Raw genomic sequence first — 72089 nt, 5'->3', positions numbered from 1 at the left:
CAGACAGCTATACTGTAAAGAGTTCTCTGTGTCGAAGTTCTCTTGTCATGCTAGCCAGTGCGCTTCCAATCTCTGTATGAGTGTTCTTTCCATTTTCGGTATTCTGTATATTGTCGCGGTTTATTTCCTGGGTTCTCCAACGTTCTCCAACGTTCTCGTCCTCTATCCCTGTCCGGAGCACCTCTTCTTCTTTACTTTTCTTCTTCGCTGTTACACTCGCCCCCTCCCCCCTATGAATCGATAATGATCGAGTTCATGGACCGAGTTCAGGTGCATCGTGTGTGTGTCTCGATGAACGTGGGACGTAGTGCTCAAGGTGGCTACGGTGTGCCGTGAATGTTGCATTGGTATGATGGGGACTGCCAGTACAATCACGAACTTGAAATGTCACAGGTCCCAGCTGACGAAGAACCTCACAGGGGCCTCTGTAGCGTGGGAGTAACTTTTCAGCCCGGCCTTTCTTTCGAAGGGGTCGGCGTACCAAAACCCAGTCCCCACAACGTACAGGAGGTGGGGGGAATGATGGAGCAGTGCGTTCTTGAGTGCGTACCTGAGCACGCAACATGGAATCGCGAGCTTTCTTTCTCACGGCTTGGAAGCGGCGTCGAGAGCTACTTGTAGAGCGCTCTGTTCTTAGCTTCCAAACGGCATTGTCACCGGATTCGCAGGGCAGAACTGGTGTCCGTTCGTACACTATTTGGAAAGGGGTAAACTCGGTTGTTGATTGTTCAGCAGTGTTCATTGCAAAGGCTGCGTATGACAGCAGTTCGTCCCAGTTGTTGTGTTGTTCGTTCACGTAGCTCGCGAGTATGCCACTGATGGTGCGGTTGGCCCGTTCAACAAGACCATTTCTTTGTGGATGGTATGGCGCTGCTTGAGCGTGATGGATGTTATGAGTTTCCATTTCTCTCGCAAACCGACGGGAAACGAAAGATGAGGCGCGATCACTCACGATGACGCGAGGTACACCATGCCGAAGGATAACTTGTTGTCGTAAGAATAGCACGATGTGGTCGACCGCGGTGCTTGGAACTGCACGTAACTCTACCCATTTACTTAGGTAATCGATGGCGACAAGAACATACTTGTTGCCAATTGGAGTAGGGGGGAACGGGCCGAGATGGTCGATGCCGAGAATTTCAAAGGGTGCTTTAGGCAGTGGTACAGGCTGGACGCCACAGTCGATGGTGGGGTTCGCCATTTTCCGTGACTGACATTTAATGCACGACGCTATGTATTCGGCAACGTCTGTGCGAACTCGTGGCCACCAGTAGCGCTCCGAGATCTTCTTTGCAGTTTTGTCTCTTCCTAAATGTCCAGCGGTTAGGTTGTCGTGACACAGGTGGAGCACGGCGGTACGTAACTGCGTGGGCACGAAGGGCAACCAACCTTGCGTCCCGCGGTGGCAGACACGATAGGCGCGGCGTAGACGTCTTTCCGCTGTATTAGAAGGAGATCTCAGTCGTGACATAATATCTTGAACTTCTGGGTCTGAAGTTTGAGATTCAGCAAGGTTAAACACAGGGGTGCAAAACTGAACCTCTTTTTTGTTTAGTTCTTCGGCTGGGGCTATAGGATTGCTTGAGAGAAAATCGGCGTCCGTGTGATATTTTCCACCTCGATGGCAGATATTCAGCTGATACTCTTGGAGTAGTAAAGCCCGGCGAGCAAGCTTGGGGGTAAAGTCTCGTTTCGACTGTAGCCAAAGTAACGCCGAGTTGTCTGTAACGGCTGTGAAACGATGACCATACAAGTAGGGCCGAAAGTGTTGAATAGCCCAGATGAGAGCTAGGCATTCGAGCTCCGATGAATGGTAGCGTTGTTCGGCATCGGTAAGGCGGCGACTGGCGTAAGCGATTACTCGTTGAGATTTGTCGGGGTGTTCTTGGAGTAATACAGCTCCAAGGCCAGTTCCGCTGGCGTCGGTGTGAAGAAAAGATGGGAATTCCATGTTAAAATGGGCTAAGATTGGTGCCTGAAGAAGGCTTTCCTTAATGTCGTTGAAGGCACGTTCCTCATTTATTGCCCACCGCCAAGGGTTGTTTTTACGAAGCAGGAGTGTCAGGGGTGTTGCACGACTGGCGAATTGTGGTATAAACCGGCGAAAATAGGATGCAAAGCCGAGAAAGCTCTTGACCTCTGAAAGGCGGCTTGGTCTTGGTTACTTTGACACCGCTTCCAGCTTTGCAGGGTCGGGTTTGATGCCATTCTTGGTGATAACACGACCGAGATAGAGAACGTCTTCAAAACCAAAAAAGCATTTTTGAGGTTTGATTCGTAAGTTCGCTCGTTGTAGCGCGTCAAGAACAAGCTCGAGTCTTCGGTTGTGTTCTTCAAATATCGTCCCATATACAATAATGTCGTCAAGATATACCAGAGCCATGGTCCACTTGAGGTGGCCTAGAACTCTATCCATAAGGCGTTGGAAGGTAGCTGGCGCGTTGCAAAGGCCGAATGGTAATCGCGTAAATTGGTAAAGCCCGCCAGGAGTTATGAACGCCGATTTTTCGGCATCGTCGGGGTTCAGAGGTACTTGCCAATATCCTGACAAGAGATCAAGTGTTGTGAAGTAACTTGCGCCTTGTAGTCTGTCTAGTGAATCATCAAGGCGAGGTAGGGGATATACGTCCTGTTTCGTGATGCTGTTGACCTTCCTGTAATCAACACAAAAACGTACAGTCCCATCTTTCTTGCGTACCAAGACGACCGGTGACGACCATGGGCTGTTGGATGGTGTGACGATTCCTCTATTAAGCATGTCGTCGACCTGTGTTCGGATGACGGCATGCTCTACTGGAGCAAGGCGACGTAAGGACTGGTGAATGGGAGCATGATCGCCCGTATTAATGTTGTGTTCCGCTAGATGTGTGCATCCGAGTTCGTTCGGAGTTAGTGCCACACATGCCCGGTAGGTTGTGATTAGGTCTTTGAGGGATTCAATCTGATAATTGTCGAGGGTTGGACCAAACTGGAACAGATCCCATGGTATTTGTGCGCTTTCTTTTGAGGGTAGTTCTGACGATCCTGGTTAATCGATAGCCGCTGTTAGAAGTTCAGTTGGAGTGAGAGGAAACGACTTGCCGACATAGTGTCCTTGCTGAAGAGTGACGGAGTTATGCCCGAGATTCATCATCAGGATGCTGAAATGGCCTCCTATACTTGTAGTCAGCGTTCGAGGTACTGCCACTTCGTAGCCAGGTTTTGAAATCCGGGAAGCCTCACAGACAATGTCACCGTTAAGATGGGGTGGGTTTGACCGCACTTTGATCCACATGGCTGTCTCTGGTTGTAGCACTGTTGTAGCCGCAATATGAATATCCCACGTTTCTCCTTTTTGAACTGAGGATGATTGAAAAAACTTATGTAGCAGAGTTTCCAATACACTTGCTCCATAAGATGCAGACGATGCCCAGAGAAGTACGAAGTTACTCCAAAAGAGTCGAAGCAGCAAGAAAAACGCATAAGATGCCCAGGAAGTCATAATATACGACCAAAAGCGTCGAAGTAGCGCATACTCATGACACGCGCTTTGATCTGATGGCAGGGTTTTTTGACAGGCCGTAGAAGGTTTCCAAGAAAATAAGCCGGTTTTGGCACACCAGTTGTACCCAAGAATTAAAGGACACACACAGTTTGGAATTACAACAAAGTCTTCAACTGATGTGCGACCAAATACTGTAATTTTTAGTTTCACTTTTCCTCCGGTTGGTATGCTTTCCCCATGAGCAGTTAGTAGAACTGAGTAGTCAGGGAACACTTTAATGTCCGAGGAAAGAAAGGACATATCAATAGGATTCACAGCTGCTCCAGTGTCAAAAAGTGCGTCCACAACCCCCACTTTTTCAACCAGTACAGGATGGCGGGGAACCGACTTTAAGTGGTCTGTAACTGATATGAGGGGCCTTTGAGGAGTTATACCCGGTTCCGCCCCCAAGGACCGGGAGTAGCGTTTCCCGATGTAGCAGGAGCAGCAGAGCATTCGGCCGCAAAATGACCACGACGGCCACATCGGTAGCACGAGCCAGCGGTTTTGTTCCGTGAACGAGCAGACGCAGGCTGAGAGCGCGTGTCCTGTGGAATTGTCAATGCTGGCACTGTAACTCCAGGAGGTGCTGCTGGTTGCATGCGGCTGGTAGCCCATTGAGCAGCGCTCATCTCCATGGCATGTCCGAGTGCGGCTCGTATTGTTTCTGGTCTAGCTAATCTTACAAACTTCTGGACCTCAGGGTTGCCTATGGCATCCACAAACGCGGCTGTGCCGACACGATTCAATGTATCAGACGTTGCGCCCGGAAAGGATTTGTAGGTCAAACGCTCTATACTTGCAGCGAGTTCTGGAAAACTCTCGCTTGCTTCTTGGCGCCGCGAACGTAATTCTGCGTAGAATGCTTGCTGCAGATGTTCATCACCGAAACGATCGCGCAAGCTCGTGATCAATGCTGCGTAAGTGAGCCGGGTTCCTTGGAGCGCATGAAGAACGCTGAGGGCAGGGCCATCTAGTTGCGCGATGACAGCGCGTGCCTTCTCGTCTTCAGTCCAGTGGTTTGCATCGGAAATAATGTCAACCTGCTGTAGGTATAGATCCAAGGGTGTTTCGCCATTAAATGGCTTTAACTTGAGACGGGGTTGACCAGAAGATGTAGTCGGGCGGCTCGTGAAAGGAGTCTGCTCAACTGCGAAGACAGTTGGTTGCGTTGTTTGCTGAAGCGTCTCCAGAGCAGCTACTCGACGGCAGATGTCGGCATTACTTGCGGTTAGAAGGTCCGAAGATTGCTGCGTAGCGGCCATGATTGTTTGAGTCTGCAGTTCCAACAGCCATTGCAGCGTCTCCAATGTCACCGCTGTCGTCGGAATGTCCGTTGGTGCGGCCACCGATTGAGAAGTGGTTTCCTCTGGCTGCTGGGCCTGGGAGGGTGGCTCACCGGAAGGCGTCCCTTGTACCGGCAAAGGACCTCGTCGGGTTTCGGTCGGCATCCCACCGCTGCCACCAAATTGTCGCGGTTTATTTCCTGGGTTCTCCAACGTTCTCCAACGTTCTCGTCCTCTATCCCTGTCCGGAGCACCTCTTCTTCCTTACTTTTCTTCTTCGCTGTTACAATATATATATTTTTTTCTGATGTGGTTGGGGCGGATCGATTGATTGAATTGATCTTTATTTAACGAGCATAAGGTGCAGATGTTGGGGCACCCTCCCGGTGAGATTGGGAGTGAGGTTCGGGGTTTGTTGGCATTCCCATACCTGATGGTAAAGGCTGCCGGGGGAAGGACAGAAATTGCAAGTGGCGGGGTATTGAGCGGGATAGGTTGCGTGAAGAAGGGTGCTGTGGGGATATATGTTGATCTGCAGTCTTCGGAACGGGATAGGTGGCGTGAAGAAGGGTGCTGTGGGGATACATGTTGATCTGCGCTCTTCGGAGGGTGGTGGCTTCATCTCTTGATAGTCTTGGGTGCGGTGCCGGGTATTTTCTTCAGTCATGACGGTAGTGTGCTGGTATGTCGGCATACGTAATGACCAGGTCCGTCGTGGGAGCAACAAGCGAGGTTGTTACCTCTTGGGTAATGGCCCGGTGAGTATGCGCGCGGGCAGCGGCATGTGCCGCTTCATGACCTTCGAGGGATTCGTGTCCGGGTACCTAGACGAGGTGTACTTCGGGGAGCCGGGGAGTTTGCGAAGCGCCGTTTTGGAGATACGTCCCCGGAGGTAATTGCGGCAGGTTGCCTGGGGGTCTGTGAGCAGTGTGATGCTATCGTCGCCTGTCGCGGAGGCAGGGCAATGGCGATTTCGTCGGCAGCTTCTGCAGATGTTGTGCGGGCTGTGAGGGCGGTCATTTCTTGCCCTGCTACATTAATTACACATATAGCATGGGATGGCTGATGCGGATATGCGGACGCGTCGGGGTACCTTGCAGTTGGGCTATCGCCGTATTTGGTGCTCATGGTTCGTGCTCTAGCGATGCGTCGGGTCTGATTATGAGCCCGATGCATGTTCTTCGAGATCTGGGCTACACGAATGGATTTTCTTAGGTGCAGAGGTGCTCAATATTTGTGTTCTTGCAGGGGGGGCGTCGCGTAGCCTAACTTTCTAAGGGTAGCTCTTCCGGGGTGTGTTAGTTTAAGGCGTCTTAATTGGTGATGTGATGTGCCTCTTGTATCTCTTCGCAGGTGTTGTGGATTCCTAGTCGCAACAAATTCTTTGTTAAAGTCTTAGGAGGAAGTCCTAAGGCGGTCTTGTATGCTTGGCGCAGGACAAAATTAAGCTTTGATTATTCGGTCGTTTTGAGGGCCAAATATGGTGTGCCATAGGCGATCCGGCTAATGAGTATGGCTTGTACAATGCGTAAGGTATTAGATCCTTGCATGCAAATCTTCGATGTGACACGCGGTGTATTAGGTGCATGAGTTGTTAGAATCCATTGAAGCGGTTCAATGGTGTGGAGACCCGATCCGTTTTTGGGGATCGTGATGCCCGGGATGCGGAGGTAGGAACGCTGGGGACTGGTTTTCCTGCTATGGTGATATTCGAATCCGGAATGCTTCGTTTACAGTGTTGCGCCGTTTTAATGCAAAAAAAAAAAAAAGAAACCAAGAAAAACTTAAGGTTTTTAGCGCTGAGACACCGATGTGTTTTTTTCGATGTCGCTTTTCATGGCGTCCTGTTGCTCGCCCATAGATCCCCTAGGGCTCCATAGGGTGAGGTCATCCGCGTAGAGTGCGTACCTTAGATGCGGGATATTTCGCAAGAACTTCTCTTTAACATCACATTGAAGGATTTCCACATCGCTATAAAGGAGAAAAAAATCAGACAACTGCAATCTATTTTTTGTTTTGTTCTGTTTTTTACAGCGATGTTGTTTATTGTTAGGTTTTGGCAGATCGTCTCCGGGGTCAAACCGAGCGTAGACCAACACTTTTGTACAGTTACTGCTGCAGACGTTGGTGCCGCACGCGTGCGCCTTCCCCACGTGCGGCGTCTCTCTCCCCCCTGACATTGCGCAATGCCGCGCGCTCTTCGGCGGCCACCTGCCGAAGATCGCGCCACTGTCCTTATCAGTTGGACCTCAGATTCCATTAGGGTCGCACCCCTGCTGTACGTTCCCAAGAGGAGCAGCGGGAAGTACGAGGAGCATCGGCGCACCCAGAAGTGAGAATGGGCTCATTGCCAACGTGAAACCGCCGTTGCGGCTGCTACCCACCGTCATAGCAAACCCCACCAGAGCACCAGCTTTGCTGGACTTCCATCTTAACGGGGTGGAAGAGCTGTTCATTTTTCTTCGTTCCCCTCTCCACTGGAGGAAAACATTAAGGTTGAAATTTGAAAGTTGATACTTCGATTGCCGCCAAATGCTGAACCGCTTGCAATGTGCCCATTTTGACGTTGCTGTATTCAGTTTTTGATAAAAGACGCAGCCGTCGACACTGGAGCCTCAATTAACTTTTTTACGCGCATAAACGTCGATGCATAGCAAGCCGAAGCTGTCCACGATCACTTCCGCGAGGTTCTTATTTTGCGCGTGGTCGTTTCCTTGTTGTGGTGGACACTGAACAACAAACAAACTTTCACGGTGTGCTGCACCTACAACCCCAAACAACCCTCAACGGAACCGCAAATTTATTCTCTGCCAGCTGATGCAGCAGTCTTAGTACTGACCTCCAATTTCGATCCCTGGCGCGTTGGTTGCCGCCGCGTTCGCTGCCGCTGTTGCACGCATCGCCGCACCGGCGGAAGCCATATCACGGAGCATGAAACAGGCACAGAGTGTTTCAAAACGTGAACCCATCCAGCAGCACACAAATATTATTATCGTAGTACCGCACCCAATACATTAGCGGCGCCCAAAGGGTTGCTTGTTTCTTTGTTTATTTCTAGGGTGACGGGTAAGGTGGGCATCATGAGATTTATGGATGGGGCAAGTCACTACCTGGTGGATTAGCGAATGGGATGAGAAGGAAAATAGGAGAGAATAAAAGAAATGAAAAGGGGGGGGGGGGGGTGACCTTTGAATATTGTGAGTACTATGCAGAGTGCCTCAATGGGGGACATGAAGTATTCAGCACAGCGCCACCGCGATAACGTCACCGTCCCCGCCACTCCGGGAGCAGACCCCGAACCGACCGCGAAGAAACACTGCAGCCAGCCGCCGTGCCTCACTGCCAGGGAGTTTTAGGTCGAAAGCCTTATATGTTCCATTACGCGAAAAGGCGTCGGCGTTGTGCCCGAAAGATGGCCATAAAAATACGTCATCAAGCACGCGCCTCAGAAATAAAATACGAAAAAATACACAGCAACGCAGATGCTTTGTCACGGAAGCCATCGTGAAGCAGTCCGTGTTCGCCACGCCGGCGCAGTGGGGAAGCGTGATGCCACCGCCGGAGCGCCACGTGAAAAAGAAAGACGTGACGCGCTGCTTATAGGAATGCGCTATGTGTAGAAATACTTTCGCATTCCTACACGTAAGCCGTCTTAGAAAAGCTGTGCAACGATTTTAACGTTGAAAGAATTGGCATCTTCTGCTTTCGATATTGTTCACCTTGTCACAAATGACAGAAAACACACCTCCTTCCTTAGAAATGTTGCGATTCCGCCGCGAAATAGCGAGGCAAAACTTAGAATATTCCCTGACCTGCAGCCGCGAGCGGCGGCCATGAAAAACACGCGGCGTGACGTCACTGGGAAATCTCGTAGAAAGATAGCAAGTTGCGCGAATACCTGCTCGATAAAAGGTAAATTTTCTGTAAATCTTGTCGTTCGAACATATATATGAATGCGTCAAAAACCTGGTATCATCGACAAAACTTTTATTATACGTAGTTTTAGTGGCGCCATCTATCTTGGGTCTACAAAGCCGTCAGCTCTCTCTGCTACCGCGAACAGCCGCCAGAAGCCGGAAAGGGGAGGGGGACAGGGCCAGACGGGTATCAAATACTTTACTAGGGGGAATACATATGCTTCCAGTGCACGACGCAGGCAGACGCATGGCCAGAGTTAAGGCTCTGGAGAACACTCTACAGCAAGGCTGCGACGACTCCGAGGTGACCTATGTCGACGCGGCCTCAGCTGACAGGGGTCGAATGACCCTTGCAGTTACGAATCGCTCCGGCCAAATCCTCACGGCAGGCAGCCTGTATACCAGCAACAGTGCAGGGGCAGAGCAGGCAGCCATCGCCTTGGCTCTCACTCTCAGTACCACGAAAGTCATCGTCAGTGACTCCCAGATGGCCATCCGCCAGTACATGCGTGGTCACATCTCTGACAAAGCCCTCAAGATCACCACTGGTCATCGTCTGATCGACCACCCAGTCCGCATACTGTGGTCTCCAGCCCATGCGTCACTCCCAGGCAACGAGAGTGCTCAGAGTGCAGCCCGCGCTCTTACCAACCGGGCTAGCACACCAAGTGATCACTCGACCTTCGCCACATGGAACCACGACAACCTCTACACCTTTAAGGGGGTGCTAGACCACTACCGAGTAGAACGCCGAGCCTACCCAGAGGCTCACAGCACTCTCAGCAAGGCAGAATCTACCATCCTCCGTCAAGTCCAGACGGAGACCTTCCTGAACCCGGCGCAGTTGCATTCGTGGTGCCCAGACACCTACGACCCGTCTTGCAGGAACTGAGGCGAGATCGCCACACTCCACCATATACTCTGGGGTTGTCCGGAGCTGCTTCTTCATTCGAAAAATAAGGAGTTCATCAAGCAAGCCGGGCAACCAGGCGCCTGGGAATCCTTCCTGCGGGATCCTGACCCCACGACTCAGAAAATTCTTGTCCAGCTGGCCTTGGACGCCGCCGGGAACATCGGGTCTCGTTTGTCGACCGAGGGTATCGCTTCGTCAAGAGTCTCTCCTTAAGAGAGACTCGGTTGACGCGGGGATCTAACAGTCTTGGACCCAATAAAGTCTACCTCACCTCACCTCACCTCACCTCACCACTCCTCTCAAATGCAATAGCCTTGGCTCGGACAGGTTTTCTGGGCTTGGCGAGAGCCATCTATTGTCGCGGAGTTCTCGGCTATCGGGCGGTAAATGATGATATTGATGATGGTTGTTCTACATAACAAATTCGTTGTTGTGGAAATGCGCGAGACACGTGCCGCGCGCCACTTCTAAGAATAACATGGCGTCTAAACTCTAGCTCAGTGGTGCGCTAAATACTTTGCTGCGCTGTGCCGCCATGATCTTCCCAAGGGTCGCACGTTTCACGAGCCTCGTGCATCGACGCGCCTTGCGCTACTTTTGAAACATGGAGGGCCTTTAGGTGGAATCGGAGACGACACCGCCGCGGCCGGCGCCAACATCCAAGTGTACTTGCGCTTGGAATGACGGGGACCTCCACTCCGTCAGGGCTGGATTCGGCACTGTAGGCGTTCTGTCTAATGCAAATGAGCAGAGTGGAATGTATTCTTCCGAGTAAAGTATTTGCGGGTATGGCCGGACCCGGATGAGACTTTCCTCCTTGCATCATATTGTTCGCGCGGCGCCCGCCAGCACGTGGTCACGTGGTAGCGAGCGGATGAGTTCTCGCTGCCAGTCATGGGCACGTTACCAGTAAAAAGTAACAGTGTTACAGTTAAGTTACCTAGGGGAAAAAAGTAACTGTGTTACAGTTACAGGTACCGGTTTCAAAAAGTAACGTACGTGTTACAGTTACAGTTACTGTAAAAACAGTAACACCGTTACTTTCTCGTCACAGTACAGAAATTGGTCACAAGGAATCACAAACCAAAACAATATTATTCCATTAGGGTCATAGCAGAGAGGGTAAAAAGAGAAAAAAAAATGCCCTCCCCCTCTCACTGCATGTCGTCTGCTCCGCCGAGTGGGCTGTACCTAGCATTCGGTTGGCGTACAAACTGTTTAAAATCGCGTCATTTTAAAAATTTCAAGCCCAGATACGCAGATTTTGGTATGCCAGTTATCGTGTAATACTGTGCTAGATAAAAGGACTAAGAGGGTTCAATTGCGCTGTTACCTGCGTGCCAACAATAAAAATAAATTAATTAATAAATAAACACTCGAGCTCCCCCAGATCGAAAGGCCGGTCCATGCCTTCGTCGGGTGCTAGGACCTCTATGTAGTATGGATTTCCTAGCCCCTAATCATTCTTACATGGCGGTTGAGGAGAGAAAAGATCTCCCGCCATGTCAGCGAGCTGCTCCTCTGACTTATTCATCTTTAGTGCCAGTATGCTGGTGCCCTTCTCGCTGTTTGTCTTCCCGAGCATGGCTCGACTTACCGCCCAAAACCGCTTCACCGAAGTCTTCTCGGTTAGCGAGGAGCTAAAGTCTATTCAACTATTGGTGCCGAATTCCTTAGCGTACTGCTTGGCCTCAACCGTGGCTCGCGTGATTGTTCGCCGGGCTTTGCCGGGTCTTTCGTCCATTGCAGTACCGCTGTACCGCTTGGAGTCGCTTGGCCCATATTCACAGGAGGTGCAGGTCGGGAGTTGGCGCATTTTCTTCAACTTCTGTCTCGATGGTTGCCTCTTTCAAGGCGTTGTTGAGCAGACTCTCAAAGCTGGACCGGGCAAAGTTGTCTCCGCTTTTAGCGCTTGTCGAAACTTGTCCCAGTGAAACCTTTTTCAGGACCTTTTTCTTGCTGCTGCCTTTAATCTTCCGAGTTGGTGAAAACTCAAAGTAGATTGGCCTGTGGTCGCTGCCCCAGAGGTCCCTGGCTCGCTTCCACTTTTGATGTTGAGTGTAAGGGTTCGAAGTCCACGTGAGATCAGGGGTGCTGTCTCTCTGCCTGACGTCCCCCATTCGCGTTTTGATTCCTGATTTGTTCACTAGTTGGATCCGGTGCGCCTGCATCTCACCGAGCTGCTGCTCCGCTCCCTTTGTGTTTGCGTCGTAACGCCATAGATGGTGCTGTAGATTAAAGTAACCTCCGTGAAGCTTTTGCTCCTTGCTCCTGTGTAAATGCCCTCCCTATCCATCCGTGATCGTAGTTCTGTTTCTTGCCTCTTATAGGTCGGTAGTGGACTGATATGAAGATGACGTTCACTTGCCGCTAGACCGTGGTGCGAACCGCCTCTATTTCCTAGTTGCCATCGGAGTACTTTGTCAGGTCAACCTGGTGCTGATTCCAGTCATTTTTGATGTAGACTAAGGCTTTCCCCGGAGTGTCGGCGCTCTGTCCCGGACGATTGTTTGAGATCGATGGGCTTGAGTAGAGAATTAAACCTCCTAGGTTAATGTCGTGTGCGTTGACTTCCTGCACAAGCAGGACGTCGGGCTTCTCTTCGGGTTTGACTTCGAATCTTGCTCTGAGCTTCGCCACTCGACTGCTGTTGTCTGTTTTCTTCTTGCAGCGTTTGAACCGTAGCTTTCAGCCTACCCAATTCTGCTTTCAGGGAGGCGTAGGTGTTCTGCTCTGCGGGGGGTGCTGCCGGGTCGATTTCCTTTCGGAGCCTGTCAGCCCCCAGTTGTGATGCACTCGGTGGGACCGGGATTCTGATCTCCCTGGAAGCAACCTCCTGCCTTTGCTGCAGCTTGTGTTGTTCCTTATAGCTCTTGACTTGTTCTCTCATTCGTTTGTTGGTTTCTTGCCATGTGGGGCAGGCACAGTTTGTGCCTATGGGCTGAGCCTTCTTACAACCTCGGCAGAACAGGGCATTTGGAGTTGGGCATCCCACCTGGTTTTCGCTATGCGTGTTGCCGCACGTTACGCAGACCGTAGCAGTCGGACAAATGTCCGACTCATCATCACTGAACCAATCATAAACATAAAAGACCCAGTGACTTGCGTTTTCGACGCTACTTGTTTGGTCCCATTAGCTCATAGCGTCGACTGCGTCTGAGCTGGAAGGAAGTATAGGCGATAACTGATGAATTATTGCACTCAATCCACATACCTTTAAAATTGCGCCTGTCTATTCCACGCGCAAAAAGGCCCACTTTAGAAAATCTCCAACGCCCATGCCGTTTGTCGCAAAATAAAAACAAAAACGCTGTCGCCAAAAAAATAAAAAAAATCAATAAAATAAACACGTCACTTTTTTAAATAAAAAGTGACGCAAAAGTAACGTTAGTTACTCTTTATCGGTAACGTAACGGTAGCGCGTTCCTTTTATTTTGAGGTAACATAGGTCGGTAACGCGTTCATTTATTTTGCAAGTGGCGAGTAACGTATATCCTTATTTTTTTCGGGAACGCGTACAACACTTGTCGGCAGGAATGGCTAAGAACGTTCGCATAGATTTTCTCTAATTTGATGGATTGGACACTGTTTTCCACAGAAGTACTCGAGGGGCTTTAAATTGAAGGTGGGGGTCAATGTTATTGAGGAGTCTGTAAAAATTGTCGGATTGTTCCGCAGCGACGACGAGATCTCGGGCAGCCATGTCTACGATAAAAGTTTTTTTTTATTTTAAAATGACCTGGAATTCCCTGCAGGACAATGGCGTGACCTTTTTGCGTACATATTTGTATTGTATGTATGTGTTATAATAGTAGCAATATTATAAGTAATTATAAGAATTACATTTCTTAATTTTTCTGCGCCCACAAACAACTTTTCAGTCTTGAAAGTCGTGCACGTAATATAGTTAGAACAGCCATAGATTGCTGAAACACAACACAACACAAATCTTGCTATATTTAGGTGAGGGACATCTATTCACGAACAAGTAAGGTAAAATCCCTAAGACTATTGAAAATATCAAGATGTTGTTCCTTATTGAATCAATGGTGGATCTTGGCAGCATTTACTTAGCGACGATAAAGCTTGTAACGTAACTTTGGAAACAAGACAAAATGCTTGGACGCTCGTCAAGTACAAACTCAACCGCTTTCCGAATTTCTGTGAGTTTCCCTGCTGTGGAGGACGTTGCATGACTCCACTTTGAAAGAACTGTAACATGGGTTAATGCAATGTAGACTTCCTAGGATGATAATGACGGCATTAAGAATTCATCTGTGTAAATGTGGACGGGGGACCCATAAGTATTGTGAATATGTTGCAAGGTCGTTTGTGCAAGCACAGGCGTGGGAATCGTAAATTTTTTACATATTCCTGGAATAGCAGTCATAAGCGACTTTGTGGGACCGAGCCATGGCGGAGTGGGTAAAGCCATTGCAGCGCCAAATGTCGACGGTAGGTAATCCTGTGTGAACTTTACTGACTGAAAAAATCCCATATATTTGCACGTTTGAACGAAGCTCTTCAAGCTAGAATTTTGAGGTCATGGCGTGTGTTGCATGTCGATGTACATCGATCGTCCCTTGTGCCCTGAGGATGTCAAGCGTTAAAACTCGGGCTTTAGGTACTGTTACAATGTTGAAGGTGCATCTTGTTAATCCTGCAGGCATGCTGGTAAAGCTTGTGTTTGTCGACTCCGTAAATCTTTCGTGTTCGAGACTGATATATGGTTCATTACTGGAAGGCTATATCGAAGAGGTCCTATGAAGAGAGACGTTCATAATTTTAGAATGGCCCAGACAGGGGATCCCCACCTGGTTCAATTTGTCATCCTTGTGACATTAACGAAGCTAGGCCTTTTCTTCAGTCGACAAATATTTGGTGCCCAAGTACGCGAATGTTCCAGAGTAGCGCCCAGAAAGGTATGTTTTTTACATACGGATTGGGGTTTTCTGCAATCAATATTAGGTATTTACCTGTATCTTTTTTTTTTTTTTGAAACCAAGAGCCGCAGACCTGTCAGGTGACAGAGGCCGCGGTTTTGAATGAAGTTCGTGATTACATTGACGGCTTTTTGCGGTTTGACTCTTATTCGGCATAAATATTTTCCACTTCCCAGATACAAAAATCATCTGCATAGAGGAAAATGGGCAAAGTGTCAGGGTGCTTCTCCAAAATTCCAAAGAAACGAAATATTGAACAGTGTCATAGTAAGGGCTACTCCTTTGGGAACACCGCGGTTGGTAGAGTGAAGTGGAGAGTCGTCCTCCTAAGTGGAGACATGGACTAGACTTCTATGTAGATAATTTGGTACCTATGCGCTCAAGTGTCCTGGAAGGCAAATTTTTTATAATCCGCACACTATTGCAGAATGCTGTAGGTCATCGATGGCACCTTTTACGTCCATGAGTACAGCGACTGAAAGGTATTTTTTTCTTTACTTGTTCAATGGTTGTAATCAAATCGATTGCATTGTCAATGCTGCTTTTGCCTCGTGTAAACCCTACCATTGTCTGATGATTAATCCTTTTTCTATCAAGGTACCACTCTAGGCGGGAAATAACCATTTTTTTCATTACCTTCTACACGCAAATAAAAAGAGCGATTGGGCAGTTTTAAAATTGATACCACCTGAGAAGTCTTCCAGTCATTTGGAATGGCACTTGGTTTCATGACGTAGGATATATAATAAGCAAGCAAGCAAGTGATCCTTCTCCAAGATGAGCTAGTTCTGTGTATCGCATGCTATCTATCGGGTGCTGAAGACATATCGTATGACGATAGTGCTTGCTTCATGCCTCTTAGGTTGAAGCAAATACTAACTTAGTTAGATGTATCAGAAGCGCTATTACAGCTCACTGATGACAGTCGCGTACATCCAGTTGAAGTTTGCGTAATTTGGAAACAAAACTCTTCAGCGACCGATATCGGGATCTTCTGTTGGACTAAAGCTATTGAGTTAAATGGACGCGATTCTTGTGTACTTGAACGCCAACTTTGATATATGTTATATATTCGAGTTGCTGGTTCTCTAGGTCTCTAAGTCTACCGCAAAACTTCCACCAGTGTTTCTTTGATAGATTATAAAGATGTCTCTTAACATGCCGCTATGTTCTTTTCGATTATCAAATATCATCAGAATTTCCGGCTTTTCGTGCTCGACGTTCAGCTCGAAGTATGATAGCTCAAAGGAGTTCGTATTCTTCATCAACCACTGTATGCTTTAGCGACATAGAAAATCGCTTGGTGGCCACGTTTTTTGTGTCTATAATGGTTCCCCTGGGGTACTGGTCGCTTTGCATTGTAGTTGAATGTCACTTAAAAATTCTATCCGGCAGATATTGATGTACTTTTCCACTATCAAAGCCAGCTACTGTTGTGTACGTGAGAACATGGTCGCCTCCGTAAGATTCAATGTCAGAGACCAATTCGATATCTCCGCGAGTGCTGGGGTTATTATACACGAGTGATATAAAAATGGCGTGATGTCCTAGCGCCAAGAAAATACGCAGGTACTCCATCGTTAAGAATGATTAGTTCATGTTCTTCGGGTGTATCCAAAAGGTATACTACCTTGCGCATTAACTTTTAGACAACCCCAACATGATTGGCGGGAGTTGTTATCACCCGTTAAAACATATGGTGGTGAAGTTTTCTGAATCATCTGATCAAGGCGCTGAGCAATATGGGCAGCAATAACCGTGAAATTGAGAGTATATTGGATTAATGTTGCCACCACATATTTTTTAGCTCGAGGAGCTGATTACGTGCGGAAGAAACCTAATATCGCTGCGAACAGCGAGAGTTCTGCTAATATCTACTCCTCTTGGCGAGTATAAAATTACTTCGTATCCGGTTACGAAGTAATTTTATACTCGCCAACCTCTCTGCTTACTAACACTTGATTTAAAAACAGTTAAAAGCGGAAAATCATACTTAAAAACAAAATGGCAAAAATAAGAAAACCGACTAGGCAAGCCGCGTGTGTTTCATTGCAACGATGTTGCATTGGAACGGAATTCATCAATTGTTACCAAACACTTACATGCCTGTGTGATAAATTAAAGGCCTCCCGTCGGGTTCATTAGCACCAAAACAAGACGATCGAGAGCACGGTAATAATAAGCGTGGTAACTGTCTGGCACCATGGGTCAGGCAATGCCGAAATGAAGCTCAGAAGTTTTTCAGCAAGAGAAGAGATGATCGATCCCACTGTAGTAAAAGAGTAAGTCGGTGACTGTTTAACTGGCGTCTTGACCTGCGCTGTGTTATTTTTTTGGAATGGCATGATAGGCTTCCCTATAATGCCTTTTTCGAATGAGAGGCCTCGCTTGAGGGTTTTTTTTTAGTCTGAAAGACGTCTTAGGTCAGTCGGGGCTTGATTTAGCAGAACCGGAAATTAGTTTAGGCTGTCCAGTGTTCGTGTATAGGTATCTATTGTTTTTGCAGTGTCACATTGAGAACCCACATCACTGTTTACAACGACTAAGCTATGGCGTGCGGCTTCAGCTGGAGCTCACCGAGGAGCGTTTCCACCGATCGTTCCTGCTTTTGACCGATTTCACTAAAGGCAGGCTCTGTTGCGGTCATCTTTCTTGCTGAGACATAGTCTTGGGCTCATTCTTGAGCTTGTAGATCGATTCTTCTTTCTTGTATTTTGGATGGATGGATGGTTGGATAAACGGTAATGGCTATACCCTTTGTAACGGGTGGCAGCTTACGCCACCTAGCCTATTGGACAGTTAGGAGATATCGATTGTTGGTGGCTTCCGTAGTTCACACTTTTTGGGCTGTCCGCATTGCATTTGTATAGACTGTGCGCTGCTGCGCGGACACCGCTGTGGCTTGGTACAGACTCCTCTAATATGTTCCAACTAAAAGCGTTTGTGGCATTGCAAAGGATTTACAATAAAGGTTTCCACCTTGAATCGAGTGTCTCCATGGGAAACGTATTACGAAGATGTTCATATATGAAAAACAAGTTTTACGGCCTTAGTCTGTCCCAGTCGGCGAGTGCTTTTCAGTGGCGCTGTGCTGCAGATAGCCTTCAGCAGGTGGCATTTGGTATATCTTTTCATACCCCGCGTATGACACCCACTACGCAGTCCCTTTAATGAGGCGGGTATACCTGCACACGAATCGCACCGATGCTGATGACGGCCAGAAGGGCCTATGTCGACTCCATGTTACGAGTGTTGATGGCGACTAGTTTAAGGCGATGATTTTTTGTTACTGAAGTCGCACCATCTGGAGCGACGCCGTTAAGCTTCTCGTGCTGCTTTTGAAGAGTTTATTTTGCGACGAGAACGTTTAAATTCAGTGGCTTTATGGCGATGGTGAGATCGTTGATGGTGCGTCCTTTCAATCGTTGCAGGACCGCTGGAAGCGGTGCTCGAGCTCTTGTGCCATTTCCGATCTTTTTGCCCCGTCCAGTTTTCTTAATTTGATGTCCTTTTGGAATGAACGTATATGATTAATCTCAATGAATGGATCAGAGTAGGGTGCCTTCATGTGCGCTTTGCTTGGGGTGATGACATCTGGCCATTTTGTTTCGAATGCTTATTTTTATTTTTTGTTCTCAAGCGCGTGAAGGAGCGTGCCCCTGCACGCGCCCGTGGCGCTAACTGTGCTACGGCGACATTTTGTTTCCTGCTATTTCTTTCTATTTTCTCTGTGAGCGCGTGCTGTCGGCATCGGGTACTACAAACGATGGCATCACCCTAAACAGAAGGACATCGAGGCATCTAGATCAGAGTAAGAAGTTTCGTCGGTAATGACAAGGGAGCCATTTTCAACACTTTCATCGTTTCTAGTTTTGTTTGGAATATTTTCTGCTTGATAGAGTATTTCTTCGCCGACGCTTGGTGTGTCCTTCGGGAAAGAGATGTTCGCCGGTATGGTCTCTCAGGGGTGAGCGCAGCTTTACCAAGGCGGAAGCCGCCAGGCCTTATGCATCGGTTCCTATCAAATAGGCGGTTGCGTCTGTTTAGCTAGTAGAAGTCATTACTAGCGTGTCAATATATTAGAAATTAGGAACGACAGGATAAGAGAAGACGAGGCTTGCTTAGCTTCGTCGTCTTTTATCAAATTTATAATACCGTAGGTGTTTCCAACCAAAACGGATAGAATACAGTGGCACGCTATTGGGGGCTCTCGACGCGCCAGAGTTTATCCACATGTAACTACGGACTACTATAAAAAATGGAAGAAGAAGTATACTCCGCGGGTCACTATGTTCCACTGTATCCTCAATGTCCTAGGCTTCTTAAACGACCCTTGAGCCGGGACAGTCATGCTGAACTCTGGAAGGATAGCCAAGCCGCCAGAAGGTGTGAGAGGCGGCCGGCCGTAATCCTGCTCCCCCCTAAGCCAAAGAAAGTTCTTACTGCCGATGGAGGTCCGTGTTTTGACAGGGGGCTTTCACGAAGCCGATTGATAGACACAAAGCCCCTTTATACCCAAAAGTAGCAACATCCTTTGAAGAATGCCGTCTGCTATCTTGGAGCGATCTAGGTGGCGCTACCGTCGTCGCGCGAGAGCGAAAAAGCAAAATATAACAATAAGTGTGTGCATGAGGGACGAGGAGGGAGAAGAAATGCCTATGCTGTCGAAGTGCAGTGCATGCTGTGAGCTCATGTCGCCAATCAAATAACGCCGACTGTGCAACGTGAAGGCTTACATTGTCTTTCTTTGAAAACATCCTTCGCGGCTGGTAGACCGTGACAGTGCGCTTTTAGCCTGTGCGTATGTATTTGCGTGTCTTTCAGCCTTTGACTGCGCTCTGACTCAAGTATAAAGCAAGTATAGGAAGGCCGTCTGCTATCTTGGAGCGATTCAGGCGGCGCTACAGTCGACGCGCGGGTAGGGTGTGTATGAAGGCACTCTACGCGCGGGTGTAAATGAGCAAAGCATAAAAATAAAAGGTGAGCGCGTCAGAGTAGGAGGCAGAAGATGTCGGTACCTTTCTTATTCAGGGGCATTAGATTAAAATACCAGCGAGGGCGGACTTTATTTGTATGCAGTGCTGAGATGCATTACTCCGTCAATGGGGCAGTAGAACCTGAAACCATGCCACTCCTCTCCGTGACCACAGACGTCCCATAATGCTACGTGCGAAGTGTTGCGGGCAGGTATTTTTGGAAGATGTCTTTCTTTCGGGTGTGGATCACCTACCTTTACGTTCGGGGGCCGGTGGTCAAAGGGAACCCCATGCCCGTCCCACCGCGCGGCCGAGGGCTACCAGCAAGGGTAGCTCTCGGCCGTTGGGAAGGGCACATTGGACGCCACGCCGGGTTCATCACCGCGGCCGAGGGCTACCAGCAAGGGTAGCCCTCGGCCGTTGGGAAAGACACATTGGACGCCACGCCGGGTTCATCACCGCGGCCGAGGGCTACCAGCAAGGGTAGCTTTCGGCCGTCGGGAAAGACACATTGGACGCCATGCCGGGTTCATCACCGCGGCCGAGGGCTACCAGCAGGGGTAGCCCTCGGCCGTTGGGAAAGAGACATTGGACGCCACGCCGGGTTCGTCAACTCCGTGCCAACAACAACGATCTCGGTGTCCAGCATAGCTTATTAGTAAGCAAGGGACTCCAAAATGAAACGCAGCGGAGCAATCAACGGATAAGCGCTCGCCGCGCTCTCCGACCTGAGGCAGGGGAACCGTAAGCAGAGACATCGGCGGTCGGACGAGCTCACGCCACGACTTGACCCATCGCAGGAGCTCAATCCATAGATCTCCGCAGACGACCGTCAACTTAGTGAAGGGAACACCCGACTGCTCCCGGGCCTGAAACGAGAGCCACGTGGAGGAGTGCGACAGAATAGGCCAGAAGGGTGGCGAACCTTCCCTACCACAAAGGAAACGCCCAGGCGCCAAACTCCGGCCGTCACGTCCGCGGTTTAGCACTGCTCGGAAGCCAGTGGCTACCACAATTGGCATAACGACATACTAAGTAGCTTGAGGAACGTCAACCAAGTGCAATTTAGAAATCGTTTTATTTGTTTTAATCAATGTTTAAATGTCTTTTCGACCAAACACTGGTATCTCTGTGCGGTAACCATAACACCTTTGACCTTTACACAATAAAAAAAGGCGACATAATTTTTTTTCCTTTAATATCTCTAAGGAGGAACGTTCGTTATCGCCAGACTCTTTCTTAAAATTCACCAGCAATCCGTGACCTTCCAGAAACAATCACCTCTCTTTTCTTCAGCGTTTCCGTCACATCATTCGTGTAGATGTCAGATCCCGGCACAAAGACCTTTCTAAACACACCTTTAGCCACGAAGCGCGCGTGCCGAGGGCCTACTATTTCCATTTCGTTGTTGGCAAGGGCGAAGTAATACGCTGGAAGGATGAGCACGTAGGTGCCTTGAAATTTTTCCTTGAGCCCTATGGCAAAGTATCCACTGATGGTAAAATCGCAGGTCCAATCAATATCGTAAAAAGGTCAAGAAGGAGTATGAGAGTCGGTAAAAGCTTCCGTAAGCAATTAAATGCATCCTTTTAAAATGTCTGCATCTCTCGACAAGCCTGTTTTTTTTTCTAGGGCTTGCGCTGACGTCACATCAACCGCCATTGTGGTGGTCTCGCTCCTAAGTGCGTACATTTTATGGCCTACATTTAGAACGACAGGAAGTATGTTTTCTTGGAAATAACGTGTACAAATGTCCACCCGCCCGGAGCGATGGCGTCGCCTGCAAGCATTATCTATAGTGCGCCAGTCGTACGCAAGCATTTTTTCTATGCAATAGACGTAGGTTTCGTGCATAAAAGTTCGAGTTTATTTTTTGGGTTTCGATTAATTGCTTCACTGAAGGTATTCGAATTGTAGTTAAAAATATGCAGTGGAATAACAATGCAAGTTTTTATGTTATGCTATGGCATACAAATAAAATTGCACAGTCGTTTAGCATGCAGATGGCTATGCGTACGCCGCAGGAACTCTTCGATGGTCGAATGATGCCGAATCCCAGCATATACTCGAACGTTAGTCGGGCTACGCGGAGGCGTTCGCCCGATAGACTACAAGGGCAAGCCTCCGCGTTCATTTAAGCTTTAAACAAATCCTTGATTGCGACATCATGTTCGTCGCTTTCTCAGTCAGCAAAAATTAAAAACCATTGCAGCGAAGATGAAATGAAGCAACCGAGTGGCAAATTCAGACTTGACGTTCGAGTTTGCAGAGCGTAAGGTAGGTGTGACTTTGAGGTGCGGCAACAGTGGTTTAGGCTGTAGTGGTTTAGGCTGTAGAGCCAGTCCAGTGAGACAGCTAGCCTGTTGTCTTTAAAGTATGTCATGCAGTAACGATACAGTGTACTGGAATACAGGGTAGTGTTGGAACCAGAGCGGCCCGCGTGAGGCGTATTGTGTAGATTGCGATGGGTTTCGTTACCGGAGCATCGGCAGTAGGGTCAATACGGTCATAGCCTCCCCTATACTCGCAGAGCCTCGCAGTTTGACAACGGAGCCATAAAGTGCCCGGTTGCAGATTTGGAGCACGAGGATCTGGTAGCACAGAGCATTTCTCGGGGAACCTGGGCGTCCAGCGCACAGTTTATGCAGCAGCGAGGACACAAAACATTGCTTTCAAACCCGACGAGAAAAGAAGCGGCGAGGAACGCGAGCGGACATTCCATCGTTCGGGATAAGTGTGTTTCGGTTTCTCGCCGTAGCGGGGCGCCCGTTACATGAGTTTTGTCGCCCACTCTACCTTTTCACATTCAGCGGCCGCGTCACGTGAAGATTTGCCAGACTTTGTCACTATAGAGGAGGCTATGGAACGACGCACCGGTTACCTTGCCGTCACAGAGTTTAGTTACAAGTCACCGAGTTATTATCTCACACCGAAAAAAACACGCTTGAAGAATACGAGCGAAAAAGACCGAAGGAAATTAACGTAGCAAAAAATAGAAAGTTGTCACGCGATGATGTGTTAAGCTCATCGGCTGCTCCCTCTAACATTGTCACTCTCTGTAATGACATGATTCACATCTGAAATGGCCGTTCTATCATTCAACCCCGTCCACAATTCATTACCTCGAACCAACCACAATGAACGAAGTACACCCGCCGGCAATATGAAGGTGAACAGCTTACCCGGTTTCTTGCCTGTTTTACGGCTCCCTAAAGCTATATTAACTCTCAATGTCTGAAATGGTACGTGGCTTGGGGTCTGAACTTTGCATTCTAGCCCTCTTCTGGAACAGAGCTTGTTCCAAAACTTGCAGGAGCGTCAAAAACAAGAGGGCTGTTCACCTTCATATCGCTCACGGGTGTACACAAGTTGCACTTACTGAACGCTCATGTACCGCAGGAACGAGCGTCCATTCGCTGCATACAGTAAATTTGTCCAGTGTTACTCTATCCGCTACAGAACTTTCATTGTGTTCTAGTGTCCCCAGCTTCTGCCCCACGTAAGCACGAGCAAACATTCCACCACTCGGTGCAGGTGTTTCGGCGTCTCGCCTGAGCGGGGCGCCCGTTACATGACTTTTGTCTGCCGCTCTATTAGCCCCGTGCGCGACCGAAAGCGTCGCTGTGGTCGGCCTACCACGATTGGCCGAACGCTGAGTATGACGTAGGAAAGGGGATTTATCATTGACGAAATAAGAGGAATGAAAGAACTTTAATTTTGACGGCGTCGGAAGTGTTCCTTCGAGAGTGCAATGATTTCAAGCTTCCACCATGCTATTTACAAACACCATCAAACTTGTTGTTTGCAAGGTTATGATGTCACAAGGGGGAACCATAGGAGGGCGCCACCAAAACATCTCGCCGCTATACCGCGTCTCGTGGCGATCTGCCAAGCTTTGTCAGTATTAGCGGCGAGATGTTTTGGTGGCGCCCTCCCATGGTTCCCCCTTGTGACGTCATTACCTTGCGAACAACAAGTTCGATGGTGTTTGTAAACAGCATGGTGGAAGCCTGAACTCATTGCGCTCTCAAAGCAACACTGCCAACACCGTCGAAATTAAAGTTCTTTCATTCCTCTTATTTCCGTCGATGGTATACCCTTTCCGACGTCATAGTCAGCTTTTGGGCCAATCGTGGAAGGCCGACGACAGCGACGCTTTCGGTCGCGCACGTCGCCAATAGAGGAGGCTATGGTTAGAGGCTTGTCCACGTCGGTTGTTTTTGTTTGTTGCTCTAGTGGGGCTCGGGCATCATACATCACACAAAAGACAAACTGCGAACACGAGTCGCCGCAATATCCGTGGGTCGAATGCCGAGTGCCAAGTGCATGACCGCAGACGCGCGGCGCGAAAGGTTTCGTTTGCTTTTGTTTCTGCTTGTTTCCCCTTTGACTCGATGCCATGCAGCATTCGAAGCACGAAACTCGCGCCTACTCGCGTTCCATTCTGCATACAGACTGTCGTCTGTGTGATGCATAAGGGGTGTGACCACGGCTTTAGTGTGCTAGCCCTGGGACACGTTGATTTACACCCTTAAGGGTGTAAAATATTTTAGTGCATGGATAGATATCGATGCAAAGGATTGGTTGAACAACAGCGCCCCCATGGTCACTCTAATGTGCAAATCGCTGAAGTGAACACAAAGCTGACTGCAGCGCCCTCGTTAAGGAATTACGTACGCTTTCAGCGGTGGTGGCGAACCACTCCACTCGAACAGTCCTGTTGGAGGGAACGTTGACTCCTGTGGCCACCGCAAACGTCTTGAGTTTCGTCTGAGTGTCGGTCGTGGTGTTGTCCGAGTTGTATTTAACGCCGACGCTGCCACTCAATCCAAACACCGTTTTTAATGACACACCTCCCGAAGTTTCAATGCCCAGACTGAATCCGTCGCTTACTTTTACAGATGATCTTTCTTTGCGAATGGTGGTATGCGTGACGGTGTATGCTTGGGTAGCATTCGATTCGTTGTCATAGAGGTTAGCGTACAAAAGGCTGCGGTCACCGGAACCTGTTTTTGGATCACCCATTTTTACCGTGCCCCCTTCGACTTGTATATAAAACCTTTGACATGAAAAAAAAAGGAAAGAAAATATCTTCAGATTGATCTAATGTACATTGTAAAAGCAACGAAGCAATCAATAAACTGTTTATCGACGAACGTGCATATTTCGTATTATCGCTGACAAGAAGGGCGTGGACAACGTGACTGTAGTGTGCTTACCACCGCACGAATAGCGACATGTATAAATTCTTTTTTTCATCCGTAAATGCATATTTTCGCAGTCTGCACGCGCACGCAATCTGGGCTGCACTAGAGCCACTCGATATGGCAGCGTAGCTGCCAGAGTAGCGCCACGCTTTTCCCTGTGCCGCCTCTCACCGTGATTGGTCACACGCGGTACCATAGCAACGAGCTGAGCTGGCTCGGTTCCCTCAGCAACCGAGTGACTACTCGTCACGTGACCTCGCAAGAGCTCGATGTCACCGGTAAGATGGCAGCGCCCAGAGCTGGTGGATACGAGTTTGTTCGGTGCGCGGTAGTCGTAATGTGCCGCTGCTTGCCGACGATTTCGGACTTCTTCGTGCTCTCTGACGCAGGTATAACGTGAAAATCTAAAAGAATGTGACTTTATACCTTTTCTGTGCAAGATCGCTCTGGATATTAGCACCTGCGCGACAGCATCAGTCATATCGCCGTAGCGGTGCTCGTATTCCTGGATGTGTTCGAGGATCGATAAGACATTTTGCATGCAATTGTCGCATACGCCTAGCCTTGTTTGAACGTTGGAATGTCTGAGAATCAATGTGAATTGTATGCGTCGTATGTTGGACCTTGGGAAAGTTGTTTCAGCCTCAGGTAACCGCGTGACCACTAACTTTCAGCGAGGAAGCTCCTGCGATCTTTACGTTTTGTACTAATCAACGATCTTACGATATAGCGTTTAGGATAACTTTTTCGCATTTTCTAGCTCCCTTTGAATGTTGGAATTTCTGAGAATCGAAACGAAAGGTATACGTTGTGAGTAGGGCCTAGGGGAAGTTGTTTCAGCCCTGGGTCACCGAATAATCACAGCAACTTTAAGCGAGGAAGCGCCTGCGACCTTTAATTTTTTGTACTAATCTACGATTTTACGAGTTCACAGCTCTGAAGACTTTGATAAACGTCCTCTCGTTGCAATAGCTTGCATTTGATCGTAGAGTTTTTTTTTTTCTTTTGTTCCTTTTTTAAGTGACAAGCTGGTGTTTGCTCAAATGACGTATATGAAACGATCTACTCTATAAGAATGCATCAACACACACTATTAAATTTATATGCTCAGGGGTGTGTTTGTCTTTGTAATTAACGAGTTACAGACAATTATTTTTTACGAGTGTAATTTTTATTTGCTGTGGCTGGGCCCCTTTTGTACTCATTAATGTCCGTGTGCTATGATGCTATCATCATGTGTGTATGGTTCTAAATATCCTCTTTGCAATGCCTACAAAAGCCAAAATGACGTCAGCCGACCCCAGCTTACACATTTGAAACGAAAACTGCGTCACTCGGACGTATGCGCTCGTCAACAATCAATTCGTCGATGAATATTTGAATTCGCGTTCGTGACCAATGAGTGCACATGAGTGCACTTGCGAATGACAAGTTCTATGGTGTGCTTAAAAAGCACGGTGGAAGCTTCGGGTCATCGCACCGGTGCCCTAGCATGTCACGACCGCGTGTTTCCACTGTTATCTTTTGAGTTGAGGATTAAAGTTAAGGAAGAAGAAGTTAAAGAACCATTTCATGGCCCCTTTAACACGGGTGTGCGTGCTACACCAGATAAAAATATTGACATTTTGCATGCCGGTAAACTTCCGGACGACCACTTGGCCTGTCAGCAAGAACACCTCAAATCCGGCGTCCGTCTCTTTTCATGGCGTTAACAATCCTCTGTAGACCACCGTGCTGTCCTTCCTAGTTTAACCCTGTCGAATTTTCATCGCCCAAAACGAGGTTGATACCGTCGTCGACGTCGCTCCCCGCCAGTCGGTGAAATAATCTCATCTTGAATGAATGATTGGGTTTTGAAGAATGATGGTGCTAAGCATACATTCTCTTACTATGGGGCAGTCGAGCAGCAGTCATGTCCCAAGGCAATCGTCCTGTCGTGGCCGGCGTAATCGGATTTTGTTCCATAGGAGCGGAGTTCCGAAGGTACAAGGACGGTACGTTCGTCCCACGAAGCCGCCGCCATACCGGCGGCGCAGAAAACCACTCTCCTTGTCTGTGCATGCTGCAAATCGTCTCATTTCACAGAAGAAACAGGCACCGCTCCTCCAGAGGCCCGTGCCGTACCGCCATGGCCAAATCGTCCTTTAGGTCTTTTACCTCTTTTAAATTAACGAATGGAGATATCAACTAGATAAAGGTTGCCGCCCGGCGTCGCTAGCAGTACGGTTATCATAGAAACCTCCCAGGCCCAAAATGGAGATCACTATAGGCGCTTCTGACGTCGTGTATCTAGATAATTTTGCGTCGTGTCGCTACTCTGGCAGCTACGCTGCCATATCGAGTGGCTCTAGGCTGCACATGTCAATCTTTAAAGGAGAGCTCCGGCGTCAATTGAACGTTTTCAACTAGACATATTTTCTGAAAGAGCGCGGGAAACTGAGCTTAGAGCAGCAAGAAAGTTTTTCCCAAAAGTTTGTAAATAATTTTAATCGTAGAAATACGTTAGAATCGAAATCGAAACTAACCTTCAACTTTCCTGGTCTACCGCCTTTTTACGTCAGTGTATAATCACATAGGCAGCTTGGGCCTGTTTCGCCCAGCGTCAGAAGGCTGTCGCGATCGTCCGTGGGAAATGATGAAGTACGATTCATCAAGCAAGCAATGAGCACATTTCCAAAGGCTTTTAGCTCCAGATATCAGACGATTCGCACTTGGTATTCGATCCGCCGGCGTCTCCTTCAAGGAAACCTTCGATGGGGGCTGTGTTCACGTTCCGCCGACCTGTGGACTCGGATGCCGCTTCGAACAGAATGGCGTGGAGGGTTTAATCTGCTAACAAGGTGCGAACTATTCCCCAGCAAGACGCGAACGCCAAGAGCCGGCGTTCGCGTCGGAGTGCTCGGAACCACTTCCGTCGTAGAGTCTTGTCGATTACCAATAAGATTTTAATTTGCTGATTTCCTTCGTGGTGCCATTGCACCCCGCCGCCAATCGCCGATTACCCTCACCCTCCATCACATGACGCAAACAGCCTAATCCAGACGCAATTCGCGAAGCCACAGACGCTCACCATCACTAAGAACGCAGAACGCCTTGAAGTAGGGAGCGTCGTCTGCTCTCGGATACGTCTGACGTCACGAGTGCCCCTGTTCGTTGTTGCCAGTAGAGCGGCAGCAATGCATTCGGTGGTGTAGGCGTACATTTTCAAATTCATTTTATCGAAATAAAATTCATGCTTTGATTATATTTTCCGTAGGCATACTCACCGGTGGATATTAAGTAAATTGTAAACATTTTATAAAAAAAACAATGAGCATCACAATTACGCCGGAGCTTCCCTTTCAGCGCTGCCTTCTTAATTGGTTTATTTCTGTCGATTAATTCGCTCACGTAGAGAGTTATCAAGCCTAAAATTAGAAAGTTTTCTTAATTCTTTTTTTTTCTTTCTTTTTTTTTTTGGGGGGGGGGGAGGGGTTGAGTGAGGTATAAAAATGACGTGCTTTGAAGCTGCAACCCAAGCTCCTCGTGTCAATATCACTCTTGCAGATCACAGCTTGTTGAATCCCTTCATTGACAACACCAAGGTGGAAGGGCGGCATCCAACAAAACACGTACGTAGGATATAAATCTCGCAATATTTTTGTTCAATTGTGTGAGGCTTTAGGTTGAGGTTTAGTTACTTTTTTTCCCCGAACAGGTCTTTCATTTCTTGTCTGTTTGACCACATATCAGTCCAATTCACTTCGGTTTTGTACTGGTTTTCAAAAACTGTAACGAACTTTTAAATTGCAGTCGCTAGACTGAAGAGCTTCGGTTTGGTTTCTGCAAAAATAGAAAGAGAGCGAAGGAAATGAAGCAACAAGCACGTTAATTTGTCCAGGTTTATCTAAATAACATATATCATTTTTATATACAAGGCTAGTATCGCAGAACAGAACAAGGTAAAAAAGAAAACGAACGTTAAAAAAACAATGTAAAATTCGGTAGGTTGGGGAACGCTCATGATAAAAGCAACGCGAACAGATACGAGGACAAAAGAATAAAATTGGTGGCAGGACCGCTTCCACAAGGGCGCCGCCATCTTGAATATTGTCACTTCCCATTATGGGCAAAAACATTGTTTTGCCGTCGTCACGCCAATAGGTCACGTTCAGGATATAAGCGCATCCGTCACCGACTCTCGTTTTGAATCACTTATATTTTTCTTTTACTAATTAAAGGTTGAGTGTTTTAATATTATTTCTTTCGCCCATACCGGATGTGCCTACCAGTTGGCTGGGAAGAGCGTAAGCGAGAGAGGTTCTGACATCACGGCACTGTTGTGGCGCTGCCGTCGGCGGGGTAAATGCGCACACACCTCCAGCGAATCTGGTTCCTGCGCGTGCGCAGTGCAGGCAGTGTGCGCAGTGTGGGAAAATGCCAGTTTCTTTGTAAACAAAGCCCAATCATCAAGATAGATAGTTGGGCAAACTTACAAAAAGATGGTTGCAGAAACCACTAGTGTTAGTTGTCTATGAATTGCGATAGCATTCGTCATGTCTTCCTCCCTATTTTGTTACTAGACCAAGGACGACGTTAAGCACGACGTTAAGAACGACGTCTAGTACGACCTCAAGGACGACGTCCTAGAGGGCGACGTCTATGACGACTCCTAGAACAACCTCTAGGGCGGCATCAAGGACAACCTTTAAGACGACCTCTAGGATGACCTCAAGGGCAACCTCCAGGAAGACCTCAAAGACGACGTCGAAGACGACGTCCTGAAAAACGTCGTTCAGGACGATGTCCCTTGGGCGACGTCCAAGACGAGGCCTAGGGCAACTTTTAGGACGACCTTTAGGACGACGTTGAGGTCGTCAGGTTCAGCTGACTGTGCAAGCACAGTTAGCTGAAATGATCTACTGCGCAGACCTACTGTGCACAGGAGGCCAGAAAGATCCACAAAATCGGGAGGGGAGGGGGGGTAGCTAAACAATGCTATTTATTTAAAGTAAAAGAAGTTTACACTTCTCTGTAATGCGAAATGAGAGCGCGGCTCTTGGAGCATTTTGATTTTGCGATGTACCGTGGTAAAAAAAATTGAGAGAGCCCTGATTGGCGGCGCTGCTTACGCCGAGAGGGTAGGTAACAGAGGAGGAGGGGGGTACGGTGGGGGCCCTGTTTGGGGGCGGCGACACGCGTCAAGCCGCATTTCATGAAGCCGTGCCATGTGACGTCCCATAATGCAAAGAGCGCAGTGGCGCATTATGGGACGAGACAGAGCTACACACCAATTCAGTTTCTTCGCTAGATTGAGCGGGGAAGTTTAATGGGTCTAAATGCCTGTGACGTCCCATAATGCAACACGCGGAGTGTTGCAATTTGGGACGTCTCAAACCCTACACGCGAATTCAGTTCATTCACTAAACTTATACCCGTGCCGCACGGGCAACTCGAATGCCATTTACAACGAATGACATTTGAACGATAGGCTAATCAGCGCGCGGCACTCCGATCGAGGGGCGTTCCACGCGCGACAGATCGCGAGCCAATTCGTTGATCACACGAATGTCATTCGTTGTAAATGGCATTCGGGTTTCCCGCGTGGCACGGGTATTAGCGGGGAAGTTTAATTGGGGCTTAGGTCTGTGACGTCCCATAATGCAACGCGCACAGTGTTGAATTATGGGACTATTAAGCGCCCGTTCCCGTATATAGCGGTTACGCCGACGCCGACGCCGCTATATGAGGAAACAGGTGCCTAAAAGCTGCGCTCTAAAAAAAGAGAAAAATGCCAAAGATTTGCATATGCATAAGTCAACCTTCTATTAGCGATGTGCGCGGCCAAAAGCGTCGCTGTGGTCAGCTTTCCATGATTGGCCAAACCATGGGCATATGAGCACTGTCAGATTTTCAACTTTGACGGTGTTAGTTTCGGATTGCGATGGCTCCTAGCTTCTACTGTGCTTTTTAAACACACCATCGAACTCGTCGTCGCACCTGATGGTAAGTAGCCAGAATAATAACTGGTGACGTCACGGCGAGGAAAATGGCAAATCCCAATCGTGACGTCACGCGGAGGGAAACCATAAGAGGGCGCCACCGAAACATCTTGGAATTTGCGGCGAGATGTTTTGGTGGCGCCCTCCCATGTTTCCCCCTTGTGACGTCATTACCTTGCGAACAACAAGTTCGATTGTGTTTGTAAATAGCATGGCGGAAGCCTGAAATCATTGCGCTCTCAAAGCAACACTGCCAACACCGTCGAAATTAAAGTTCTTTCATTCCCCTTATTTCCGTCGATGGTATACTCTTCCCGACGTCATAGTCAGCCGGCAGTTTGATACTTTAGACCCATGTTCCGGATAGAAAAAACAGGACGCGGGATGGCCAAAAAAACATGCTTTTCGTGCAAGGCTCGTCAAATTATGAGGCGCTGGAGAAATGCAGCCTTCTGCGTTAAGTCCTTATTTCGAACTCTTTTTGTTCGCCTTCCGCCCATTGAAAAGCATGCGGCAAGGGCCTTAGAACGCGCCTGGTATCGCTGCGCCGCAGCGTTCTTCCGCATCAAAAAGTTCGTCTGCTTTCCTCGCCGTCACCATGGCAACGAACACCGAATGAATAGAAGCACGCACAGTACCGCCGCGTGAAGGCAGCAGCAGCTGACGCCATTTTACGAACGCCGTCTGCTAGCCAAAGCCGAACGCGGTGTGTCAGATCAACCGCCTCCGCCCGTGCGCCGCTAGCAAAGACGACGAAGCTGAGACACGCCGACGGCGATCGAGCAAGCAACAACACCACGGGACGACTGCAACGGCGGCATTTTTTGGATCAAAGGCCGCCTTCGCCGGTGCGCCGCTAGCAAAGACAACGAAGCTGAGGCACGCCGACGGCGAATGGGCGAGCAACAGCACCGCCGGACGACTGCAACGGCGGCATTTATTTTGATCACAGGCGCGAAATAAGAAAGAACAATTTTTATTTGCATCATAACACCCGATATCCAAGTTGGGGACCACATACCTTTGCTGGGTCTTTACTGTGAACTTTTTACAGAGACACAGGGTGCCGCATTCAAAACACAGCTCCGTTTGCAAAATATGGGGGCCCTGAAAAGGACCGTTGAGACCGCTACCAGAACCTATAACTGACGTAACGAGCACTTGACGAGCGATTGGCGCATAAGTCGTCTTTATGCATGCATGCAGGCAGGTGACGGGCTCAGCGCAGCGGATCCCTCGAAGTCACCGGGGCCGTCAGAATCCTCGCCCTGTCTGCGTCGGGGCTCTAGATTTTGGCGGCCGCGGCGACGAACGACTGGAATCTATCAGTGTTTCCGCGCGCCTTCTCTCTCCTCCAAAACATGAACTTTGCAAGGTGACCAGTGAAATGGTGGCTCTCGCGCCGTCCAGGTGGAAGAGAGTTTTTGACGTGGGCCCAGGTGCCCTCCACCGTATTGGTGTGCGCACCAGTGTTCGGGTCGACAAAGTGCAGCTTGTGGTTAACGGTGAGGTGCGTGAAGCGAGCGTCATCTGCAAGCTTGCGATAGCCAGCCCAACAATCTGTGATTATTCTTGTTCCAGGGCGGACCCACTTGGCTATTAGCCCTTGCAGGGTTTTAGCGTCACGGGTCTCCACGGGAACAAGAAAGCAGCACCCGCTGCAACGCGCCACACCGCCGAAAACCCACTGGCCAGGCCTTAAATACCCGCGATGGTACTTGTGCCGACCGATTATACTGTCGTCTTGTTCTACAGTCACGCCTTCGCCACCAATCATATCTGAATGCTCAAAGACGGCATTTACCACAACCTCCCGACAAAGGCTCGCCCAATCAGTTATTGTCTTACTTGCGATATCAGCCTCCCGCTGAATGACGGCGCACGGTACGTTCTGGCATCCGGAGGATGATTTTCATGAGTTGGAGAAGCGTCAGGTGCGTGCGATCCTTCGAAAAAGGAACCGCTCCGTACCGAGACCTCGCCCCGGCACTGAACTGACAGAACTTTGACCGGCTTCCTCTTGGGCACTACACGAGTCATCCCACACACCGCACCGCACACGCAACCCCCCCCCCCCCCCCCCCCCCCCCCCCCCCCCCCGTGTGGCCATCCGCAGATCTAGCGCGGACTTGCAGCTTGTCATCGCAGCTTCGCACTTTGGACACGCACGAAAACATAGGAGCCAGGAGCAGGCCAACGCGCTGAAGCAAATTAATTGCTTCAAGAGGGTCTTTCATGGCGCCAAGAAGACGGCACAAGTTGAACGCCATGGCACTGCGATGCTCGCCTCTGGAAGAATAAAGCGCCGAAGGGGAACTGCGCGCTTCTTTGCATTTATTATATTTATTTCATCCGCCATTTTATACCTCGTGACACAATTCTAACAAACTCATTGGTTGATCTGTCGGACCACACCATCGCGTGACAAAAAAAAGAAAAAAAAAACGCCAAACGTATGTTTGGCGTTTTTTTTTGGCATCGTCACGGAGAAGGGAGCAGTCGAACCCAACAAAATGAAGTAACAAAGTAAATAAAAATAAAAAAATAAGAAGGGAGCCGTTGGAGTTTCGGACGGCGTCTTCTTTGATGAGAGGAGCTGCTCTGGCAAGAGCGGCCAGAGCAGCCGTGCTGCTCTGGCTGCTCGGAATATTCCTTTTTTATTCTTTTTCTTACTCTACTGGGTGCCACGACCCTTATTTGAAGCTGATTTGTTAAAATAATAACAAACAACGCGTTGGAACGGAGGAGGTAGAGAGTCTTGGCGTCAGAATTTGACGTGGTAGAAAAGAAAAGAAAATAACGAATGCACAATACATACCGTATTCCAAGACCGTTGTACTCCGCACTTGGCGAGGCCTTATGACGCAGCCGACGACCGTTAGGCTATTTATTTTGTTTCTTTAGATTTTTTATCGTGACGACTACTCCACTGTGCCTCGGAGTCTCCAGCGGAGATCCGGCAGTTTTTAATTATTATTATTATTGTCGTTTGAATGGTACTCTTTCTATGCTGCTTCGTTCCTGACGCCATAAAAATATGGGGCGAGATTACTTTGTACCACGTATAAAAAAAAAATGCATAAAGACGACTTATGCGCCAACCGCTCGTCAGGTGCTCGTTACGTCAGTTATAGGTTCTGGTAGCGGTCTCAACGGTCCTTTTCAGGGCCCCCATATTTTGCAAACGGAGCTGTGTTTTGAATGCGGCACCCCGTGTCTGTGTAAAAAGTTCACTGGAAAGACCCAGCAAAAATATGTGGTCCCCAACTTGGATATCGGGTGTTATGATTCAAATAAAAATTGTTCTTGCTTATTTCCCGCCTTTGATCCGATTAAATGCCGCAGTTGCAGTCGTCCCGCGGTGGCTGTTGCTCGCCCATTCGCCGTCGGCGTGCCTCAGCTTCGTCGTCTTTGCTAGCAGCGCACCGGCGAAGGCGGCCTTTGATCCAAATAAATGCCGCCGTTGCAGTCGCCCCGTGGTGTTGCTGCTTACTCGATCACCGTCGGCGTGTCTCTGCTTCGTCGTCTTTGCTAGCGGCGCACCGGCGGAGGCGGTTGATCTGACACGCCGCGTTCGGCTTTGGCTAGCAGACGGCGTTCGTAAAATGGCGTCAGCTGTTGCTGGCTTCACGCGGCGGTACTGTGCGTGCTTCTATTCATTCGGCGTTCGTTGCCATGGTGACGGCAAGGAAAGCGGACGAACTTCATGTTGCGGAAGAACGCTGCGGCGCAGCTATACCAGGTGCGTTCTAAGGCCCTTCCCGCATGCTTTTCAATGGGCGGAAGGCGAACAAAAAGAGTTCGAAATAAGGACTTAACGCAGAAGGCTGCATTTCTCCAGCGCCTCATAATTTGACGAGCCTTGCACGAAAAGCATGTTTTTAGACCGGAGTTTGGAGATAGTTTTTTTTACAACAACATGGGTCTAAAGTATCAATGTGCCGGAGATTGAACTATAAGGGGCGCTTTATCGAGCTTGTTGTCCACAAAGCCCGGTGTTTACTAACACAGCATGACAAAGAAATTGAACCTCGCCGAGCACGGTCTGGGCACGAGCGCTTCGCTGTGATCAGTGCTTCGGACGCACGAGGAGCGGTCTTCGAATCGTCATCTTCGACTTCTCTAATCAACAACAAACAAGAAAATTCGGTTTGTTGCCCACACAGCTGAAGCATGCCGCCAGAGGCGTGGCTGTTGGATCTCGTCCCCAAGCACTTCACGCGACAGTCTCGCGCGCACGTTGCACGTCATGGCACGGGCAGCTGCAACCTACATAACACTTTGTATAGTGTGCGAGCAGAGCGACAGCGTCTTATTTGGCAGCTAAAAAGGCCTATCAAACAGCGCCAAAACAAACGCTCCATCGCGGTCATGTTTTTGTTGGTGCCCGTATTATCTGGCCCCCGCTAAACCAATCGAGCACAGTGCATACCCGCCGTCTATCTGTGTATGTTATGCTAGGAGTGCACTTATCCTAAAAAGAAGCAGAAATTTAAAGAACACACTTAAGACTCCTTACGTGTAGGAATGCGAAAGCATTCCTACAAGCAGCGCGCCATCTTCCTATCGCACATGGCGCTCTGACGGTGACATCACGCTTACCCCCACTGCGCACGCGCGGCGAACCCCGTCGGCTCCATGGCTTCCGTGACGGTGCATCTGCGTCCCTGTGCTTTTCTGTGTGTTCTATTTCTGAGGCGCGTCCGTTTGACCTTGAGCGCCCAGCCGGCGTCCTCGATGAAGCATCCGTCTTTCTGTGCTTTTGGCCAATGGGAATTTAACTGCCGTTTCGCTGCTACAGACGGTTACAGACAACGCCGGCTTCGCTCCATGGGACAGTTAATGCTTTTCAACTAAAATATAATTCTTCGCGTTATCCAACTGGGTGGCGTCAACTACACTAGTGGATGTAGTTTACACGAATAAACCGTTTATTTACAGACGTTACTAGAAATAAGGTGAGGTAGCATAAGCCCGTCCGCCATGCTGTCCAAGGCCCGTGTTCTGTGTTCCATCCTGTGGTCCCGTGCACCTTCGTCGCCTTTTACCCCGCCTACTGGCTCTCTTTCTCGTGCTGTAGTTCGTACCAGCCTACATCTCTCTTTCTTCGCCTACTTGTTGACGAAGTTTGTGTCCCTAAAGCGGGCTGGTTTCCTTTTCGTTCTTTGGCTTCTGCGGAGCATTATGCTGTTTCGCCTGCACTGGACACCATCGTCGTCTTGGACGATGTACGATCTTGGCTGTGGTGCTTTTGCTACAACAATAGCAGGCCTCCACTTTCCGCTGTGTTGATCCCTGAGAAATATATCTTCTCCGGTGTGGAGTTCGTGCAGAGTTTTGGCATTTTTGTTGTATTGTTGCCGTTGTTTCTTTTGTTTGTCCCTCAACCGCTGTTGTACTTCTGTGTGGTTTGTTTTTGTGCTTCGAAGCAGCGAAGGATGCGTGGGAATTTCTGTCCTTGTGTGCCTATTCATAAGCTTTTGAACTGGAGATCCCAGGACTCCGTCTCGAGGTGTGTTGCGCCACTCCAGTAGGGCGTCATAATAGTCTGTAGTTCCATAGCTGCATTTGTTCATGAGCTTTTTGGCTTCTTGCACCGCTCTCTCAGCCATTCCATTGGATTTGGGGTGATAGGGGCTGGATGTCACGTGGAAGATCCCTTGGTGCTGTAGACACTCCTTAAAGTCTGCACTGTTGAATGGTGGACCGTTGTCTGAAACAACTTTGACTGGCAATCCATGCACAGCAAATGTTTTTAGACAGCAGTTGATCACTTGATTGACAGCTGTCCTCTGAAGCTGATGTGTTTCGTAGTAGAACGAGTAGTAGTCCACTATCACAATGTAGTGGTGGCCGTTGTGTTGGAACAAATCTATTCCAACCACTTGCCATGGTGCGGTTGGCACAGGATGGTTAATGAGAGCTTCTTTCTGTTGTCGTGGCTTGTTTTCTTTGCACACGATGCAACTTTCTACTTTATCCTTTATGTCTTTCCGCATTGTAGGCCAGTAGAGAACTTCTTTGGCACGATGTAGTGTTTTCTCTACACCGCTGTGCGCCCTGTGTAAATTTACTAGTATTTCACTCTTCAGTTGTTCTGGAATGATGAGTCTATTTGACCTGAACAGCAAGTCATCCTCTTCATGTATCTCGTCTCTGTGTGGCCAATACTGCTTCAGAGTATTTGGTACTTCTTCTTTGCTGATTGGCCACTGACCTCTTGCATACTCTAACATGGTGGTCATATCTTTGTCTTTACTTGTCGCTTTCCGACATTCTTCTAAGGTTTCGTCTTTGATGGGGAGGCACTCCAAGACGTTCACCTCGAAAACCTCTGGCTCTTCCTCCTTTGATGGATTTCTAGAGAGTGTGTCAGCAATGTATAGCTCTCTTCCTGGGGTGTACTTAACTTGAAGTTCATATTTTTGAAGGGTTAGTCTCATCCTCTGTAGCCTGAGAGGGCACTGGTTGAGAGGCTTTCGGAAGATAGCCTCCAATGGCTTGTGGTCCGACTCCACGACAACGGTGTGTCCGAAGATGAAGTCGTGGAATCGACTGCATCCGTGTACGATCGCTAACAACTCCTTCTCGATTTGTGCATAGTTCTTCTGAGCGTCACTCAAGGACCTTGAAGAATAAGCTACTGGATGTCCCTCCTGCAGCAACACTGCACCTGTTCCTCTGGAGCTTGCATCTACTGACAGCGTTACTTGCTTGTTTTTGTCGTAGAACCGCAGCGTGGGTGCGACCGTTAGAGCCGTCCGAAGGGCTGTGAAACTTCTCTCTTGTTCTTCTGTCCATGACCAGGCTGTCTCCTTCTTTAGGAGTTGCCTCAACGACGCACTCACGTCTGACATGTTAGGAATGAATCTTCCCAGGTAGTTTACCACTCCTAGGAAGCTCTTCAGTTCACCCACATTGTTCGGTCTTGGTAGAGCAAGGATGTCTTTCACTTTATCCGGATCGATTGAGAGTCCCTCTGCTGAGAAAATGTGACCCAGGTACTTGATTTGTTTCATGCAGAGCTTGCACTTTTCCTTGTTCAGTCGTAGGTTGACCTCTCGGCACCTTTGTAGTACCGCCTGAAGCCGACAGTCATGTTCCTCAGTCGTCTTTCCCCAGATGAGGATGTCGTCTATCATGATCTCTACTCCGTCTAAGCCTTCAAACACCATGTGCATTGTCTTCTGGAACACCTCGGGAGCAGACGATATGCCAAAAGGCATTCGCAGGAATCTATACCTCCCAAACGGCGTCGCAAAAGTACACAAGTACGAGCTGGGCGTGTCGAGCTTGATTTGCCAAAACCCTGTGGCTTCGTCTAGCGTCGAGAAGATCTTGGCTCCTTCCAATCGTGTGGCAATGTCCTCTAACGTAGGCATACAGTAGGTTTCCCGCATGAGGACCTTGTTCAGCTCTTGAGGATCAAGGCACAGTCGGAGTTTGGCTTTCTTTTGTACAACCACAATAGGGTGGACCCACTCCGTTGGTTCTGTTACTGGCGCAATCACTCTTTGTTGCACCATATCTTCCAGGTGGCTTTTGAGCTTGTCCCTGATAGCGACCGGGACTGTACGCGGCTGCTGGATCACGCCTTGTGCATCTGGCTTGAGTCTCATGTGGTATTTGACGCCTTTTAATTCTCCCAATCCATGAAAGATGTCTTCATGTTGTTGCACCGTCTGACTGCAGTGCTTTTCCACGGATCCCACTTCTGACACCATGTAGTTTACACGAATAAACCGTTTAGTTACAGACGTTACTAGAAATAAGGTGAGGTAGCATAAGCCCGTCCGCCATGCTGTCCAAGGCCCGTGTTCTGTGTTCCATCTTGTGTGGTCCCGTGCACCTTCGTCGTCTTTTACCCCCGCCTACTGGCTCTCTTTCTCGTGCTGTAGTTCGTACCAGCCTACAGTGGAGTGGCGCGAATTCGCTAGTGCTACTCTGCACTGGGACACCCGTGGAATGTTTAGGCCGGCGCGACGCGACAATGGGATTTTGCGCGGCCGTGTGGATACAGACAACGCGAGTGGCGTTGAGGTCGATACACCGAGCCTGCCGAGTTTGGCAGAGGGCGTATGAAGCGTTCGCAACGCTGTTGTCACAGTGGGCTGGTGGAAGAAGGAACAAGAGGAAAACAAAATGTATTCAGCGCGCTCTTAGATCATCCGATGCAGTCCATACGGAATCCTGACAGTGCGACCCCCCACAGTTTTCAGAAGACTCGGGTAAGTTACTTTGAAAAAGGAATTCGTTACAGTTCCTTTAAAATATAGCAAAGTTAGCGTTACAGTTATTTGAACGAAATGGTAATCATAATTACCGTACTTTTTAAAACGTAACGGTGATATTTTTTAATGCGCGTCATGTAATGGATGTCTTTGAGCAACAATAAATGATATACAATGAAATGAAAATCAATGCAAAAAAATAATAAACTGGTCACTGCGTTTCGTTTCATGGCTGATGTGTTAAAAAAAAGTTGAAAGATGAAAGAAAATTAAAAAATCGGCAGCAAAGATAGTGTTTTAAGTGATGAAAGTGTAAGTTTTGACTCACAAAGAACCATCGCATGCGGAAGGATAACTAAGTTTTTCGCACTACATTTATGCGTGACCGTAGGCGCCTTGTAACTCGTGAGAAACCACGTAATCCCAAGTTGGCGCATGGCCAACTCAAAATGTCGAAACACATCATTTGTAAAGTCTAAGAAGTTGCTAGATTCTACTCGTCCAATGATATATTAACAATCGAGAAACTGCTGAAAGTAGCGAAAAAAATAATGTCGCTACTTTCATGCTTACATAAGAAAAAATCTAACTAAACTAAAGATGAAAAAATCACAGCGTTATTATTTAAAGTTATCAAAAAAGTAACGCACTTAGAGTAACGCATTCCTTGTAACCCCTTACTACAGAAAAGTCCAGTCTTCTAGTGTTGTGCTTTCCCTCATTATATGTTTCGAATATGGTGTGTACTTAGCTCTGCGGCTTATCAACGCGTAGATGTAGTAGCATCGAAATGGCGTCGTCGAGAGGGCCACAAACCCGTTGCGGTGTACCTGGCTACCGAACGGGCTACACTAACGCCACCTTAAAAAAACCTTCGCCTCCCTCTCATTTCTCACTCCCAACCCCAACCCCCCCCCCCCCCCCCCCCCCCCCCCCCGAACGTAATCACCAGTAGATCTACAAACTGGGGGTACGAAGCTTCTGGAGGCGACATGAGGTGAAGCTGCGGGAGAATTCCGGTTTAGAGGGACACGCCCCAATGATGACCAAAACCAGAAGACATTATTGGGCGGAAAGGGCAGCTGATTCGGTGCCAACAACTTTTTAGAGTTCAGCTCTTAGGCGCCCGTTTCCGGCATGAGCGGCGTCGCCGTCGGCGTCGGCGTAACCGCGCGGTGCATTATGGGAAATGTCCCATAATGCAACGCGCTGGGAGGAGGAGGAGGCACTAGGAGGGGGAGAGAGGAGGAGGGAAGGAGGAAAGGGAAGAGGAGAGGAGGAGGAGAGGCTACGGATGAGGAGGAGGGGCATTCCAACACCTAGAAAAAAGGCCGTAGCGCTCCGAGTGGTTACGTCACAATGTCGGAGAAGGAAGGCCACGGCGCAACTACGTGAGAAAATATCTGCTATATACGTGAAAAAAATGTTTCTTGTCGAGCGGTGGCGCGTTGGTGTTCGTGCGCGTTTATCCGACATTAATATATTTTTGAATAGAGCAACCCTGTACGATTTATTATATATATGATGTAAACGTAACGCGTTACCAAGGTTGAAAGTACCAAATGCATATTTATGAGTATCGCCGTAACCTCGTGACTACGTGCAGTTCCGCAGCTCCCCACACTTTTCGAATGAACCGGCTCCGACGCGACATCTTCCCTCATACCGGCTCCAATTCTGGTAAATTTACGTGGTGTGTGAGCTGCTGACTGTCTGAAGAAGAACGCTGAGACATCTCAGGAGGGAAGGAAACCGAGAGAGAGAGAATGAACTTTATAAAAGCCTCATAAGATCCAGAACGTGGGTTCCTTCTCCCACGGCCGGCGTGGTGCCTCCCTTGCAGAGTGGCCGGACGGACTGGGCCGGGCGGCGACTTGCTCGGCTCTTGTGACCGCAGCGAGTTGGATAACGCAGTCCGAGCTGAGCAGCAGGGTCGTCCACTGAGTGTCTCGTTGTGTCAAGTGTCGTGTGAGGGAAGAGGGTGGGGGATCGTCCGGGCAGGACCAGAATACATGTTCGATCGTGGCCTTGTTGTATTCGTCGGCGTCCTTTGTTGAATCATAGCACTTGGTGCATCGGGCCTTGTATAGATCCGGGAAGTAGTGTCTGAGTGTCGCGAGGTTAGGAAGAGTATTCGTCTGAAGTTGTCGCCATAATACTTGTTGGCGTCTGTTGAATGACTTATGTGGTGGTGGGTATATCTGGCGCTGTAATCTGTAGTGTTGTGTAATGTCATAAAAACCACGAAGCGGTTCCTTATGCTATGGGAGATCTCTCGGCTCGTTAGCAATCGGGATGGCCCCGCCGACCGCCCCGCATGTCCCGGCCCGGCGGGTCGCATCTCGGGCCGCGGCGTGGGCCGCCTCGTTACCACCGACCCCCTCATGAGCCGGAGACCCGATTAATGTGATTGGGTGTGTGACTGGAGGGATGATGGATGATTTCAATGTTAGGAGCTTTGTTGCCGATCGAGAGACGCGACCTGAGCTGAAGCCGAGAATGGCCGTCTTGGAGTCACGGATTATGGTGCGTAACGACTCGGACGCGTGGTTGAGGGCCTGGCCGATTGCAGCTTCCTCCGCTCTGGTGGGGGAATCCTCCTTGACTGAGGCCATCACTACGATGCGCCCCGTCCCATCCACCACGGCCAGGGCATAGCGGTCCCGGTGTTCGCTGTAGTTAGCCGCGTCTACGAAGTATACGTCGGGACGCCCAGCGTACAGCTTGTGAAGAGCCTCCGCCCGGGTTTTGCGGCGTTGATTATGGAAGGTCGGGTTCATGTTCCTGGGTAAGGGTAGGATCCTGAGCCGAGACCTAAATTCGATTGGTATCGGCACGATTAAAGATGCGGTATTTAGAGGGGGGGGGGGGGGGGGGAGTATGCCGAGCCTTTCGAGAACCGCTCGTCCGTTTCTGGTGCCCGCCAGGCGCAGCATCTGAGCAGAGCGGTGCGCTTCAAGCAGCTCGTCTGCTGTGTTGTGTAGTCCTAGAGCCATGAGGCGGACAGTTTGTGTTTGGGGGGACAGGCCCAGTGCCGATTTGTACGCCGACCGGAGAAGCAGATCGCGTTTGTTCCTGTCGGCCTTTCGTAATAGTAGATACGGCAAGGAGTATAGGGAAGCGGGACAACACGAAAGCTTTGATGAGTCTCACGGTGTCTGCTTCCTTTACTCCTCCGCGCCTGTTGGATATGCGTCTGATGAGTCGAACAGTCTGGTGGGTGATCGAGTGTAATTTTAGCATTACGTCCGTGTTTGGTTTGAAGCAATGAAAGATTAAGCCCAGTATTCTGATGGTTCTGACCCCCGGTATGGGTTGGTCGCCTACCCTCAGGTCCAGTCGCTGTACTGAGCCTTCTCTATCCGTGAGACGTGCGCTCTCGTCCTTGATTAGCTGTTCCGATTGAAGCGGAGACATGTCGAGCCCTAAATTCGCGACATATTCATATGTGATGTCTATGGCTGTCTGAAGCGTCTCCTCCATGTCCGCGTCACTGCCGTTGTTGGTCCATAGCGTGATTTCGTCTGCGTAAATAGAGTGACCAAGTCTGGGTATAGTGGCCAGCTAACTCGGGAGGTACAGCATGGCTATGTTGAAGAGCATAGGGGACAGGACCGCTCCTGGCTGAGTGCCTCTGTCCCCTGTGAGTATGGGGCCTGACGTGTGTCCCGCGACCGAAATTTCTATCGTACGGTTTTCGAGGAACGACTGCACGTACGCGAAAAAGCGTTCGCCCAGCCCCAAAATATTTATGTTGGACGGGACTGCCGTTGCCGTATGTTGTCAAAGGCTCTGTGCAAGTCAAGCCTCACCACAACCCTTTTGATTCGGCGCGGCTCGATTACCTCCGACTGGAGTCGGAGAAGGATGTCTTGCATCGAGAGGTGTTGGCGGAAGCCAAACATGGAGTCTGGGAACAAGCCCTGATCCTCCATGTAGTCCCAAAGACGATTGAGCACTACGTGCTCTATCACCTTGCCGACGCAGGACGTCAGCGAAATGGGTCTCAAATTATCGACGTTGAGAGGTTTACCAGTTTTGGGTATAAAAAACATTTTAGCCCGTTTCCACTCTGGCGGAACTGTGCCGCTGTGCCATATCTCATTAATGAAACGCGTGAGATCCGTTATAGATTTAGCGTCTCGGTTGCGTAGGGTCTTGTTGGTGACCCCATCGGGGCCCGGTGCCGAATTGGGATTGAGTTGAGTGGTGGCGTGACGGACCTCGGCCTCGAGGATATCCGCATCTAGTGCGGGGTTCCCGATTCCCGAATACGATTTCGATTCCGCGTCGTCCTTCTTTAGGTTAACGTACTTGTCCTTCAGGGCCTCTATGAGTGCCCTGGCATCTCCCGGGAACGTACTGGCTACCTTGGTTAGTGTGTTACGCTGTACCGTTCTTGAACCCTGGGGGTTTATCAGATGGCGAAGGAGGCCCCACGTGTCTCGGAGCCCCAATTTGCCGTTGATCTGGTCACACATCTGCCCCCAGTGTTGACTGTCTAGCTCAATCGCATACGTTTCGATGTCCCTCTCTAGGCGCGAGATGCGTTTGCGGAGCGAGCGGTTGTGTTTGTGTTTGGACCAGCGAACGCGGAGTCTCCCCAAAGCCTGCCACATATGTAGTAGTTTGGCGTCCGCCCTCCCTTCGGGTAAAGGGGTGTCCAAACAGGACACTACAAAACCCGCGACTCCGACAAATCGTGAAAATTGAAGCGGACGCTTCTATTTCTACGGTCTGTCGGAGTCGTGAAAATGTTTGCAGGAGTCGTGAAAATTTTTACGATCAGGACTGCTCTCCTCTTCAGATTGACGTCACACGCCACCTGCGTCTGGCTCACCTCGCCAACGCCCTCGCGTACCGCCGTCGCCTCGGCTCGAAGGCCAAGGAGGTCCGGCTTTGGGTGGATTTGGGACATTCCTGCGTCGAAGGGTGCGTTTCGCCCGCCTCGGATCTGCTTTCTTTGTCGAGATTCACTTTCGTCGTGATGGCGTCCGATGCGGTTCTGTATTGTGAGCGGAGGCCTTGAGCAATTGACGGACAGCCAACAGAGCGTGAGAGTGGCTCTCCGGACCGACGTGATAAGCAGAGCAAGGCCGCCGTGGAGGAAGCGAGGGGGAGATTTGACGGAGGGAAGTTTCCCCCCGGGAAGAATTGACGGAGGGAAGTTTCCCCCCGGGAAGAATTGACGGAGGGAAATTTCCCTCCGACGGCCGGAAGCGGATGGCGGCAGAGCGCGGCACGATTTGCCGGAGTCGCGGGTTTTGTAGAGTCCTGTTTGGACACCCCTTGAGGGGGGGGGGCCGTGTCCGTGGCCTGCCTGACACTGTCCAGGAACGCGTCCAGCTGCTCAGGTCGACAGGCTCCCCCTCCTCTTCGCGAAGGGCCCGGAAATGGTCCCAATTAACTAAACTTTTTCCGGGTGTCTCTCGTCTTTTGTGCGTGTGGTCGGGGATCGTTATTTCCAGAATAAAGTGATCGCTGCCGTGCGTGTTTCGAGTGTTTGACCATGTGGCTAGCGGGATGTTGCGCGTGATGGAAAGATCCGGGGTCGTATCCGGAGACACGCTGTTCCCTTCGCGGGTCGGATAATCCGGGTCGGTTATGAGTGTGAGATGGTCCGTCTGGAGCGTGTTCCATATGGCTACGCCTTTGGGTAGTGAGCACGGATATCCCCATGCCTGTTGGCGTGCGTTAAAGTCCCCCACAATTAATAAGGGTGTTCCGCCGGCCAGGATCGCGGCTTTGTAGATGAGTGCAGCTGCCTGCTTGGAACTATCTTTGGGCGAGCTGTAAACGTTAAGCACATATATACTGGGCCTGCCCTTCTTGTGCGGATGGTCTCGAGGAACACGTGTGGAATTAGCGTGTCCTCGATTTCGTGTTGTGTGACTGCCGTCGACGTCTGTTTCTGTTGTCATTTGGAAGTGGATGGTTGCGTGGAGTAAGTGTATGCGAACGCTGCGTAACCCGCCATTTTAAGTGGTGGCGTCGCTTCTTGTAACGCAGAATGTCTGGCTGTGTTGGTTGTTGACTGATGTGGAGCGACAGGTTACTCCGCTTTTGGCGGAGTCCCCTGCAGTTCCATTGCCACACAGGTATTGGTCTGTTAAGGTTGGCCATGGTTAATGCTTATGTCTAATTTGGACGCTATTAGAGCGATGATGGGTAAGATACTCTCGAAGCTCTGTTGTATTGCCACGACCTTCTGTTCCAGACTATCCATGCGCCCTTCTAGTCTATCTATGCGCTCCTCCCGCCGAGCCACGCGATCGCAGAGCCGGAGTCTACGTTTAGGATTCTCTTTGCCAGAGTTCGGCACCGATTCCACAGTCGACATTCCCGTGAGAGAAGAGTGCGACTTCCCCGATACGGCGTCGGTCACCTTGCGCTTCGAGCTTTGCGGAAGGTGTGTCATAGTGGGAGTGGATGTCTGTCCTCGTGGCGCAGTGAAGGTTGGCCTCGCTGTTTCCGTTTCTGCGTTCGGGGGGGTTGGTAGTGTTAAAGTCGTAGCTGCTGGTGTGTGTGTTTGACTGAGCAGCGTGGTATAAGTCTGCTTCGCGGTTGTGGTTTCCATGTTCACGAGGGGTGGTTTTGGGGTTGCGGTTACTTTCCGCCTGAGGATTGCGCATTCGTTCCTGAGTGCTTCCAGCTTCCTAGCTACTGCCGGGGGTATTGTGCTGTTGGGGTGTGTGTTAGTGTTGTATGCGACCCTGGCTAGCCCAGCTCACCTTGCGGGGGTCATCTTGCCGCTGCTGTTGCTGATTCGTCCTGCGCTTGCTCCCTGGGTGCAAAGTTGACGACCTGGAGCGGTCCCGGCTCCTGAGGGATTCCGCTCCCCGCCGCCTCGATCTGGATCGGCGCCGGTATTTTCTGTCTGACGGTGTCGACGGTCCCGGTGTCTTCTTGCGTTGCACGAAGTGGTGGGGGCACACTTTGCAGCCGGTTTCATGTTCCCCTCCGCGGATGATGCAGACCGGTTTACAAGTGTAAGTAGAGCCGTCTGGGTTGGTGTTGGAGTGTTCGGTGCCACAGCTGCGGCACTTGTTGCTGGTGGCTTGCCTACACACGTCGGCTCTGTGTCCGGTTTGGCGGCAGTTGAAGCAGGTATCGATTTTTTCTCTGTATGGGCAGCAGAGCAGCACTGCGTGACAAAAGGTGACTTGCCTGGGTAGCTTGGTTCCCTCAATAGTCATTAACATGGTCCGAGTTGTACCCATCCTCCTCGCATGAAGGACGTTCAGTTCGGGGTTGTCAAGGGTGGCGTAGTGTATGACTTCCTCCGTCGTCTCCCCCATGCATAGTACCTCCGGTACAACTATGCGGGTGGAGCTTTCGGGCATCGCTACGTAGGCAGAAACTTGAAAAGTCTGGTCTCCCAGCGTGAGCGATGTGGCTCCGCCTAGTCGGCGAGCCCTGTCCTTATCTGGTGTGCTGACCGTAAAGGTGCGGTTGTACGGGTGAATCCTAATCTTCTCCTGTGGTCGTGACTGAAGAGGGGGGAGGAGCTGAAGTATCGCCATCATAAGCGTACTAGCACCGCATGTTATGGGATCGAACCCACGTGGACGGAAGACCACCTTAATGTCTTCCATAGGTAGTCTCGATAAAGTCGGACGGCGTTTTTGCGCGAAGCCATTTAGAGGCTTTGCCGGATCCATTTCCCGCTTCCCGGGTGGAGTGGTGGATAATAGCGTGGCCGTCTGCTAAGCCGTACGCGCTGCTTCCTGTGTGGCCTTCCCTTTCTGTCTCTTCGAGACAAAGGCGGCGTGTGTGTTCATTTGTCGGCGGAAAACAGACTACCAGACTCTCTCCTGGAGGTCCTCCGGTGTGCTCGAGGTGCCTTCGACTTCGTAATGCATCCCAAAAAGCGAGGCGTCTTAAGCAGTAGCGGCGGAGTCGATTATATGATCGCCCCACGTATGCCGAGGCGTTGGGCTTAGCTTCTCCCCCCACATGCGGGGGGGGGGGGGGGGGGGGAAAGCGGCGAATAAATCTGGTTCCTGGCGACGGTCCGGGTCCGGAATCGTGTGAACATGGTCCGCTTACCGTTGGCCGTCGGGTGGTAATCCAGAAAATCTGCAGAACTGGTAAATAGCGGTCGAAAATGTGTCGAAAAAAAGGAGTCAAGCAGAGCACGTCCACACTGCCTGCTGCCCTCTTCTTCTTTCCGAAGGAAACCGAAAAAAAAAAAATCCAGCCATCGCCGCAGGGAGCCACGAGCAAGAGATGGCTCGACAACGTTAAGCTTTTTGTCGCCGCTGCTCTCGTGTGTGGTTCTTTTGAGACTGGTTTCCTTTTTTCCGTAGTTTTTCTGTCGTCACCGCAGTCTCGGGTAGTGTTTTTTTTTTTTTTTCTTGTGTGTTTGCGTGATACTACGGCATTTACGTGGATTCTTCGAACAAGTTCTGGCTACGGTTTGAGTAACATCTGTGACAACTAGCCAACGATGGCACTGGTCGATCATCGATAGACCCCTCTCTCGATAGAAAGATACTTCTTGGAGTTCGTGTTCAAATGTTTTCGTAACATATATTGTGGGACGTAGGGATACGATCAACAGGTGACAAACAACTTATTTAAAGGCTTCCGTGGTCATGTGCGACGCAAGTGCTGCAGTCGTTTTTTTTATTTTTTTTTTTCCGTGATAGAATTGAATTTTGTTCGTCGTTATCCGTGTGCAGTTGCGTCCACATTTGTAAATATGTGTGTTAATATTCTAGTTTTCACTGGACGCTTGTAAGATTATTGAAAGTGCGTTATTTATGGTTATGTGTTTATTTATACTAATGATATTTTATTGCCTTTACCGCGTCTATACTAGGATTCTAACTGTATTAAGGTAATAGTAATATTGTATAAAAAATAAGTTATATTTTGTTCTAATGCAGCGCGAACCCACAGGGAGATGTAAATTAGTTAACTGTAAATAGTAAGTTTAGTACCCCTGCCACACGTAAACGTTTATACATTTTCATTAAATGACATAGGATTTAACGAGATCGCACTCTTGAGTAATGATACGAGCGTCACAAGCTGATTTGTCGACCCCATAATGTCACTCGATCAAAATTACATTAATTTTGCCGTGTGGCCGGGGTATAATGCAAGAATTCAGTGACTGCGCGCGATAACATCGCTTACATACTCGTAAGTAACACTTGTCTAGCGGTGTCCGCCTTAACTACGTCTACCTGATTTTAACTATGATCTGTATTGATGTGTCCAATCACTGCGTGTCTGCCCATTTTGTCGAAGTATTTCTGTATAAAATGTGCATCCCTACAGCAATACTTGCGTGACTCAACGTTTTTGACTTAAAACAATCACATATATGCTTAGGCTTGGGTATTCTTTTGCGCATACCTCGTGCCATCTCGTACCGATTATTTAGTTATGTAATATTTTGCCCGTGTAATGAAATGTTTTCTAGACCCGTTGCTATGTGCAGCTTTCATTTTTGCTGGTAACACACGCGTATGTGACTAAAAACGCTTTACGACGGTCGATCCACACGCGTTGCCTTCGCTTCGACGCGCGCCCCCGTTGGCCTTCCTTTGCGACGTTGCGGGAAGAGCGCTGCGGCCTTCTTCTCTAGGAGGTGTCAGGCATACCCTCCCCTCAGTACCCTTCCCTCCTCCTCAAGAGCTGCGCTCTAATTCGGCGTTACAGGAAGTTGTAAACGTCTTTCATTTTTTTCTAGTCACCCCTGGGGGGACCAGAAAAAAAAAAAAAAAAACACCGAGCGCGGAATCTAGTTCCGGCTTCATTTGGGAGTTTCTCGTTTAACTGGCTTGAGCCGGTATGTCGCCTTCCCTTGTTCCTACCAAGCTACATGCATAGAGTTAATATAATGTAGGCTAGAGGTTCAACCGGTGATCCTACCTATTCGACTTCCGGGTTTCAAATTGAAGCAGATAGGAATCAGTCTTTAAAACGCGCGTGCATTTTGTCTCTTCGACGGAAAATAACATAGATAACTTTTGTTATATGAGTCTTACCGATTATTATGTACCTTTATTATTAGTTTAAAAGTGTAATTGTTTTAGTTGGAACATTTTTCTTTACCACTGAGGGACGTTAAACTTCGCTATATTTCAGGCCCAAACCTGTGTTTTATAGCAGGTATAGAAAAATGAGCGACAATTCTAAGTAAAATAACAATCCAAAAAAATTTAGAGTGTGTTCAGTGTTCGCCATCATTTCGGTGGTGCTTATATAGTGCTTATATGTCCGTCCTGTCATTAAATGCAAATGAGTCCGTCGTACATCTTTACGATCGGCTAAAAAGACATTCGAAACGTAAATAATATGTGTGGGTTATAAAGGCTGTGTTTTTATTGTTTGCGATTTCGGGCAGTTTTTATCGAGCACCTGTTCTTTGGCATCTCCCTATTTTCACAAATTTCGAGCATGCGGGTGACGATTTTGAATGAAGAACAGGCATCTTTGTGCATATCCATGAGCAGCAAAAATAAAGCATTATTTATTTATTGCAAATTGGACTATATTACGCGGCGTTCAATTTATTTTGATCGTGTGCATGAACAAGGAGTTTCTGATCCAGTGTTACTGCGTAGTTATTTTCGTCTCTCTTGGTTTTCCACATGTCCTTCGCTGGTTTGGCTCGTAATCCCCCATGCTGAACAGCGCCCACGTCATGTTCGCGCTAACAATGCCCGACGGTGCCCATAAATACAAGTACAAAGTGCTTTTAGCGCCGTTTTTCATGTCACGAATTTATCGAAAAAACGCCATAAGTAACGAAATATTTCGTCTGCGTGACCGCGGAATGTTCCAATCTCTCTAGTATGTACGAATTGTTCGTGATATTTGCTCTTATAATCGAGCGCAAGGAGACAATACACTCGCTTTTTCCATTAGAAATGCATCACCGGAAGTCAAATTCCGACCGGTTGCTGTCTGCTTCAGTTTGCCGCAGCACACTGGCGCCACTTGAACCCTCTAGCATACATTAGAATAACTCTGGCTCCATGATCCACACAGCACCGTCTGCCTTGCGTCAGCGTCACCGCCATCGCCTCTCGCAGCGCTTCACAACGAGCCCGACGTTAGCAGGCGCCGACGCGAAGACGGATGCGACTGCCGGCTGCTCTCGTCTAGCTTCCGCGTGTTTGCCGCTAGGGGCGGGGCGGGCATCCACCAATGATGACGTCATGCGGCCAGGCCTTGCCTTCTAGGTGGCATTCGCTACACGCATGAATGCTGAGAAGGCTGGGTCTCACTTCGGCTTTCCGAGAGACACTTGCAGCCAGAGACGCGTGAAAAAAAAAAATGCTTTGAAGAAGCAAGCATTGTCGCCGACTCTCCGCGCATGCGCAAACGTTATCGGTAAAGAAACAATAGGGAGTTTTAGAATAACGTACGCAATTTTAGCGCACGCTAGCGCTAAATTTAGCGCTTGTATTAGCGCACGCGACGCAAGAGAGTTTTAGAATAGCGTTTCTCCGTCGCGACGCAAAAGCCCAGGCAGCTTACGCTTGCGACGCCACCAAGATACAGTCACAATTTTTATTTAACACACGAAATGCTGTAACTTTAGAAAGAAGTTTTTTGGTTCAAAGTACTATTTTAGATTTGTTTAAATATGAGAATGCGACGCGAGCGGTTGACCAGTCGTGTCCGCTTGCGTCGCCTCGGCAAGAGAGATCTCGTGTACTAACCTTCGCACATCGTACCTTCGCCGAGAAATGTTCGCGCGTCGCAAGTATCAAGTTGCCGGTGAGCGTAGCCAAACCGAAAACAACTTCGTCTCGTATTGAAAATCGCAGTCGCGAGGATGCCGCCGACGTCGTGCTCACGAAGCCGCCAATGCAGCCGCCGACGTAATCCTGGAAGTCGCCATTTTTTTAACTCTGCTCGTCTTGGCTTTAGCCAACTTCTCATCACGAATCCTCCTTGGAGAAGCGCAAACACTCTTTGCGTACGAACGCTATTTCCGAGAAATAGCGCACGCTAAACTTGCAGACGCAAAGCGCAAAACCTGGTTTGAGTTCGGAGCATGCGCAGTGGCGACGACGCTATTCTTTACGTACGCAAAGCTTTAGCGTGCGCTATTCTAAAACTCCCTAATATGACGCCTATTGCCGTCTACACCGTGGGCTTTACGCCAGCCGCTTAGGTTACACTACAGTCTACTAGTGCTCTTTGTATTATAAGATCCCAATTTTTTTAAAGCTTGAGAAAAAGGTTTTGCAGCAGACACAACCATTTTTCAACATTTTCTGTGCGGTGTTGGGACCGAGGGGGTTCTCCGGGTAGCGTCACGCAGGGCCAGGCCAGGAAAGGAGCAGCGGGCAGACTCCCGTCCAGGAACATGACGAGACGGGAGGGTCTCTCGCAACGAAACTTTGTTTAATACATATGCACAAAGTATTTACAACGTCCGAGAGCACACCTTGCGGCCTCTCGTTTGCTCTTTTTATACAGTTGCTGTTGATGTTCCCGCGGTTGGCAGCCAATGGTGGCCGAACTGCCAACGAACGTCACGTTCAGGCCCCGCCCCCACTCATCCTCTCGAGCGCGCACACACATACACGCACACCCTGCAGCGTCGGACGGGCTTCCTAATCCGGCGCCGGGGCATTCTTGACCTCGATAAGCCGCGCCAGGAGTCGGTGACGAAGGGTCCGCTGTCAGCTCGTGAGACGTTGACCGTGATGGAGATGATCCCCTCATTATGCGGCGTCCTGCCTCGGGAAAGGTTTAGCGGGATAATCCGCAAGTGGCGCCGGACGAAAACTTGAGCCGAACGTACTCGGCCGGAAGTCCCACCGCCGTCGTCGTCCCCCGGAATCCTCTCCCGGTAGGGCAGCTGGTTCCTGGATCGACTGACCCCCGCAGCCAGAGAGAAGAGTCCGGCTCAGCTCCGCTCCCAGGTGTGGCGGCGTCCACGCGGCGCCGGGCGACGTGTTCTGTCAACAACGGCTCAGACGGCCGGTCGCCGATCCTAAATGCGAAGGCCAAACCCCGCCGGGTGGACAAGAAGGGGAGGCGAAGGAAGGACGTGACCTTCGCCAAGGCCTATCGCAACAACAGGGAGGGTCTGGTCCGGGGCTTTTCCGTTTTCACAACAGCTCCTCCGCCGCTGGGAAGAGTGTCTTGAAGGGGAGCAGTCCACACTGGTCCCTTGAAAGACGCGGTCTCACGGCAAGGCTGGCGACTGAGGTCCAGGCTGGAGTCAACTCTGGGAAGTGACAGTAACGCAACCCACAACACCGAACCAGACCCCGCGCAGCCGAGCGCCCAGCCCTCCATACCTTCAATCCGCCAGACCACTCTCAAACAACAATAAAAAATGCCACTTGAAAGGTCCGTGCTATTCTATCAAGGAAAGAACACATAAACTTATTTCCTACGACAGGTTGCTTTAGCGAAAGAAACTTTTGTAGACCAATAAAAGCCCTCTAACGCCCAACCAAAAATAAAACGGACTCCCGTGAAAACAAAACCACATTACAAACCGGAACGTAACTCACATGGGGCATATCCCTATTAAATTCGAGCACGTCCTCCAGAACGAAAACTCTACTGAGGAGGAAACCGCTTTAAAGGAACTTTAGCGCCAACGCAACGAGCTAAAGCCGAACGAAACGCAAAACGGACTCCCGGAAAAAGAAAAGCAAATAACCTTGCCGAATAACCTAGTCGACTCAATTACACAAAAAAACCACGGTTAGCCCTCCCTTTTCCCCCGAAAGTCCTTCTTTGCATCTAGCCCACGCCCTGTCTGTTCTTGGCCTCACTCGGACTGTTCAAGCTTTTCTCCTTGGACTTGAGTACAGGCCCGAAGTTGCAGTCCCGGAGATCTCCCTTAGTGTCCGCGTCCGACGTGGCGCCAGGCTGAACCACAGGCGATGAACTGCGTCTGGAACCTCGTTGAGTCGTTCCAGGCTGGTTGTTGCCTCCTCCAGGCTCCTTGCTCGTACTTGAGCTGTCGGTCCGTGGCTGGTTGTGGTGGGGGTCGTGGAGTTTTCCCCCTCCTAGCCTCGAAGACCGCTTCCTCTTCTTGAAGTGGCGCTCGTCGTGGTTGCCCTGACGCTCTCTGCAGGAAGCGTTGCTGCCAGAACGTACAACGCTGAACCGGCGCTGCCTTTTCTTCTTTCGTCTCGGTCGCTGGTTCGTGTCGGCATCCAAGTTTTCGGTCTCGGATCCCCCATGCCGCCAGCACGACGACGTCTTCAGGTGCACTTGTGTCGGGTCTGTTTGGTTCCGCCCGGGCTCCATCGTGACTCCGGAGGGTCCCTTGCCCGCGCAGCCGCCGCCGGTTGCAGGTCCCCTGGGATGGCCGGCTTGGGGTCTCCCGTCCTCCAACCCCGATGACGACTCGCTGTGGAACGCGTACTCGTCGATGTTCTCCGGGCACCCGGACTCCGCGAATGGTCTAGAGTCCGGGCTCCGCAACCGCACCAGGCAGGATTGGTTGATCTCGTCGAAGGAAATCTCAATCACCTCCCTCCTGGTGGGCCGCTTGGACTCCTGTGACGGCGCCGTGGACTTATCCTCAAAGCCGCACGGGTGCCGATCAGAGCGGTCAGGATCTTGGCTTGATTGCTGGGCCGCTCTCCCCGGCATCTCGGCGCTGCTCTCCATGAGCTGGCTCGACCTCCCCGGCGTCGTCTCCGTCTCGGCGTCGCCTTTGTCATCCGGGAAGTCGCCGCTGGACGCCCGAAGAGCCTTCTCTTCTTTCCCGTGATCCCAATCACTTTCAGCCTCCCGCAGCTCGGGCGTTGGGGAGGTCTTGCGCGGAACGGCGTCGGTCTTGCGCGGAACAGCGTCGGTCGCGTCGGAGGAAACATGCTGGTTTCCGGTCACCTCGGTGTCCCCAGCTTCTATTTTCCTCTTTTCCTGACACACCACTTTTGTTGCTGCTTCCACGTCACTCTCACCGTCCCGCCGCTCGCAGTTCGGGTCGGGCTTGCGAAGAACGGTGACGGCCGTGTCGGGAGAAAGACGCTGGTCTCCGGTCATCTCTGTGTCCCCAGCTCCCACTTTCTCCTTTCCCTGACACGCCTTCCCTGTCACCCTTTCAACGCTTGTTGTCTCCCGACGAAAACACTCAACCTCCCGCGCTTTCTTCGCGAGCTCGAGCTGCTCGAACTCGTAGTCGAGCCGCTCCATTTCGCGCTTATACTCGCGCTTCTCGAGCTCCCATCTCGCGGTCTCGACAGCCCTCTCGTCGGCCCACTTTCTGCGCTCCTCCCGCTCCCTTTCGCGAACCTCCTCCAGAGCCTCTGTGAACTCCTCAAAGCTGACGTCTTCGGCCTGAAGGAGCTTTATAATGTGCGGTTTTCTTTTAGTATGCCCCAAATCGATTCCTAATTCGGTACAAACCTGTACCAACTCGTGCCAACGAAATGCCTCTAGACTCATGATCTAGCTTGTGTTGGACCCCCTTTCTCACAAAATGCTCGCGCTAGAACGGTCACACAGTCCTTCTAACAGCGACTATCTCCAACCCCCATAGCAAATTAAACTTAGAGCTAATGGGTCTGGCAGATTGAGAAAGAAAGGGCCGGGCACTCACCCACACAGAAGTCATGGTCCGGCGAAGTCGATCCCGCCGCTGCCATCCAGTTGTTGGGACCGAGGGGGTTCTCCGGGTAGCGTCACGCAGGGCCAGGCCAGGAAAGGAGCAGCGGGCAGACTCCCGTCCAGGAACATGACGAGACGGGAGGGTCTCTCGCAACGAAACAATGTTTAATACATATGCACAAAGTATTTACAACGTCCGAGAGCACACCTTGCGGCCTCTCGTTTGCTCTTTTTATACAGTTGCTGTTGATGTTCCCGCGGTTGGCAGCCAATGGTGGCCGAACTGCCAACGAACGTCACGTTCAGGCCCCGCCCCCACTCATCCTCTCGAGCGCGCACACACATACACGCACACCCTGCAGCGTCGGACGGGCTTCCTAATCCGGCGCCGGGGCATTCTTGACCTCGATAAGCCGCGCCAGGAGTCGGTGACGAAGGGTCCGCTGTCAGCTCGTGAGACGTTGACCGTGATGGAGATGATCCCCTCATTATGCGGCGTCCTGCCTCGGGAAAGGTTTAGCGGGATAATCCGCAAGTGGCGCCGGACGAAAACTTGAGCTGAACGTACTCGGCCGGAAGTCCCACCGCCGTCGTCGTCCCCCGGAATCCTCTCCCGGTAGGGCAGCTGGTTCCTGGATCGACTGACCCCCGCAGCCAGAGAGAAGAGTCCGGCTCAGCTCCGCTCCCAGGTGTGGCGGCGTCCACGCGGCGCCGGGCGACGTGTTCTGTCAACAACGGCTCAGACGGCCGGTCGCCGATCCTAAATGCGAAGGCCAAACCCCGCCGGGTGGACAAGAAGGGGAGGCGAAGGAAGGACGTGACCTTCGCCAAGGCCTATCGCAACAACAGGGAGGGTCTGGTCCGGGGCTTTTCCGTTTTCACAACAGCGGGTAATAAATGATTTCGCTACCATGTTTTTATGCCTTTTTGTATAGGCTCTCAAAGCTGTAATAAGGTCGACCTTTTTTTTGTTTTTTTTTTTAATTTTCTTAAACGTGATTTACGTCGAGGATGGATCTACACCACTACTTCTGCCATCCTTTCATAAAAAAATAAAGAAAACCAAAGTGTCCGTTTTTTTTATTAGCGTTTCTTAGATTTCAGAAAAACCCTCACTCACCTTTAACGTTAGAAGCCTGAAATTAGAAAAAAACACGTATTGTTTAGGCATTTCAGTAATACATAATTACATGTTAAACGTGTTAAGGACATGGTCGTGCTTAAATATTTCTGCGACTAATGACGCATGGATATACGTCGTATATAAAGGAATTAAGTCCTTTTTTTTGATAAGAAACTCATCAAACGTATCTGAAATGCTTCATTTTGAGTATATCTTGCATGTCTTAATATATCTTGCGATGTAATTCCTTTTGATGTGAAAGCACTTGTCATATTGTGGCAGATGCGCTGGGATACAATTTTTAAGGCAGGCTGCAGGAGTCCTGAGCCAAGATCTTGGGCTTCATTGTGAAAACAATTGATCTGCTGTGCTTAAGTGTTTTGTAACGTTTTCGTAAAGATATCACGGGGGATATGCCACACGACGCCAGGGCTGAACAGCAGATTTCCCTAGGCCTTTTTTACAGCGGAGCTTTTAAGGGCTAGTTTCCCCAGTTTCGTGTCCGTAAACAAATAAATCTCGACAGAACCCTCTGGACAGCTACCGCCATCTATGAGCGACGGCGGCGCATACTACAGCTCCGCTGCTCTTCCTTCTTCCCCAGAGTGGGAAGGCTGAACGTTTTTTGTCTAGCCACGTTGGGACGCGACCACGCTACCCCCCGACTACTGTCTGAACCACCCTGGACACCTGGTCCGAACATAGTGATACCAATATGTACCAATGTACTCATCTCAAACCGAACAAAACTTTCGTAGCTCGTTTCGCGTATTAGGCATGTTACCATAAACTGAAGTACCTAGATTAGTTTTATGGACTTCGTTGAAAGTAGTCGATTCAACTTACAAGAGCCACAGAAAGGACAACGAGGCCGTGCAGCAGTGCTTGGACAATCATGATCCTACTGCGATCGTTCAACATTCGACACTTACGGCAGAAATCCTGAAGAGCTAATGGAAGTCAGTCGGTGTACCCACCGCTTTTATAGCGCCTCATATCATTGCCCACTCTGCAGCTGTGAACCCATAGGTCGATGCGCTTTGTAGGAACAAGCTCGCGTTAAATGACCTGGTGTGACCATTGCTCATGCGTAGAAACCAGATCCACAGCGCTACCGCAGCGCTTGTTGGTCTTTAACATTTAGCGCCACCCTACGACCCGCCCTTTCACCAAATGCTTCGTGCAGAGTCGTAGATTTCCGTTCAACTCACTACACGCCTGGCCTCAGTTTAATACCTCGTGAATCACCGAGATATTGGTATTTAACACTGGCGTTTTCAAGGCGCCAAAGGTTTAGGTGAAACAGAAATACTAAACTTATACGCCGATGTTTTCAATACTGAACAAACGCGGATGTTTTCAATAATGGTCAAACACGGATGCTTTCATGTCAAGTGCACTGAAACCATATAACTTCATCGTTACCTTTTTTTTTCTTGTTACTGGAAATTATCATAGACATTACACTAAAATCCCCAGCTTTCTTGTCCTTGAGGACTTTGCGACCTCTCTCGCCTGCTCTCCGTAAAACACAGTAAAAGATTAATTTCAGTCGAAAAGCGGTGTACATCTAAAGATTACCCGGTAAACCAATAGAGAACAAGAATACAACAAAATAATCAATACAAAATAGAATCATAGGAAAGTGCACTTTTTCTTCCTGGACCAAATGTTTTTCATTGAATCATGAATTTATTTTGAAAAATCTTGAATACCTTTCCACAACAATAAGAAACATAATATTTACGAGGATTGAATGGCGTAGGACTCAAATTGAAAATTTACTATCACCAGTAATATTGTGTGTACCTCGAGACCTTCACCGGTACTACCCCATTGTTTGGACGAACGAGCATTCTTCCTGCCCAAATGCTAAAACCCTGACTAGCGTCGAACCCGAGTAAGACGTTTGTACCTTCCCTGTACGATGTCATACTGATGAAAGGAATTGTCTATATTTATTTATTTATTTATTTATTTATTTACCCTCAAGGTACAGAGTACATTTTAGAGGGGAGTGAGCAAACAATAAATAAACGTAATTAATCAACCAAGGGTGCTGTTAATAAGTGATTGCTTAAAGAGTGAAATATCATTAATACCTGCAATAGAAGCGGGAAGGTGGTTCCAGTCAGTCGATGTGCGAGGTACGAGGTGCTGAATTTGAAGGTGTTAAAATTAGGTATGCCTACCTTGTGAATATGGTCGAGACGGGATGAACGGTAAGAGGGCTCGAGCATTAGTTTCAAACGGAGAGATGGGATGTGATGATAAATTTTGTGAAACAGGCATAAACGAGCTGTTTTGCGCCGAGACGACAAACTGGGAAGTGACAAAGTTAATTTCATTGATGTTACACTGGCTGTACGATGATAGTTAGATAAGATGAAACGAACGGCTCGGTTTTGTGTAGCTTCTAATCTGCTCATAAGACCTTGGTGACCAGGATCTCATATGGATGACGCATATTCTAATTTAGGACGGACTAAGGACTTGTATAAGGTTAGTTTAAGAGAAGAAGGGGCTTGAAAAAAGTTTCGTTTTATGCAACCCAACGTGCGGTTAGCATTACTTACAACATATTCGACGTGTGATATTCCAGGTAAGGTCAGAGGTTATATGGACTCCAAGGTATTTATAACATGTAACAGACTCAAGGGATTTATTGTTAATGCTATAAGTAGGACATAAACTGTTAGAGCGGGATACTCTCATTGACTTACATTTATTAGTGTTAAGTTCCATTTGCCAAGAGTTGCACCAGAGAGCTATGACGTCAAGATCAAATTGCAAATGAATTACATCAGAATGGTCAGTTATATTGCGGAAAAGGACACAGTCGTCAGCGAACAAGCAGATCGGCGAGGAAATATTAGTTACAAGATCATTAATATAAATTAGAAACAACAGGGGACCAATTACAGAACCTTGCGGTACACCGGAATCGACAGGCACCAAATGAGAATTATTATTATTTACGTTGACGAACTAGACCCGATGAGATAGAAAGGCGATAATCCAAATCAAGCACATAAGGATCAATGTTTAGAGTGCGAAGCTTATGGATTAGTAGCTTATGGGATACTTTATCGAAGGCTTTTGAAAAATCTAAGAAAACACAGTCAGTGCTAGAGCCGTTATTAAGGAGGGAGTGGAGCTCATGAGCGAAAGGCAATAATTGAGTATCGCATGAAAATGGCCTTCTGAAGCCATGTTGAGCGGACGAGAAGAAACTATTTGATTCAAGGAAAGACACTAAATGGGAGCAGATGATATGTTCGAGGACTTTACAAGGAACACTCGTTAGAGAGATGGGACGGTAGTTGAATGGGTCATGGCTGTCACCTGATTTATGCAACGGTACCACCTTCCCTGTCTTCCAATCATCAGGTATGGACCCTGAATCAAGTGATTGGGAGAATAGCTTAGAAAAAATGATGGCCGAATACATTTTAGTGCTTTTTAGAAATTTAGAGTTAATACCGTCAACACCTGCGGCTGATGAACACTTCAACACATCTATTACCTTAGATACTCCTATGACATCAATGAAGATAGGGTCCATTGGTAAAAAATTCCGAGAAGTTAGAGGAGGCACATAAGTGTTACTAAGAGCTGAGAATGATCTAACAAAGACATCATTCAACACAGAAGCACGCTGGGCAGGTTCCACAATTATCCCATCAGAAGAAGTAAGAGATATATTTTTGGTTACGCTATTGCTGACAATATTCCAAAATCGTTTAGGGTTATTAAGAAGCATGGATGGAAGCGTATGGTTAAAGAAAATTTGTTCTGCATTTTTTACTGTTTTGGCATACTCGTCAGCAATATCGTGATAGGCCTGCCAACGCAATTCAGATGAAACGTGTTTAGCGGCACGGAACAATCTTCTCTTTTTGTTGGACAGTCTTTTCAGCTTTCAATTCTATTGCGCAATTGCTCACGTGTCACGTCATTAAAGAGGAGCCAGATCGTTAAAAATGCAAAATTACGTTCTCCAAGCTCAATTTCGGAGAAACAAGAATGCTTCCTGCCCGAAAGCGAGAACCCCAACTAGTGTCAAACTCAATTTGAGGGATACTACCGTACCTGTAAAATAGTATGCCGCTGAGAGCAATCGTCTATATTGCTTAATTACTGACGTGTCACGTTAATAAAGAGAAGCCAAATAGTTAAAATTGCGAAAGTCCGTTCTCATAGCTCAATTTTCGGACAAACGCGCATGCTTCCTGCCCAAAAGCTAAAACCCCGGCTAGTGTCAAGCCCGAGTTAGAGGATAGTACCATCCACGTTAAATAGCATGCCACTGAGAGAGCAATTGTCTATATTGCCTAATTACTCATGTGTCACGTCATTAAAGAGGAGCCAAATCGTTAAAATTGCGAAATCAGGTTCTCCCAGCTAAATTTTCGGACAAACGCGGGTTGGAAGGGGACGGGACGGGAGTTGAGAGGTAACTCCATTTATTTAAAAGATACTTCTCTTTGAGATTCTTCTTCTGAAATATAATCTTTTTCGAGACGCTGCTGAAGGAAGCGACTCGACGCCACCTCTCATAGCTCTCAGTGGCATGCTCATAGCTCAATTTTCGGACAAACACACATGGTTCCTGCCCAAAAACTGAACACCGACTAGTGTCAAACCCGAGTTAGAGGAGAGTACCATGCCCGTAAAATACCATACCGCTGAGAAGCATGTCTGTATCGTCTCTCGGTCTTAAACGCCAGGGGTGAAGATCATGGTAGTAGGGGTGAAGACCTTGGTAGTAGGTGGGCTCTGTGCGAGAAATGGTGACTTTGAAAGGCTAGGCCTTGCGGAAGGTTGGCACTGCAGTGAAAATAAGGTTGGAGAAATGGTGGTTGTTGAATTTCTAGTTAGAGTGAAAGGAGCCTTGCGGCGGCAAATAAACTTCCAGGAGTTTTCGGTTGTGATTTCCATTGGAAGTTTCGCAGGTTTTTATTTCAACGCGAGGTGGCGCTCAACGGTAAGGTTTTCACCGGCGTCTAAAGCGCTTCTGTGTCTTTACACCACCCCTCGTTAGTCGGTGACAAGATAAGAAATCAGTAGAAGCTGCACCTCCACTGCGAGCTCGCTGCCTTTGATAAGATTCATCGTAAAGACAGTCAAATCCCCGAGGGTGGCTGAGGGCGCGTGCTGGAGGTGTGCCTTTGGGTCTTATACTGATTTTGTTGCCTTTCACAAGTCAAAGCCTCTCAAAATTATTTGCGCCAAATGGAATCAAATATATTTCGTTTTGCGTGGTACAAGTGCCAAGCAGAGATTGCTTAAAAATTACGACCGATGGGTCAGGCCTTTGCTTTGATTGGGATTATAATTATCAACTACTTCGTTTATTTCCTCTCTATGCAAATGCTATGTGGTCGCTTCATTTTTTTTCAACATTTCTGTGGTTTTTGGCGATGTTCAGCGATAATAAGTTTCGTGCCTTCAGTAAAAAAAAAAAAAGACAATTTCGACTGACGACGTTTGTATTGACATTGCGGTTATCAAAAGTCGTCTTGCCTTGCACATACTCTTAAATTCATCTGACTATTTTTCATGAATTAGCATTGATTGGTTGCAGAAGGACGGTAAACTGAGGTAGTTTGTAAGCATTTTGCATAGTTAAAGCCAGCGAACAACTTGAGGAAACTATAGAAGAACACAGGAGACGGGATAGACGATACTTGCTTTTAAGTTTAATCTAAACGGACGGTTAATACTTTAAGCTCGTACCTCCTCTAGAACATCATGATTGATTTGTATTAAATAAAGACCTGAGAATATTATTATTAAAAAGAAAAAAAAAACACCCAAACGTTACTGGCCGCGCATTTTAGAATGAAAACAACTTGTTTTGTCTTATTGCCCGTAGAAAATTGGTCACCCAACCAACCCGCCGCTCCCGAAGGAGCTGCTGGAATCGCGAGCGCATCGGCTTCTCACGGATTGCGGGCTACAGCCCAAATTGCAAGCGCGAGGTATCCCGCACTACTGGCTTGGAGACGGGATTTTCTAGCGCGTGCGCTCGTTCTGCAGAAGAACTTTTCAAAGCTGCGGACTCATACCCGCAGCTCAGAGGGATGCTGAACCAAACATTTCAGTGTCCACAATAAGTGGCGCACGATCTGTCCACGAGCCACCAGCCGCCGGTGTGCGGGAGCAGACGCAACGAAATTGACGTGTCATATCCTGCATTCACGCTTAAGATGCAAGTAAACTGCGTGGGCTTCGGGGAAGAGAGAATAAAGACAAGCTTTTTATGTCCCCGGTGGGATCTGGTGAAGAAGGTGGGCTAATAATTGGTCTAACAAGCACTTGGCTTTCACTTGTGGAGGTGAAAGGCCTGTCTTTATTCCCCCTTCTAACAAGCACTTGGCTTTCACTTGTGGAGGTGAAAGGCCTGTCTTTATTCCCCCTTCGCCCATAGCCCATACATTTCACAGTCATCTTAAGCGTGAATGGAGTGCTATAATGTCAATTTCGTTGTGTGTGCTCGCGCACACCCGCAGCTGCTGGCTCGTGTAAAGATCGTGCGCCACTTAGAATGGGCACTAAAATGTTTGGTTCAGTGCCCCCCTAAAGGTGAACAGAGTGTATGTCGAGTGTTGCGGCCATCGGCTTAAAACGACTATTTGGTACCACCGCTATGCCCGAGTCGCACTAGAGCGACAAACAGATGCAACATGCAGACACCGACAAGCTTCAAGTCCAGTCATCACGCACGCGAACGCATCTTTGGCAGGCTTGCAATCCCCCCTGCTTACTTCACGAGCAGCGAGACTGCAAGCCTACGACCATCGCGTGCATGGTGCAGTGTTTGAGCTACGGTTTGAGGCTTGTCGGAGGGGCATTAAAAATTAGTCGAAATTACTTCTCTAATATCCATAAACGATATCATAGTGTGTATGCATGTATGTACGTTGTGGTTGTCACTGAGACCTTGTTACATACCTGTATGGAGGAGAGCGAGATTGCCCCACCCGATTATGAAATGTTTTGGGAAGACTGAGGATCACGTGGCGGGGACTTGGCGATTCTTGTTAAACATCGCAATGAATGTAACCCTTTGTTGTATGAAATACCTGGGCATTCATTACTATTGGTACCGTTTGTCGTCTCCTTGGTGAACACATATCGTTCATAGAAAAGCTCTATGATTACGTTGAAACTAATATAAAACACAGACCAAATGTAATAATAGCAGGCGATTTTACCCTGTCAGGGATTCGCTGGGATGAAATCACCGGGATTTAGCGACGTCGGACGCTCTGGAATCCTTTTGAACTTTGCTTTCACTTTTGAGTTTACTCAAGTTGTCGGTCAAAGTACTAGACATGGCATAACATTTGACACTTCCCTGAGTCTCGTATTTGTAAGTAAAGAGTTTTTGAACTATAATGTTTCTGTATGCAACGGGCCATCAGATCGTGACCTAGTCTTTTTGACTTGCTGTCTAAACGTTGATGAGCCATCGAAGGAACACCCGGAGAAGTTAGTAAGGATCTTTAAGCGTCCAACTGACGTTGATATTTTAGACCGCTTTGAGGTAGCTTTGTCCGAGTTTGACCGTCCTAGGCTGGCGAAGAAAATGTGGGAGGATTTTAAACGAATAATAAACCATTGTATTCAGCAATACGTTCCCCTGAAAAGAGTGAGAAAGAAACGCAACCCATAAATTACAAAGGACATCCCGCATTTAAAAAGGCAGGCTAAGCGGAAGCGCAAGAAGAAACCAGTAAGTAAAGAAGTTACGGGTCTTTCTTGACTGTTGAAGGACCGCTTAGGCTCTTCGAAGAGCCATTTATTTTCTGTGACTACGAACATTTTATGAAATCAGACTAGAAACGGTTTTGGCACTATCTGTCTCCTGTGATAACAACTTTTCCTAGACTTGAGGTTGATGGTCAAGTTGTTGATAACCCAGAGAGTGTAGCTAACCTGTACAACATTTTTTTCCAGTCTGTGTTTTCTGATAATGCGATCAGTGCTTCTGTTGATGACAAGGCAAGCATTCGTGCTAGACAGCGCGAATGTATCATGTCAGACATTTCAATTTCTGAAGCAAGTGCTTTTTTCTCCTTTATTAGATGTCAAAGTTAGGTCTCGAGAGCCCAATAAAATACCCAACTCATTTCTAAAACGATACGCCGAAGGGGTCTCGAGATAGTTAACGTTAATATTCCGGGCCTCCTTATCACAAAGCTAGGTTCCTTTCAATTGGCGCTGCGCTAAGGTCGTGCCTGTTTTTAAAGCTAGAAATAAATCGTTCCCTATACACTACATACCCATATCTTTGACAAGCACTTGTTGTAAAATAATAAAGCATGTGCTGTTGAAATCATTATATGCATACGGCTATTGGAGAACAGTAACCTTCTCTACAAAAACGTTCTGCAGTCACTCAGCTAAATGAATGCGTTCATGGCGTTTGCAAATCTGTCGATAAGGGGGACAGACAGACGCAGTCTTCATATGTCAAAAACTTTCGACCGAGCTTCAGACAATAGTCTCATACATCAAATTAAAAATGTCGGGGTCAGTTCACAATTGTTGACTGTTAACCAGTCAACCAATTCACAATTGGTTGACTGGATAGCAGCCTATCTGGAGGAAAGAACAGAAAAATAAACAACACTGCGTTTAATATTCTGCGAGTAATTTCGGGTGTCCCACAGGGCTCCTTCTTGGGCCCGGTCCTATTTTTAGTGTATATAAATGACATGTCTCGAAGCATCGACGGTTTTATAGCAGTGCGGTCATTTTCGAATGATTGTGTTATTTACGCGGACGTTAAAATCAGGGAAGACAAAAACAAGCTGCAAATTGCGCTACAACAGATTAGGGTCTTGGTGCCGAGAATGGGCAATGATGGTCAATACTGATAAGACCTTACTACTTCAACTTACAAATATGAAAAATAAGTTACCTTATATAAACAGGATGAATGGTTTTCCCTTGAAAGAAGTGACCTCGAGCAAATGTCTAGGTGTAACGATCGAAAATAATCTAAAATGGGGTAAGCATGTCGACATCTGCTGTTCTGCAAAACGTACGCTGAGATATTTAAAAATATATTTTAAACGCGGATCAACGAGTGCTAAGCTCTAGGTATATAAAACTGTCCTTCGATTGGTACTAGATTGCTAAAGTTTAATATAAAACCCACATTAAAAAAAAACAAAAAAAAACTGGCCTTGCTTTCTGATCGGCGTAAGAGTGCTAGATTAAAAAAAAAACATTTTCAAGCTGTACCACGTTTTTTTTAAACATTTATTGTACCCGGTATTTAGAACCTCGATTAACTCGTTCTCTAAAAAATAGCCATGGCAAAGTGATCCAACAAATTCAAAGTTTAACCATTGCTCACTTTTTCCTAAAACGATAGAAGAGTGGAACTTTCTCCCATAGAATGGTGTAAATTCGGCTTCTTTTCTTTGTTAACTGCTACCATTTATTTTGTACGATTTGCAGAGTTTTCTTCTTGAATGAATGCGTAACCACGCGAGTGATTTGTTTTTGTAATTGAAAGACTGATTTTTAATTTTTCATGCATTTTTGCATTTTTGCCTTCTGTAGTGACCCTACGAGAGAATGAAACTATCTTTAAATAAAAATGAAAACGCCATAGTCTGATGTAACAATGAGCGCGAATATCAAAACACGGCGAAATTGTGCGGTCATTCTTGACTATCAAAAGACGTAGATATTTTAATTTTGCAAAAAGATAAATCTGCTTAGATTTCTTCTCCTATGTCAATTTGTCCGAGGATTATTAAACTGGTGTTCTTGAAAGGATATTTTTTAAACAATTAACTCAGTTATTTATTGAACAGGCAAACACTAACTGGGTGAAATGTGCAGTCTGTTCACAAATAAAACGTTGAAAAAGCTTATTGACTTTGTAGATCAATAACTTTTGTCCCTAAATATGTTTATTGCTTGCGGAGCATTAGTATATAGAACCGGGATAGATAAATCTGTTTATTATCGGATGGTGTAGGTGAGGTTCAAGTAGTTGCACACCTTTACGTGACACGGAATAAAACGTCTGGATTAACTTTCAGTTTTTGTCCGACACTCTTCTTTCAAATTTACCAACCAAATTACGAAAATCATTTTGACGCGAGACTTTTGGTTACCTCATTGAACGGATATATGCACAATTTTCATTTGGAGGCTGAGTATTCGTCAAACTTTTTTTTTTTACTATCGTGTTTTGGGCAACTTCCAGGTGAGCCTAACGGCTCCATCGTCGGATCTGTTGCTGCACACGACGTATCTGCTGAAGAAGTGTCAATACAAGATGCTTTCGTGTCAGCCACAATGAATCGAAACGTTGCTTCGCCGCCTTGCTGTAAAACAAATTGCATGAGTTAGTGCCGTGTTCGTTAACTATCGTAAACCCCTCCTCGTTAAATATTTCATCAAACCAGCTGCTAAATGCGTTCCCGACTCGTCTTTAAAGCTTTTAGAGTGCAGCTCTTTGGCGCCCGTTTCCGTGTTTCGCAGCGTTGGCGTTGGCGTCGGCGTCGGCGTCGGTGTCGGTGTCAGCGTAACCGCGCTAAATTTAACGGGACGATTGACGTCACTTGATTTCGGCACCAATTCAATTCCGTACTAAATTTTGCGGGGATATAGCGAGGAATTGAATTGCTGTTGACGTCACGTGTCGTCACTTTTTCCGCTAAATTTAGCGTGGTTACGCCGACGGTGACGACAACGCCAACGCCGCCAAACACGCAAACAGGACCCTAAGAGCTTTGCTCTAAAACACCAAAAATAAAAAGACGCGCGCGCGCGTGGGGAAATGTTTTTTCGCGTTGTGGTATTTTCTTGCGTGTCTGTGACTGCAACTTGCATCGTTTTAGACAACAAAAAATACGACGTTGGGCTTTTGTAAGAATCAGAGACATTCTTCGTAGTTGATATTAGTGAGTGCTGTACTAAGAAACCTCAGCAACGTTTTTCCACAAAACGCACACGAATTTCTTTCCTTAATATGTGTATTAAATATTTCGACTGTTTAATTTTTATGCGTGCATGTCCTTTTTTGAATGTGAGCTTAAACCAAACGCAAACATGCCAGATTTGCTTCTGTCTCAGCTTATACCGGTCAAATAATTTTAATTACAGAGCATGATTTTCATGTTACCAAGTAGGAAAATTAACCACATTTAAAAGGCCACTTAAATTCAACAGAACATCTAGATTAGTTTTTGTAATCATTTGTTAGCATATATATATATATATATCGATAACACGACCACAAATAAAATTAAACCTATTAATATTCAGATGGTATAAAATACTTCCAAGTAATAAAAAAAGGGTGCTATAATCATACTTTTGGAAGGGGGCAATACCAAGAAGCAAGAACCGTATCTGGCAGTTGGTGTGGTAGAAACTGGTATACATGTATGTATGAAGTACCTGGGGCTCTATCCGCATAAGATCATGCACGCGTATCCGGGCGTATTTTATACCTTTGTTAACTTTTTTTTATTTGTGACTCCTCAAAATGTGTAGGAAACGTAAAAAAAAAAGATTTTGCGAAAACATTTTAAAGAGAAAAAAAGACTTGAGTGTGCCAAAAAGGTATATTTGATTTCTAAAGTTTTCGTTTATGTCAGGGTTGGTGACACCTACAACGCAAACTACAAATATCAGAAACCGCAGATATTTTGCGCATATAATAGATTATAGGAATGATTTAGTTATATATATTTACAGCATTGTAGAGGTGATATATTTCGCATCCAAAATCCACAAACGTGGCTCCTTTGACGCGATGTCACTAGATTTCTGAGCCGTTATCGAAAAAAAAGTGAATAGCTACATTGTTAACATTTATGTCATATAGTGGTGTTAAAACGTCCTTTTGATTGATATATAAATCGTTGATTTATCTCAAAGATTAAGAATTTTTGTATCGCTTCAATCTTGTTATAAATTACAAAGTGAAGAAATGTCAACGGTGAATTAAAAACAAAACAATACATTTTGTTTTCCTGAAATTTACAATGATAGTTCTTCAACATATTATTGTGTTTATAGATGAAGAACATGTTTATCAATTTGTTTCCTTCGAAGTCTTATCTCCCATATTAGCCTATCTGCCCAGTGCCACGGACTGGATTATCTTTTGATTTCGTATATTTTATGACTATATATATATTTGTGCTGCATTCGGGTATTGGGCTCACGTTCAAGTATTCTACTGATTATTATAATACCCTTGTTGATCTTCCATATATTTGAGAGAACACAGAATCCTGTTTTCCCTTTTAAATTACAACTTCTATTAGCTTTAACTGAACTATTTCCATAAAAGTGGAATGAAAACTTGCAATCGCTACTACGATATTTTTTCTTACAGAAAGTAGTAAAAAACCAGGTAGAGTAGCAAAAAGCATACGCCAATATTTAAGTTATACCTATATTCGCAATAAAGGGGTAATCTTCAAACAACCAAGCTGGTTACACTGCTATTCATGGCGCTTGTAGGTCCGGCTGATCAAGGTAAACCCGCGACTGCACTGGCACTTTCAGCAAGACTTCCGTTAAGATTAAAAGTATTTGGGATTATTTATTGGAGTAAAATGAAGAACATGAACTGAAAAAATAGTAAAAATAATAATAATAATAAAGAGCACACTAGTTGCCCGCGTTGCCGGGAGGGTGTATTGAGGAGTCCGTTTCTTGACCTTTTTTAAACCAGACTGACGAATTTCTTTAAGCACTCACATGTATTGCAATAATTTCAACGAGTGTGAGATCATCGGTCAAGTGGAATTTGGCAAATAGGAAGTGCACGAACTGATTGTCGCTGTCTCACGGCCGCAGCGTTCTGGGAGAAGAATTCGAGAGTTTTTGTTTGAGCAGGTTTGACTACGGCTCTCTGATCGTCTTAGTTTAAGCTCCATTGCAACGAGCTCTTCTTGAAACAACAGACAAAACTAAGCTTGAATTTGCCCAGGCGCAACGGTCGATAATTACGTTGTCGGTGTATTTAAAAAATGGCGTTCTACCGATGCGGAAGTTCTTTTCTCGCCTTGAATCGTTTAAGTGACAAGTTGGAAAGCAAAGCAAAACCGCTGAGGCTAAAGACCCAGACGACAACACATGAAACCAATATTAAAGTCACGAGGTTTGAAGGGCATCCGTTGTAACCCTGTATCTACGTGCACGTAGTTTTCAAAGGGAGATGTTATCGCCTTGACCCGCTGGCGGCACCGGCGTTGACCAACACTTTTGCCAATATACTATCCTCCCCAGTAGCCAACGCCGGCGTCAACATCGAAACGCCGCAAACACAAAAAGCGACGCGAGCAATACTAGCGGCACTGACCTAATCAGCTCAAAATCAGAAACCAGAAATCAGAAAGCAAACCCCACAAGCCTCGTGAACCTGAAGAGGGGTGCATGGACCGCAAAGCACGCGCAGTTATCGCCTGTTTTCTCCTGGCGCACTTTTTTTTTCTTTTTCGGAGGAACTGATTGCCACGTACTTAAAGTTACTCTATACGTTGCTTCATAGAAAAGCTAATAACGTTTTGTAGTTCCGTCTTTTTCTCTCCTCTCATGCTTTCGGGAAGTTGCGGAGTATTGTGATCGTTGGACAAGACAATACGCGCTTTTCGGTCATATAAAACAAAGTGGTTGCCAGTCCCGTGTAGTTGCGTCTTGACGGAAGGCCTTCAGCCATTGCAGTGACTTTCAGCGTCCGCATACTATTTTGTGCTATCCTAGTAAATGCCAAACAAAGATAGCAAAGCAATGTTCGCAGTGTGTACATCTGGATGTCAATTATCACAAGAGGATCGGGCAAAACATTCCAGTTCGTGGGCGTTCCCTCTTTGTAACCACATTCGAAGATGACCGGTTTCCTCGCACTCGTTGCAATCATTGCAGCACAGGTGAGTGATTCACGGAATTCGTCAGTCTGGTTTGAAGAGGGGCATAAGACGGACTTCTCAAGACGCCCTCCTGCCAAAGCGGGGAACTATTGCGAGCGCGATATCTTTGCTCGCTATTTCTTTTTTACTTCTTTAATTTCATGTTTTTTTTCTTCTTTATTGTAGTAGAATAAATAGTTACAGATATGTTTAATCTTAATGGACATATTGCTGAATGTATAAACAAAATCGCAGGTTTACATTGGTCAGCCGGTCGTACAACCGTCATGAATAGCAGTGTGTCAAGCTTGGTGGCTCAAACATTCCCACTTCATCGCGAATATAGGTATAAATGTTCGCATATAATTTGCACCACTGTACTTAATTTTCTGCGACTTTCTCTAAAAAGAATGCAGTAGTAGGGATTACAACTCTTCTGAAAAAAGTTACACTAAAGTTCCCACAAATGGCCATTTTAAAGGGCAAAACAGGATTTTTCGTTAGAGTAATAAAAAGAACGAGCAACGCGGGTATCGTTTCAATTAATAGAATATTTTAATTTGAGCCCAATACCCGAATAGAGCATAAAAAGCATAACCAGTCCTAAAATACACGGAATCAAATGATTATCTCCTCCATCACATTGGGCAAAAATTCCCGTTGTGGAAGGCGCATTTTGCAGCGCTGTAACTCTGAAGGAAACAAAAAGATGCGACATGTCTTTCATCTATAGATGCAAGAGTATGTTGAAGAACTATAACCATAAATTTCAATAAAATCAAAGGTATTGTTTTGTCTTTATTTCTCCCTTGAAATATCTTACCTTTGTAATTTAGAACAAGTTTGGAGCGACATAAAAAATTTCAAAAATTTGCATAACGCCATTATTTATATATCATTCCAAAGAACGTTTTAATAACAATAAATGAAAAAAATTAATATTGTAGCTATTCAATTTCCGTAGATAACGGCTCAGAAATCTAATGACAGATCGTGAAAGGAGTCATGTTTGCGCATTTGTGACGATATATTTATGACCTCCACGATACTGTACAAATATCAATCGATAGATCCCATAATCTATTATAAGTGCAGAGTATTGGAGATTTCTTATATTTGTGTTTTCCGTAGTAGGTACCACAAAACATGACACAACGAAAACTTCAAAAATCAAATATGCAGTTCTGGCGCACTCAATTTTTTTCTCGTCAAATATTATTCTTTGAAAAATGTTTTGTTTTATTACATTTCCTACACATATTGAGGAGTAACAAATAACAAAACAAACTAAAACAAAAAGATTCATCAGGACTCCCGTGTAAGACTTCATCTGAACAGAGCCACCTGTCCTCAGCAACTTGACCATATTTTCCCCCTTTCATATCTAATGTTGCGTCGCTTTTGTTTTTACGTATTTTTAATATGAACTCACTTGGTTATGAAATATGAGCTGTTCGCTTCATACATAAAGTATGTAGAAAGTGAAGTTGCTTCGAACATTCCTGAGGCATGTTCGCAGATAATTTGATCATCATGTGTACAGCCATGGAGGAAGGAAGCTTCTGGAGGTGACATGGCGCTATCAGAGGTAAGCCAGAAGGTGGAGGGACATATCCCCAACGATGACGCTATTGGATGAAAAGGAGAGCTCTCCTTTTCGTCCAATAGCGTCTCTTGGTGTTGGCCATTGTTGGGGATGTTTCCCTTCACACTTCCGGATTTCCCTCCGGAAGCGTCATGTCGCGTCCAGAGGCTTCCTACCTCCATGTCTACAGCACACACGGTGTCTTCTCTATTCGGTGTATACCAGTGGGGGGACTGCGACTCTAGTTAGCCTGCTAGAGGGAGCTACGTGTGGCAGTGCTTCCTTAGCGGTGAGTCGGGACATCGAAGGGGTCGCGACAAATTTAGCGGAGGTCCACAAAGCGGATTGGGAGCTTAAAAACGAAACAAAACAAGAAACTTGATTTCTCTGCATTGGCGTCAATGGAAAAAAAAAGTACGTGTAGTAACTTGACATGGAAGTAGGAAATAAAAATTGCAGGGTTCAAGCTCCGCCATCGACCTAAGTCATTAAGAACACCCATTCTTTCCGAAATACGTCTTTTGTTTCGTTTTGTTTCCGATTATTTCAATCCCAGCTGATTCATTCTGAACGTATGAAATGTCAAAGAAAAGTTCAGCCTCCATTCTGTTTTACGGTACTTGCATTTAAATCCTCTTGTAGCATTGTGAAGAGCGGGAACAGGAAGGGGGGAAAGGGTAGCAACGCAACATGTGTTTTATTGTTAATGGTTCCCAATATAGTGGAGTTTAGGAATCAAACACTGACGTACAACTTTATCTTGACGGCTTTGCTCTTCTGCTAGATTTTCACGACATCTGTGAGCTCCTTTGCCGCTTGTGTAATCTTATTTGTAACGCCGCTTTGTTTGACCTTTCGTTTGCCTGAATTTAGAATTTCTGTCTCTAACGCAAGCGTACCCTGGTAGTTGAGTCACGGATATACTCGCTCCATGTTTTGTAGACCTTT

General features: G+C 47.8%; 1 pseudogene; it reads right to left on the bottom strand.

The window, feature by feature from the left end:
- Nucleotides 1–20797: 20797 nt before the first annotated feature.
- Nucleotides 20798–56576, bottom strand: LOC115327738 (annotated as a pseudogene).
- Between the last annotated feature and the right edge of the window lie 15513 nt (nucleotides 56577–72089).

Source organism: Ixodes scapularis, unplaced genomic scaffold (genome assembly GCF_016920785.2).
Source record: "Ixodes scapularis isolate PalLabHiFi unplaced genomic scaffold, ASM1692078v2 PGA_scaffold13__105_contigs__length_92229423, whole genome shotgun sequence".
NCBI lineage: Eukaryota > Metazoa > Arthropoda > Arachnida > Ixodida > Ixodidae > Ixodes > Ixodes scapularis.
This window is presented reverse-complemented; position numbering and strand designations above follow the sequence as displayed.